This window comes from Dipodomys merriami, unplaced genomic scaffold, assembly GCF_024711535.1.
Source record: "Dipodomys merriami isolate MVZ:Mamm:240054 unplaced genomic scaffold, mDipMer1.0.p SCAF_322, whole genome shotgun sequence".
Taxonomy (NCBI): Eukaryota; Metazoa; Chordata; class Mammalia; order Rodentia; family Heteromyidae; genus Dipodomys; species Dipodomys merriami.
This window is the reverse complement of record NW_027204738.1, coordinates 273,225-334,172: the sequence shown is the minus strand read 5'-3', so window position 1 is coordinate 334,172 and position 60,948 is coordinate 273,225. Positions and strand designations below refer to the sequence as shown.

General features: G+C 61.0%; 4 protein-coding genes across 6 annotated transcripts; 1 reads left to right on the top strand and 3 right to left on the bottom strand.

Moving 5' to 3' along the window:
* The first annotated feature begins 592 nt into the window (after positions 1 to 592).
* Positions 593 to 20,323, top strand: LOC138841555 (transcription factor-like 5 protein). 3 transcript variants are annotated; one of them, XM_070042276.1, is made up of 6 exons: positions 593 to 1,339; positions 3,690 to 3,873; positions 4,332 to 4,494; positions 6,223 to 6,466; positions 9,266 to 9,407; positions 19,563 to 20,323. In XM_070042276.1, the coding sequence occupies exons 1-6, from the start codon at positions 723 to 725 to the stop codon at positions 19,683 to 19,685; spliced, it is 1,473 nt and encodes a 490-aa protein (XP_069898377.1). In that variant the 5' UTR covers positions 593 to 722; the 3' UTR covers positions 19,686 to 20,323. The 3 variants fall into 3 exon arrangements, with proteins under 3 accessions (XP_069898377.1, XP_069898376.1, XP_069898378.1); XM_070042275.1 differs by having other exon boundaries at positions 6,220 to 6,466; XM_070042277.1 differs by lacking the exon at positions 19,563 to 20,323 and having other exon boundaries at positions 6,220 to 6,466; positions 9,231 to 9,315.
* On the bottom strand, positions 20,305 to 38,908 carry LOC138841589 (collagen alpha-3(IX) chain-like). Its single transcript, XM_070042377.1, has 31 exons — positions 38,843 to 38,908; positions 38,213 to 38,281; positions 37,298 to 37,333; positions 36,747 to 36,818; positions 36,170 to 36,223; positions 33,239 to 33,274; positions 32,942 to 32,965; positions 32,710 to 32,763; positions 32,459 to 32,512; positions 32,209 to 32,250; positions 31,473 to 31,529; positions 31,026 to 31,079; positions 30,225 to 30,278; positions 29,911 to 29,964; positions 29,678 to 29,731; positions 29,165 to 29,218; positions 28,803 to 28,856; positions 28,342 to 28,395; positions 28,165 to 28,218; positions 27,750 to 27,794; positions 27,620 to 27,673; positions 27,490 to 27,543; positions 27,027 to 27,080; positions 26,828 to 26,899; positions 25,392 to 25,427; positions 24,944 to 24,988; positions 23,811 to 24,080; positions 23,644 to 23,698; positions 23,192 to 23,374; positions 21,633 to 21,710; positions 20,305 to 21,097 (listed from the first exon to the last, which is right to left on the bottom strand). Exons 1-31 carry the CDS (start codon positions 38,906 to 38,908, stop codon positions 20,907 to 20,909), a joined length of 2,133 nt encoding a protein of 710 aa, XP_069898478.1. The 3' UTR covers positions 20,305 to 20,906.
* A 2,833-nt stretch (positions 38,909 to 41,741) lies between these two features.
* Positions 41,742 to 47,479, bottom strand: LOC138841552 (opioid growth factor receptor-like). Its single transcript, XM_070042274.1, has 7 exons — positions 47,295 to 47,479; positions 45,671 to 45,739; positions 45,187 to 45,265; positions 44,399 to 44,477; positions 43,722 to 43,788; positions 43,239 to 43,387; positions 41,742 to 43,009 (listed from the first exon to the last, which is right to left on the bottom strand). Exons 1-7 carry the CDS (start codon positions 47,427 to 47,429, stop codon positions 42,052 to 42,054), a joined length of 1,536 nt encoding a protein of 511 aa, XP_069898375.1. The 5' UTR covers positions 47,430 to 47,479; the 3' UTR covers positions 41,742 to 42,051.
* Positions 47,480 to 50,625: 3,146 nt separating this feature from the next.
* Positions 50,626 to 55,001, bottom strand: LOC138841559 (MRG/MORF4L-binding protein). The gene is made up of 5 exons (XM_070042280.1): positions 54,814 to 55,001; positions 53,882 to 54,003; positions 53,139 to 53,220; positions 52,764 to 52,838; positions 50,626 to 51,554 (listed from the first exon to the last, which is right to left on the bottom strand). The coding sequence occupies exons 1-5, from the start codon at positions 54,959 to 54,961 to the stop codon at positions 51,367 to 51,369; spliced, it is 615 nt and encodes a 204-aa protein (XP_069898381.1). The 5' UTR covers positions 54,962 to 55,001; the 3' UTR covers positions 50,626 to 51,366.
* Positions 55,002 to 60,948: the final 5,947 nt, after the last annotated feature.

Genomic DNA, 60,948 nt, shown 5'->3' with positions numbered 1-60,948 from the left:
GGCCAGGCTCAGGGCGGGGCCAGACTACATAGGCGGAGCCAGGACAGGGGGCGGAGCCACACCCCTTGACGGAGCCCAGGCACGGGGCGGAGCCAGGTAGGGGGGGTGGGCCCAGACCACATGGGCGGAGGCAGGACGTGGGGGCGGAGCCGGGCCACATGGGAGGGAGCCAGGCCGCATGGGCGGAGCCAGCCTGGGGCGGAGCCAGAACACAAGGGTGGAGCCAGGCACTGGGGCGGGGCCAGACGACCCGGAGGAATGGGCCGAATACAGAGGTGGGGGCGGGGGAAGGGTGGCCAGACACCGAGGAGGGGCCAGACGCGGGGGCGGGGCCAGACGACGGGGGCGGGGCCGGGCACGGGGCGCGAATGGTGGGCGGTGCGCGCGCAGCGGCCGGCCGTCGAGACCAGGGGAGAGGTGCGCGCGCAGCGGCCGGCCGTCGGGAGGCGGGACCGCGGCGGGGTGGCAGCGGGCGGGCGGTTGGCCGGGGGCGGGGGCGGAGCGGCAGGTAACGGAGGGGCGGGGCCGCACGGGAGGTGGGGTTACCGTTGCCGGGCGGGGCGGGGCGGCGCAGGCGCACCGCGGCCGCGGCCTCAGCGGTTCCGCCCCCTCCCCCCCAACGGCGCGTCCGCGGTGGCCGGCGCTGGGTCCTGCTCGGGCCGCGTCCCCGCCTCGCCGCCCGTCCGCGCCCGCGCCCCGCCGTTGGGCCGCGCCGCGCCGGCATGTCGGGCCCCGGGCCGCGGGAGCCGCCGCCTGAGGCGGGCGCGGCGGGCGGCGAGGCGGGCCCCGAGGGCGCGGGCGGCGGGGACGCGGCGCTGGGCGAGCCGGGGCTGAGCTTCACGACCACGGACCTGAGCCTGGTGGAGATGACGGAGGTGGAGTACACGCAGCTGCAGCACATCCTCTACTCGCACATGGAGGCGGCGGACGGCGAGCTCGAGGCGCGCCTCGGCTCCGCGCTGCTGGCCGGGCCCGGCGCGGGCGCGGGCGCGGCGGGCGCGCTGGCCCCGGCGCCGCCGGTCTACCCGGTGCTGTGCCCGCCGCTGGCGGCCGACGCGCCCTGCCTGGGCCACGTCGACTTCCAGGAGCTGCGCATGATGCTGCTGGGCGAGGCGGGCGCGGCCGAGAAGACCCCGGGCGGGACGGACGCGGCGCGGGCGCGGGCCGACGGCGCGGCCAAGGAGGGCGCGGGCGCCGCGGGGCCCGAGGGCGCGCCCGAGGCCCGGGCCAAGCCCGCCGTGCGCGTCCGCCTGGAGGACCGCTTCAACAGCATCCCGGCCGAGCCCCCGCCGGCGCCGCGCGGCCCCGAGCCCCCCGAGCCCGGCGTGGCGCTCAACAAGTGCGTGCAAGGGCCCTGGGGCGGCGGGGCGGGCCCGGGGCCAGCGGGGGGGGGGTGCAGCCGGGGCCAGCCGGGCCTCCCGAGAGGTCAGCGGGGCCTCCCGCGGGGCGTGGGTGCAAGGGAGGGTCCGGGGTCAGCAGGGCCTCCCGAGAGGTCAGCGGGGCCTCCTGCGGGGTCTGTGTGCAAGGCTTCGAGAGGTCAGCGGGGTCTCCTGCGGGGTCTGTGTGCAAGGCTTCGAGAGGTCAGCGGGGTCTCCTGCGGGGTGTGGGTGCAAGGGAGGGCCCGGGGTCAGCTGTGGCTCCCGAGAGGTCAGCAGGGCCTCCTGCGGGGCGTGGGTGCAAGGGAGGGCCCGGGGTCAGCAGGGCCTCCCGAGAGGTCAGCAGGGCCTCCTGCAGGGCGTGGGTGCAAGGGAGGGCCCGGGGTCAGCAGGGCCTCCTGCAGGGCGTGGGTGCAAGGGAGGGCCCGGGGTCAGCAGGGCCTCCTGAGAGGTCAGCGGGGCCTCCTGCGGGGTCTGTGTGCAAGGCTTTGAGAGGTCAGCGGGGTCTCCTGCGGGGTCTGTGTGCAAAGCTTCGAGAGGTCAGCGGGGTCTCCTGCGGGGTCTGTGTGCAAGGCTTCGAGAGGTCAGCGGGGTCTCCTGCGGGGTGTGGGTGCAAGGGAGGGCCCGGGGTCAGCTGTGGCTCCCGAGAGGTCAGCAGGGCCTCCTGCTGGGTGTGGGTGCAAGGGAGGGCCGGGGGTCAGCTGTGGCTCCCGAGAGGTCAGCGGGGCCTCCTGCGGGGCGTGGGTGCAAGGGAGGGCCCGGGGTCAGCAGGGCCTCCCGAGAGGTCAGCAGGGCCTCCTGCGGGGTCTGTGTGCAAGGCTTCGAGAGGTCAGCCGGGTCTCCTGCGGGGTGTGGGTGCAAGGGAGGGCCCGGGGTCAGCAGGGCCTCCTGCAGGGCGTGGGTGCAAGGGAGGGCCCGGGGTCAGCCAGGGCCAGCCGGGGCTACCGAGAGGTCAGCAGAGCCTCCTGCGGGGTCTGTGTGCAAGGCTTCGAGAGGTCAGCGGGGTCTCCTGCGGGGTGTGGGTGCAAGGGAGGGCCCGGGGTCAGCTGTGGCTCCCGAGAGGTCAGCAGGGCCTCCTGCTGGGTGTGGGTGCAAGGGAGGGCCCGGGGTCAGCAGGGCCTCCTGCAGGGCGTGGGTGCAAGGGAGGGCCCGGGGTCAGCCAGGGCCAGCCGGGACTACCGAGAGGTCAGCAGAGCCTCCTGCGGGGTGAGGGTGCAAGGGAGGGCCGGGGGTCAGCAGGGCCTCCTACGGGGTCTGGGTATAAGGCTTTGAGAGGTCAGCAGGGCCTCCTGTGGGGTCGAGGCAGAAGGGAGGGCTGGGGTCAGCCAGGGGCCACCGGGCCTCCCGAGAGGTCATCAAGGCCTCCTGTGGGGTCTGAGCCGAAGGGAGGGTCAGGGCCAGCCAGGCCTCCTGAGAGATTGGCAGGGCCTCCTGCAGTGTCTGGGCGGGAGGGAGGGCCAGAAGCAGCTGGGCGTCCTGGGGGGGTGTCTGAGTGGGACGGAGGGCTGGGGGTCAGCCAGGCCTCCTGAGAGGTCACAGGGCCTCCTGTGGGGCGTGGGTGCAAGGGAGGACTGGGGTTGGTCAGGCCTCCTGTAGGGTCCCAGGGTCGGCAGGGCTTCTGCAGGATCTGGATACAGGAGAGGCTTTGCCTCTGCACTGGCAGGCAGGATAAGAGATGAGGGAGCCGGCTGGGTCTCTGGCTAGGTCCCGTGGGCTCAAGGAGGCACTGGTCAGACCCTGCGTAGCACAGGGAGCTGACCAGGACCGGTGGCTTGGACGGCACACTGCACACAGTGGCCCACAGCCCCAAGAGGAATGTGCACCGAGCCTTGTCTGACGGGGCAGAGCTCCGCTGTGCTGGAGGACGCTTTCGTTCTTTGCCTCGAGGGAAGGAAAAGCTGCTTTTGTCGTCTCCCTGTTGCCCCCAGCTGACCCAAGGTAGTGCAAGCATTGGAAGGACCCTATCTTTAGGGGGTTGGAGCTGTCAGACAGAGCTGCAGCCAGCACAGCCCTACCCACATAGTGGCCTCCAGTGTGGCTTTGGGGGACACTGACACCTTGGGTTTTCCATTCATGCCTGGGCCATGGTGTCCAGGGCTTACCCATCCTCGCCAGAGTTTGGAGGATGACAAAAGAGATGGGTGTTGGGGCATGCTCAGGGTAGGAAGGAGCCCCTCCCCCCCACACCCCTGGAGGAGAGGGCACTCCCCGTCCCTATGCGGCCACACCCAGGGCAGCTGTGGACAAACTGAGCGCCGGTTTGGGGTCTGCCATGTATTTCTGAGGTTTCTGGGTTTTCTTTTGTCTTGGCAGTTTGGTGACTCTTATTCGGCATCCATCAGAATTAATGAATGTTCCGCTTCATCAGCAACAAAACAAATGTACAACGTTAGTGAAAAACAAAACTGCTGCTGCCACTACTGCTTTGCAGTTCACCTACCCACTGTTCACAAGTGCGTGCTCCACCGGCGGGAACGCCAGCCTTGCCCAGACACAGGTGAAGCTTGCGCCTCGGTATTGTGTTGCTAGGCTGTACCTTACTGTAGTTAGATCCCAAGGACTTTTTTCTTTCATGAATAGGCAACTTCTTAAAAAGTGGGAACGTTTATGTTGTGCAGGGCTATTTAGAAATAGTGAAGGGAAAGTTTTTCAAGTTGGTTGATCGATAGGTTCAATGATTCATGTGCTAAGTGCATTTTATTTGTGCAGTGAAGAGCAGATGGAGGAGCTAGGCGTGGTAGTTGATACCTGTAGTCCCAGCAGTCTTTAACCCCAGCACTCTGGAGACTGAGGCAGGAGGATCATGAGCTCATGGGCAGCCTGGAAGACATAGTCAGTTCCAAGCCAGCCCCCGTTCCAAGCCAGGCTACACAGTGGAACCCTGCTTCTTAAAGACAAAACAGAACAAATTAAGTCACATATTGATAAAACTCCTGTTGCTTCATTTTTTTCCAGAGTTCTAGTAATTCATGTTCTATACTGGAAGCTGCCAAGCATCAGGATATTGGACTGCCTAGAGCATTTTCGTTCTGTTACCAGCAAGAAATTGAGTCCTCTAAACAGACTTTAGGTAGCAGGAACAAAGCTTTGCCCGAGCAGGTTTGGATTAAAGTGGGAGGTAAGCGATGGAAGCGGCAGGGCCTCCTCTGACTGACTGGCTGACCCTTTGGGAGCATATGGGGCTGGAGGTGGTTTAGACATAGAAGAATGTCTCAGGGCCCTGATGCTTTTTACCAGCAAAATGACAGACTCAGTGTTCAGCGATCATAGTTACTGGAAGTGCTTTAGTGCTATTAGTTTGTTTGTTTTTTTTCCTACTCTCTGAGTGAAGTGGCAGTCTGGACTCTTATGGAAGCTAGGGTATGTGGCAAAGGGGTAAGACCCTGCAGGTGGAGGGCAGGGGGCAGGAGCAGAGGCCATACAGTAATTCGAAGTCTGGGAATCGGAGAAGCTGCTGTGGAGAACTTTGCTGATGGTGAAAGTTCTCACTGTTTTCCCTGGCAAAAAAAAATTTTGTTGTTTTCTTTTTGTGCCATTCTGGGGCTTAAACTCGGGTCTAGGCATTGTCCATGAGCGTTTTTCACTCAAGGCTGGTGCTCCACCACTTGAGCCACAGCTCCACTTCTGGCTTTTTGGGGTGATTAATTGGAGATAGGAGTCTCATAGACTTTCCTGCCTGGGCTGGTTTTGAACTGCAATCCTCAGATCTCAGCCTCCTGAGTAGCTAGGATTACAGGCAGAAGCCACCAGTGCCCCTGAAAAGATGGTTGTTTTTTTTTTGTTTTTTTTTGTTTTTTTTTTTTTGTCGGTCCTGGGGCTTGAACTCTGGGCCTGGGCGCTGTCCCTCAGCTCTTCAGCTCAAGGCGAGCGCTCTACCACTTGAGCTACAGCACCACTTCCGGTTTTCTGGTGGTTTATTGGAGATAGGAGTCTCACGGTTTCTCCTGCCCGGGCTGGCTTTGAACCGTGATCCTCAGATCTCAGCCTCCTGAGTAGCTAGGATTACAGGCGTGAGCCACCAGCGCCCGGCTGAAAAGATGGTTGTTAAGCGACACTGTAAGACTGTTAAGCCAAGGTTTTGAGAGCTGATAAACTGCATGGGGTGTAGTTTATCCCCTGCCCCCATCCCTTTCCTCTCTCTTCTCCTCCCCTTGACATTCTAGGTGAAGTGTTTGGCACCATTTGTGAGGAGTGCAGATGAGCTTCAGTGTGGCCCCCAGCTAAGGAATAAAACACCAGAACTTTCTGAAGCTGATGTTAGGGAGCGCTGGCCTTTGTGGCGCCTGGGTGCGTGCAGATGTACATCCCATGCCCAGCAGCGCGGCGCGCTGTGCTGCAGCACGCAGCAGGGCGGGAATGCTGTGTGCTCTTTGTAGCTCCCACTTTGAGGCAAGCAGGTGTTGCATATCAGGCACTTAAAATTTGCCGCCTTATGAGCACCACAGTTAAAATATCCATTGCATATTAGAATAATTGGATCTAAAGAAAACCTTTTTGGAGAAAATAGTTTGAGCGTTTTTCATTCTGAATTGCAGAAAAAGAAAACGCCTTGGTTCTGTGTCGTGGGTAATAATGCGAGTTGACTAGCGAGAAGGACTTTGACAAGGTAGCCGTGCTTGCTCAGCGCTGCATGTGAATTTGGGCCCAATCCCAGCTGGGTTTGCCGTGCCCGCACTGGCATCGCAGCTCCTCACTTTGGTCGCTTTCCAGCACACCCAGCACCGTCTGTATCTTGGATTGAAAATGCCAAAAAAAAAACCAAAAATCAACACCAGCAAGTTAATATTAACTTATTAAATAAGAATAAAAAATTAAATGACCTCTTTTTCCTTCTTTTGCAAAGAAGAAGCGCTATGTAAACAAGCCATAAATAAGAGGAATCGGAGTAGGATCCGTCAGCTGGACACAAGTATAGAACGGAGAGCCCTGGGAGAGATCCAGAATGTGGGTGAAGGCTCCACGGCGGCACAGGGTGCCTGGCAGTGCTCAGAATCCTCCCAGTCTACCCTGGGGGAGCCGACGCAGAGCGGCCCCCAGGGAGGAAGGTCTCAGCGTCGGGAGAGGCATAACCGAATGGAAAGAGATAGAAGGTAATGCATGTGATGGGTTTGTGCAGTTATCTTAGATGCACAGATTTGTACAGTTGGTCCCAAGGTTGAGACGTGGGAGGAAAGAATAACCTCCACTTTGCTCTGCTCATTGGGCCATGGGTCCCCAAGACCACCCAAGTTCAGCAGTCACTGGTGGACTCTGACTATGACTTAGTTCAGAGAAAGGATGCAACTAATCAGCAGAGGTCCAGCGGGGGGAGTCCAGGGCAGAGAGAGAGAGAGAGAGAGAGAGAGAGAGAGAGAGACACACACACACACACACACACACACACACACACACACACACACACACACACACACACACACACACACACACACACACACACACACACACACACACACACACACACACACACACACACACACACGGCGGGGAGGGACTGCATGCAGGAGTACTCATCACTTTCAGGTTAGGTCACAGTCCACCCTGTCAGCACCTGACCGCCTCGTGGCCAGATGAAAGAGGGTGCTCTGTCCTTGGCAGAGGAGCTCTGTGGGCCACTTGTAACTCTCCCCCGCACTGAGGCTGGCCAGCCTGATGCAGGCTCTCAGCCGAGGAGCCTCAGGCTGGCAGGTTAGTCCTGCACAGTGGGCCAGGTCCCTGCCCAGTTCTTTAAGAATGCTGGAGAAGAGGAGATTAGAATCTAGAGGTCTTACCTGGGAATTTTGTTTGTCCTTTTCTGTATAAAAGCTAAGGTGCCTAATTTGTTGTTGTTGTTACAGTTGGGTTTTTACATAGTTTTCCTGGTAATTCACTTAGTCATTTATTGAGTATTATGTGTCAGTTTGTTTTCAGCTCAGGGAATAAGTAGCACTGAGTGAAACAAATACCTTTGAAATTCCAATATTGAATATTGAGCCAGGACAATTTGTTCTTTTTAAAAGACTATGTTAAAGCTAACTAGATCTGGGGCTGGGAAGGTGGCTCAGTGGTAGAGCGCTTGCCTTGCATGCCTGAGGCCCTGGGTTCGATTCCTCAGCACCACATAAGCAAAACGAAAAAAGCCGGAAGTGGCGCTGTGGCTCAAGTGGTAGAGCGCTAGCCTTGAGCTGAAGAGCTGAGGGACAGCGCCCAGGCCCAGAGTTCAGGTCTCACGACAGGACCGGAAAAAAAAAAAAAAAGCTAACTAGATCTTTCTCTCCCTCCCCTCCTTCTCTCCTTCCCTCCCTCCCTCCCTTCTTTTCTTCTTTCCTCTCTTCCCTCCCTTCCTTTCCTCCTTCCCTCCCTCCCTCCTTCCTTCTTTCCTTCCCTCCATTCCTCCCTTTCCTCCCTTTCTTTCTTCCCTCTTCCCTCCTTCCCTCCCTCCCTCCTTCCCTCCCTCCCTCCCTCCCTTCTTTCTTGTGTCTTGGTACTGGCACTTGAACTCAGGGCCTCGTGCTCTTGCTTGGCTTTTTCACTCAAGACTGGCACTCTACCACTTGAGCCACACCTCTACTTCCATTATTTTTGCTGGTTAATTGGGGATAAGAGTCTCACAGACTTTGTTTTGAACCTCTAACTCAGGTCTCAGCCTTCTGAGTAGCTAGGATTACAGGTGTGAGCCACCAGTGCCCGGCTCTTGCCTTTCTTACAATGCTTGTTCATACCTTCTGAGGGACTTCTCTGAGCTCACTGGATAGTAGAGGTCATTCTGCCAATTGATGTATTAAAACCTGCTCTGTGCGTCATCTCATACCACATGTCCATGTTTGGAAGTGTGAATTTTTACTCTAACATCTTTGTATCTTATGTCAAGCTTTTCTCATCTATAAAATAGCAATATTATCTACTGCATAGACTTAATTTGTGAAGCTCAGAACTAACTGAGCTAATAGGTAGAGTTTGGGCAGGGTGTCTAGAAGCTTGGGTGCATCTTTTTGCCACCATGCCAGCTGTTGGATTTTCTTCTTTTTTTTTTTTTTTTTGGTCAGTCATAGGGCTTGAACTGTAGGCCTGGGCACTGTCCCTGACCTCTTCAGCTCAAGGCGAGCACGCTACCACTTGAGCCACAGCACTACTTCTGGTTTTCTGGTGGCTACTTGGAGATGAGTCGCCCAGATTTTCCTGTCCTGGGCTGGCTTTGAACTGCGATCCCCAGATCTCAGCCTCCTGAGTAGCTAGGATTACAGGTGTGAGCCACTGGCACCCTGCCTGATTCTATTTCTTTATGTGTAAATGTACAGATGCATTACAAGAGCCACATTGTAGACGTTTTTGTATTGTTTTGCCAAATGCAAGACTCAGGTTGTAATGTCACTTCTCTTTAGAGCTCTGTTTTGTTTTCAGTGCTAATGGTAAAAGCCAGGGTGCTTGGACTGAGTTAGGAAGCCAGGTCTCAGGATTCGGCAGAGCTGTGGTTGGTGGTGGTTGGAGGTCGGTTTGGTCCTCACTGAGTCAGGATTCCTGAAGCGTCCCCAGCAGGCTGTTCCCAAGCTTGTCTGATTGTGTGTGGGCTACCCTGGAAGAACGGGGCTATGGGCACTCAGTGGTCAACTGCTTTTCCAGGCGGGCAAGGCCCTGGGTTTCATCCCCTGCATCATTAAAGAGGTTGCAGGTGGGGAGAGACTTCCCAGAAAAAGCACACGCAGAATTTTGACCTGAGTTTCATTACTGGTCTCCAGACCAGCCGGAGCGCAGTAGTGAAGTGCTCGTGGGTCAGAGCTTCCCGGGAGGGTGTTTCCCAAGCGAGCACGCGGTCAGCTCCAGGAGCTCTGTTTCCTTTGAGTAAAATAGTGAACCTCCTGTTGCTCTTTTCTTCACCAGCTGCCCTGTGTGATTACTCTGGGTTTTGACTGCAGGCGCAGAATCCGAATTTGCTGTGACGAGCTGAATCTTTTAGTTCCGTTCTGCAACGCAGAGACAGATAAGGCAACAACCCTTCAGTGGACCACGGCCTTCCTGAAGTATATTCAGGAAAGACACGGGGATTCTCTTAAAAAGGTCAGTATGTAAGTAGGCCAGGCAGGCGCTGGTTCATCAGCGTTCTTTATGCGCTTCTTTGCTAAGTGTCACTCAAGCTGCCCTGGGTTTCCAGGAATCTTAACACCAAAGGGAAGGGAAGGTGTGACAGACACTCGCCCATTAATGCTATCACTTGTTCAAGTCAAAGTCACAGCCCATACTTGCTTATGAAAGTGCACTATGTAAATGGCAATCGAGTCTGAATTGTCAGGTAACAAACTGGACAACTTACTGTGTACAGTGTAGTGTACTGGGGCCTGCAGAATGTGGAGGACATGAGTTTTGCCCTCCGGAAAACTGTGAAAATGAAGAAAGCAAATAGAGGAAAAAGGTAGACAGGAGCCCAGTAGGTAGTCTGAGTTCTCAGGTGTGTTCAGAAGGCAAACAAGCCACATTTCTGTGGGCGGGGCTGTGAAGCCTCCCAGTGCTCCTGGCTCTGCTCCAGCCAGGCCTGGTCTGCGTGGGGGTTGACTTGGCCCTGGCAGCGGTGGGTTGTGCGCTGTGATTGGGGCTTCAGTGCCCAGCTGGCTCCGAGTCAGGGCGCGCAGCTTTGTCCCTGCGGGCGTGATGGTGCCTTCGCGGAAAGAGCAGACCCGTTGGGTCCTGATTTTGTGGTGTGCCCGGGCTGCTGGCCGTGTGGAGGCCAGCACTCCGCCTGCAGGCTGGGCTCAGATGGCACAGCTCCCTGCGAACTCAGAGGGTCCCGAGCTGGCCACTCTCCAGGGCCTGTCCACAGCGCGGTCTCATCCCGTTGCCTGCTCTCTTACCTCCATTCTCCAGTGAATACAGGTTAAAGCCGTATTATGTTGAGTTTATTCTATTGTAGTTACTTATAACGTTGTCCTTGAATATCATTTGTTAATGGTAGACTGTTGGTTTGTTTTAATAAAATAAAGCTTTACTATTTGTTAAAAGGCTTAAGTTTGGATTTGTGTATCTATTTGTAGTAAACTATTGATATGCTTCAATTAAATACAATGATGAGAGTTGTAGGTTTTGAAGTGTTTGTCAACTATACTCCAAGATGATTAAATAGACTTAAAACTCCGGATATAATATTCTAGACTATTTCTTGGATGGTTCTGAAATTTTATTATATTGATCTTGTAGATTGTTTCTGGGTCGGATTATCAGACCCATCAGGAAGTAAAGCTGGCTAGCAATCTGGGGCGTGGTATGTTGTTGGCCTGAACACACTTGTCCTTCTTGTACGTGGTGAAGTTCATAGTCATTGCGTGCATGTTTTTGTTCTCTTTTGGAGGAGGATAGTACAGGGGTTTGAACTCGGGGCCTTGTGCTCGAAGGCAGGTGCGCTATACTTGAGCCACACCACCAGCCCTTCTTGGGCTGCATTTTCAGACAGGACCTTGTGTTTGGCCTAGAACTGGCTTTGGACTGCAGTCCTCCTCCCCGTGTCTCCCACATAGCTGGTGTTAGGGTTGTTTGCTACCACAACTGGCTTCCATTCGTGTTCTGCTGAGCATATGCAGTGCTGTGTGTGCCCGTGTGCCCAGCACTTGACCTCTACCATTCCTGCACGCTCCCTCCATGCACACACTTCAGCGATAACCACAGACATGAACCTTCATCTCAAAGTATTTCTGCAGGTGCCCCAAGAGGAAACCTCCACCCACGTGACCCTGCACCACCCCCTCCCCACAGAGCTGGCGCCAGTGCCTCACTGGCTTCACCCCTACTCACGTTTGTCCAAAATGCTCTTAAAACGACCTCCACAGCTGGACTGACTTCTCCCTGACACGGCACGTGGCCATAGGTTGTGTTCTGCATCTGACTCTGGCGCTCGGTCCTTATTCCACGGCCGCCCGATCCCAGCGGCGGCACAGCAGTTGTCTGTAGAATTCCTGCTTCAAGATCTGGATTTTTGTGATAATTTGTGTGTGTGCATGTGTGCCTGTGCGCGTGTGCGTTGGTACTGGGGCTTGAACTCGGGACCTCATGCTGGCTCTTGACTTTTTTACTCAAGTCTGTTGCATGGGTCACAATTCCATTTCTGGTGTTTTATCAGTAAATTGGAATTAAGAGTTCAAAAGATTTGTCTGTCTGTGTTGGGTTCAGAGATCTTCAGATCTCAGTCTCCAGAGGAGCTAGGATGACAGATGTGAGCCACCGGGACCCAGCTTCAGTGAAGCGGGAGAAGCTGAGGCCGCCTCTGCCCCGCCCCTCCACAGTCTCCTCTTCCTCGTCCGCCCCTGTCCCTGCACCACGCAGGAAGCATGAGTCACTGGCCTGGGGTGGGCGAGGGTGGGGAGACCCTCTTTGCAGGGTGGAGCACCATCTTTCCCCTGCAGACCCTCCTGCCCTCACCCCAAGCCCAGGAGGGTCTGCCCCTGCCACGCTGGCACTGCGGTGTCACTCTGGTCCGTGAGCATGCGAGCACTTGGTGCCTTGAGTGTCATCTGCATGGAAAGCCTGTGTGTTAGGGTGGCGGAATCTGCTCGTTTAATTGCATTCTTCACGGTCTTGCACAAGTAAAGCCCCGTCTGCAGTAGGGACTCAGGCCAGGTAAGTGGTGTTACTAGCGTGTGAGGCTCCGTGCCGGTGGAGGAGCGCTGAGCACTGCGTGGCAGCCGCCTGTGTGGGGCAGCTGCTGAAGGTGCCGCTGCGACTGCTGCCTTCCACAGACCCAGAGGCCGGCGCGGAGCCCTGCGGCAAGCCCGGAAGGGCGCCCCACCAGCTCTGTGCTGGAGGGAAGGTGGCCAAAGTGACCAGCAGTGGTGTTTCAGCCCAGCGGCTGCTGTGTGAGTCTGCGGCCGTCGGCCACATGCGAAGCAGGGCTCGGGGGTGGCCCTCTTGGTTTAATTACACAGTCTGGGAATGCTGCTGACGGGATACGACTGACACAGATGCAACAGTGTAGATGCCAGGAGATGGGGTCCCCCGGGGGCTCATGTGGAGATGGCTGTGGTGCTTGTGTCCCTTGGAGTTTTACTCATGTCGGCACGTGCATGAAGAGTGCCCCCAGCTCCCGCACCGTGTGCCGCAGTGCCGGGTCCTCCCCAGAGACTGGCACGTGGGAAGAGGCCCCTGCGTCCCCCGTTCCCCCAGGTCTGGGCTGCCTGGCCCTCATCGTCCTGAGCTGCTGCTCTGCACCTCCTTGTCGAGGTCCTTGCCTTCTGGTCGAGGGAGGGCCGGCTTTGGGTATTCTGGAGGCCAGCCCTGCCCTGTCACGAGCCCGTCAGTACTAGTCTTTCATCATTCCCTTTTACTTTGAATGCATAAAATCTTACATTTGCCAGGTACCAGTGGCTCACAGCTGTCATCCCAGATACTCGGAGGCCGAGATCTGAGGATCATGGTTCAAAGCCAGCCTTGGCAGGAATGTCTGTGAGACTCTTAATTTCATTTAACTGAAGTGGTGAAGCTGTGGCTCAAGTGGTAGAGTGCTAGCCTTTAGCAAAAAAGCTCAGGGACAGCACCAAAGCCCTCAAGCCCCAGGACCAACACACACGCACGCGCACACACACACACACACGCACACACACACACTCATATTTGTTACTTCCCTTGTATAAGGGTTTTTTGTGAGGGGGTGGGAGCGTGGGCGTTGACTGTTAGTTTTTCATCTTGCTTCCTAGTGAATGCACTTAAAGCAAATTTCTGTCTTACTACTGTCTCAAAAATATCCTGCAGGATGAAATACAATGCTTTCACTTACTCTGAGCAGGTTTTGTCTTACTTCTTCAGCAGGGGGATTCTCTGTGTATGTTTCTGTGTCTTGTTCAATGCTGGGAATCAGCCCAGGGCCTGGCACATGCTAGGCAAATGCGCCACTGCTAAACTGTGCCTCCAGCCCCAAGTTTTTGTCATTCTAGAAAAAGCTACTTACCTGTTCCTTACTGTTTTCTTACACTGTGGTCAATGAAGATGCTCTGTGTAATAAAGTTTAAACAATTTCTGGAGTCTTGGCACTCTGACCTTTTATGTGGTCAACTAAGGAAGTTCATGAATATTTGGAAATAATGTGCCTCCTTCGTTTAGAGATTCTGCATTGATTAGGCTGAGATTGTTGAGATTCGAGCCACCCGTTCCCTTTCATCCGTCAGGCCTGTGTGGATCTGTGCTCTGGATAGATGTCGGTGTTCTGTTTGTTTTACATGCTTGGCGCCTTTGTTAGCTACGGACTGTTGCCCACCTGTCTGATATCCTCTGAATGCTTTCTTTAGTCAGTTTGAAGTTTCTTTCCTTGTTTCTCCTAACTTCGCCTTTTACCCTGGAAATATTACGCAGTTTTCTTCCTCATGACTTTCTGACATGTTTTCTGAATATAAGTAGAGCCATCTTTGTTTCTCTTCTAAGAAGTATAGCCTTGGGCTGGGAATGTGGCTCAGTGGTTGAGTGCTTGCCTAGCATGTATGAAACCCTGGGTTCAGTTCCTCAGTACCACATACACAGAACAGGCCAGAAGTGGTAGAGTGCTAGCTTTGAGCACAGAGAGGCTCAGGGACAGAACCCAGACCCTGAGTTCAAGCCCAAAGACTGGCAAAAAAGAAAAGAAAAAAGAAAAAGAAAAAAAATATAGCCTTATTATTGAAATGATTGTCATAGTTATAAACCTAATAAAACAATTACTTTGGTCAAATGCCATCTTGAAATGTTTTGATTACTTGTAAGAATTCTGCAGTCTGTAATCTGAATTCTTGGGAGGCAGAGATCTGAAATCAGGAATTGCCGCTTGAGGCCAGAGGAACAGAGAAGCTCACAAGACTCGAACTTGCTTGATGGCTGGGCACAGTGGCGTTCCCCCACCCCCACCCCCGCCCCCGCCCCCGCCCCCGCCCCCGCCCCAGGCCTGCCTTAAAATTATGCGGTGCCTAAAAGGGCTGGCAGCATGGCTTGAGCGGCGGTACGCCAGCCTAGCGAAGTGCAAGGCCCTGCACCCAGTTGCAAGTATTGCCAGAAAGCAAAAATACCTCCTTAAACAACAGCAACAACAAACACCTGTTCCTCATGTTTTGTTGAAAATAGGTGCTAAGTGAAAGCACGATGGGAGTAACTTAGAGGTTACACAGGCGTTCCCCACCCCCGTTCACTGGGCTGGGCTGGGCAACCCCGGCCCGCTCCTCACCAAGACAGGTGCCCGGACCGGCCTGGTCATGTGTGAAGATAGGTAAGGAAACACAGTGCTTGCGTATGTCTGAGACATTTTCTCCTTTTTGACTTTTGTTATCCTAAAAGATAAATTCTACCTTGTCAAATATAGGCGATTTTTTCCCCGTATCACAGTGTGGTACATTGGAAGCCTGATTTCAAGACATACTACATAGTTACAGTCACCAAAGCAGCATTGGTCAGGCACAGAGACAGACTCAGGCCAACAGCACCGATCAGAGGCTTCAGAAAAAGCCTGTGAGCCAAGGGATCCTGGACAAAGGTTCCAAGACCTTATACTGGAGGAAGGATGGTCTCGCCACATGCTGCTGGGAAAAGAGAGCCCCATATGGGGCTCAGGACGTTCAGCTCTCACTGGACAGACATCAGCTCCAAGTGACGGACAGCATAAATGTCAGACGCAAACCCCAGCTCCACAGAAACGGAAAGACCTGAGAACAAGAAATACCTCCAAAGGACTCCCAAAACACAGGGGAAAGGCAAAGAAATGGAAACTGGGGTTATATTGAGCTAAAAGGGTATACACCGAAAGAGAAAATGAGAAAAGTAAAGGGATTCTACAGAATGGGAGAAGATACTCATCTGAGAGGATTAATTTCCAGAATATTATGAGGAGCTAAAAAAAAAAAAAAAGTGAGTCAATTTAAGAGTGAGCAAATTATCTAAATAGACCCTTCTGGAAAAAGGAAATACAATTTCATGAGCTGCCAGGGAAATGCAAACCAGAACTACAATGAAATACCATCTCTGCCCAGTTAGAATGGCTGTTTTTAAAAGAAGGCTGGATGTGGGGGAAAACGAGCCTCCTCATAGCAGGTGAAAACAGAACAGTTCAGAACTAAAGACAGATCTGCCACTGCTTCAGGGCACGAGGAAAACGAGCCTCCTCGTAGCAGGTGAAAACAGAACAGTTCAGAACTAAAGACAGATCTGCCACTGCTTCAGGGCACGAGCGAAGGCAGTGAACCTCTCCAGAGAGGCAGCATGCTCACGGCCCTCACGGCCCTGTTCGCCGTGGCCGAAACTGGGAGTCTGCCGAGGTGCCCAGGGGACAGAAGGGATGCACGACAGATCTCGTCATCTGCAGCAAAACGCATGGAACGATCCCATTATGTGCTATGATACTAGCCAGAGACAAATACGCCATGTTCTCTCATAGGTGGAAGTGAAAAACCACGTCGACCTGAAGTAGAAGTTGTGCAGGGGAGGGTCTGTGGACACGTGCGGACTGGAGTCGGCCAGCAAGGTGCAGCCATTGCTGAAGCATTAACACCAAAATACAACCATATGTTACATAAAATAATCTTTATTTATTTTGTTGTTGTTGTGGGACTTAAATTCTGGGCCTGGGCGCTGTCTCTGAGCTCTTCAGTTCAAGGCAAGCACTCTACCACTTGAGCCACGGCATCATTTCTGGTTTTCTGGTTGGCTAATTAATTGAAGGTAAGAATCTCAAGGGGACTCTCCTGCTGGGGCTGGCTTTGAGCAGTGATCCTCAGATCTCAGCCTCCTGAGTAGCTAGGATTACGGGTGTGAGCCACCAGTGCCCAGCTGTATAAAAAAAACTTTAAATGCTTGGTTTTATATTGCATCCTAAACCAGCATTCCTTTGCTACTGGGGCCTGGAATCAGGGCCTTCCGGCCCTGCCCTGTCACTGAGCCATGCCCCAGTTTGAGTTTGTTTTTCAGATAGGGCCTTGTGCTTTTTCCTGGGCAGGACTCCGACTTGAGTCCTCCTACCTCTACTTGTGGGATCATGGGCATGCACCATCATGCTCAGACTGCATCCTACAGCCTCTGTGTATTGATGCACAGATAGAGCTCTGGGTGTCGGTAGCAGTTGGAAGTGGCAGATGGCTTTGGTTGAACACAATTTTGATATGGATAGGTAGACTATGACAGTCAGTGCAGATGATACAGAATTTAAATCAACAGTAGCAGTCCGTATCTTTCTCTTTCCCTTCCTGAATTAAATCAAAGCTTTAACTCAGTGACAAATAACAAAACAAAATTGAAAAATGGCCAAAAGATGAAACTGGGGGGCGTGGCTCAGGTGGTGGAGCACCTGCTGTGAACAAGCCAGCAAGAGCTTAAGTCCCAGACCTGAACGTCCCAGGACCAGCACAAATAAATAAATACTATCTGGAAAGAAAGGCAGTGGGGGCGGGGGAGAGCCTAGAATAGCCATTTCTCCAGAGACGTCTGTGAATGTCAGTAAGAACCTGGAAGGAGACTCGGACACAGCCGTAGTGGTCATGGAGCAGCGAGCATCCTCCGGGATGAATTTTTTTTTTTTCAAATTTTTTATTGTGATTAAGTGGTTACATAATTTCCCAAATTTCACATTATTGTGGGATAGTGATGCTCAGTTAACGTCACAAACACATTCTAACTCTCCTGGAGCAAATTGTCTATCTGGGGATGACTCTTGAAGAGAAGTCTGAAAGTAGCCCGTGTTGGAAGCGCGGTCTGAGCCCGGTGCCGCGTCGGCAGCTCCGTGGAGGAGTGTGGCAGCATTTTACAATGTTAAACGGAATTGCCATAGACCCAGAGGCTCCATTTCTGGGTGTAAACCCGAAAGAAACAGGGAGCCACGTTGTACGTGGCTCTGAATATGCACAGAAGCATTGGTCACACTGGTTGAAAGGTGGTGTCAACAGGTAGACACTGCCTGCCAGAACTCGCCCGAAGTCACGGCTGCTAGGAAATTCAGGGAACAAAACGTTAAACCCCGCCATGGATATGTGAACCTCAATGTGGACAAACGATTCCATTTCTTCAATAGATCAATGCCACAGGAGCCGTGCGCTGGTGGCTCACGCCTGTCATCCTAGCTACTCAGGAGGCTGAGATCTGAGGATCACGGTTTGAAATCAGCCGGGGCAGGAAACTCTGTGAGACTTATCTCCAATAAACTATTCAAAGAAGCTGGAAGTGGCACTGTGGCTCAAGTAGTGGAGTGCTAGCCTTGAACAGAAAGCAGCTCAGGGACAGTGCCCAGGCCCAGAGTTCAAGTCCCACAACCAGCAAAAAAAGGAAAAAAAGACACAGGAAAAAGCGAAAGGGAAGCCAGTGGCTGGTGGCTCACGCCTGTAACCCTAGCTGCTCAGAAAGCTGGGATCTGAGGATCTCAGTGCTATTCAAAGCCAGGCGAGGCAGGAACACTGGGGAGACTCTTATCACCAGTTAACACCCCCCCCCCAAAAAAAAAAACCGGAAGTGGTTCTATGGCTCAAGTGGTAGAGCGCTTGCTTTGAGCTGAAGAGCTCAGGGACAGCGTCCAGGCCCAGAGGTCAAACCCCACGGCTGACAAAGAAAAGAAAAGAAAAGAAAGGGGACCTATGATAGATTCAAAGATATTTAAGTGCCTAAGGCACTATTTGGATGCCAGTTCACATAAGCCATTTGTACATGGGGGCGGGGCTGCCACACACAGACGCTACAGGAGTGGCCAGGCCCCGCCACGGCGACTACACTGTAGTGCGGTTTCCAAACAGCTGAGCTGCTTAAGATAACCAGCGGGGGAAGGGGAGGCCGCGGCAGAGACAGAGCTCATCTTCTCTGTTATTTTTTAACATGTTTAGACATTTCTGTTAGCTTTTTTGTTTGTTTTGGGGGTCCGGTCATGGGGCCTGAACTCTGGGCCTGGGTGCTGTCCCTCAGCTCCTCAGCTCAAGGCAAGCGCTCTACCACTGAGCCACCTTCCCAGCCCCTTCTGTTAGCTTTTTAAAAATATACCATTCTATACAAGCCAATCTAGGTTTATAGGATTTTATTCTAGTAAAACACATAAAATTTGCCATTTAGAAGACAGGCGCTTGTGGCTCACACCTGTCATCCTAGCTACTCAGGAGGCTGAGACTGAGGATCACGGTTCAAAGCCAGCCCAGGCAGAAAAGTCCATGAGACTCTTATCTCTAATAAACCACTAGAAAACCAGAAGTGGTGCTGTGGCTCAAGCAGTAGAGTGCTTTGCCTTGAGCTGAAGAGCGCAAGGACAGCGCCCAGGCCCAGAGTTCAAGCCCCAAGACCAGCAGCAACAACAACAACAACAATTGCCATTTAACCATTTGCAAATGTGCTCGGCGTTGAGTTCTCTGGCAGCAGTGTGCAACCATCACCACTAGCTTCTCCCAAACTTTTCTCACAACTCTGCTGCTGAGTCTGACTCTTCTTTGCACGCCCTGTTGTCAAGGCCACCAGGTTGTAGCAAGCCGGCACTTTGGTCCTCCCTGTGGCTCTCACCTCCGTGCTCTGTCCCGCATCTCATGCTTCAGGCGTCATCAGAGCTGACCTGGCCCCAGAACTAAGGCCTTCTAAAAAGTAGAGGGATGGAAGTGGCGCTGTGGCTCAAGTGGCAGAGCGCTCGCCTTGAGCTGAAGAGCTCAGGGACAGCGCCCAGGCCCAGGGTTCAAGCCCCGTGGCCAGAAAAAAAAAAGTACAGGGGTGGAGTGACAAGAACAGGAGCCCACAGCTGCCTGAGCAAAAGACCCCCCCAGGCCCCCCCAGTGTTGGTGGGGAGGGGCAGCCTCCAATGCAGACACATACGAGTGGCAGAAGTAGCACATTTGTTACGTAACTTTTGCCACAATAGTCATCTGCCTTCTATGACAACATGCTCAGACACTGAAAATGTATCGGAAAAGCTGCACGCATACACACACACACACACACACACACACACACACACACGTACAATGTAACTGCTACTGGGCACATTCCTATTTTTTTCATCATATATACCTCCTTACATGACTTAAGTTTGTGGCACCTTATAGAAGCATCTATGGAGATCTTCCTACCTGAGCACCACCATGCCTGACTTATTGATTGATGTGGGGTTTCATTAACATTTTATCAGGGTTGGCTTCGAACCACAGTCCTCCTGACCTCTGAGATCACAGGTATGAGCCACCATGCCCACCTCAACCTTTGGTGCTTCTGAAGAAATCAGCATTCCACATCTCTGAATTCAGTACATTAATGATCACTTCTTGACTTTAGGAATTTGAGAGCGTGTTTTGCGGTAAAACTGGCAGAAGGCTAAAGCTGACCAGACCGGACTCCTTGGTGACCTGCCCGGCACAGGGGAGCCTGCAGAGCAGCCCCGCGATGGAGCTCAAGTGACTGGACTGAACCGGGACCTGGGGTGAACGGCACTCCTGCGGGACCGCGCCCATGTTCTTCGTTCCTGGAGCCCCTCTCTGATGGCCCACCTCGAAAAGGGACGTGCTCGGGCGATGGGACTCCAGCAGGGACGTTGAGAGCACATTTTGTGAAAGTATGTATCTAAAGCAAAATACGTACCCATGAATGTCCTAGTGACCATTTGAGGATAGAGACATCTTGATAATTTGTAAGTAATTTTTCAATTATCTGTCTGATTTCCATCATGTGTTCTTAACATGATAGCTTAAGAAATTAACATCCTTTGCCATTTTTTTAGTCTTAACAAGACTAGAGAAAACATTTCTTTTTACTTATTTTATTTATATTTTAAATATGCCCCTTTAGCGATTGGAAATGTAAATTGTTAACTAGTAGTTTGGAGATTTTATTTCATGTGTTGTATCCCCCCCACTGTAACGCTCCCCGTCTCATGGTACTAAAAAGTACAGCACTCTTCTGAAACATTTTGCAAAAAATTTTCCAGATACTTCTTTAAAGGTACTTTTGTCCATAAATATTTTCTCAATAGATGCTTACATGCTCATATTTTCATATTGTGATTCATTACTTTATGTGAAATAAACTGTGTTTGGAACTGAGTTTCCCAGTGAGTGGCTTTATTTATTACAACAGGTACTTCAGCACACCGTGCGGGAGCTGCCGTCAATAAATACTGTCTGGTAGGGACGCTCTGTGTACCCGCAAAGCAGGAGAAGCAGACTAGACTGTTGTGTCGAAGGGACACAGTGCGCTCCATTTTTTGTGTTACACTATAGTCAGTTACTAATCTGGAACTTGAATGTATCATTTTATTGGGATGTGTCACAGACTTTACGCAGATGCTATGTAAACAAGTCACTGAGTGTGTTTATGGAATTGTACAAGATTCTCTAGCTGCAACCTCGTCCCTCGCGGATGCTGGGCTCCCAGTGTCCTTCTCTGGGCCTGTGTCTGAGGCACACGGTCCTGGATGAGCGGACGGACGGCGTAGGCGTTGCAGGCTGGACACGAGCGGCGCGGGCAGTGTGCCACGAGGCACCAGCTGGGGCCGCGGCAGGCGGCCGGGCAAGCCTCCGGATTGGCTGCGCCGGGCTGGGAGCGGCCCGCTGGGACGGCTGCTGTGCGCTGCCCCCGAGCAGCGTCCGCGCTGGCTTCCCGCTTCCTGACAGCCGCCGTCCTTCAGGAGCTCCGAGGACCGGACTTCTCCCCGCCCCCTCCCAGGACAGCGCCTTGGCAAGCGGAAGTGTCGCAGATTCCTGGCGTGCCTTGAGCCCCGACAGCGCCCGGAAGGCCAGAGTCCCCAGGAAGCCCCGGCTCCCCCGGAGCGCCGTCTCTGCCATCTTTGCTGGTGCCGGGCACACCGGGGGGCCCTGCAGACCGGGAAGGTGAGGTCAGAGGCCACAGGGGCCCGAAGCAGCTGCCCCTCCTTTCCCTGGCTGGTTTGTGAGCTCTGGGGGAGGCCGGGCCGCAGGGCGGAGGCAGAGGCGGGCCAGGCGAGGCCCCGGAGGCCACAGGGCAGGCTCGACGGTTTCGAGGGTGCCCTGCTCTCTGGTTTCAGAAGCATTGGGCGGGCAAAGAGTGGATTTGTGTGAGGAAGGGGAAGCAGGCAGCGGGGGTGGGGAGGGAGCTGTGAGGAATGGGGTGGGCTGGGGGGCGGGCAGGGGGCATGGGCCGGCCGCCGCCTACTGGAAGGGCCACAGAGGGGCAGCTAGGACCGCCCAGACGGAGGGGACGCCTCGGAGGACGTGGGTGGCTGCCGGCCGAGGCCTGGCACCCCAAGAGGGGGGAGCACAATGTGAACTGACTACTCTTAGGTGTTGGTGCTTAAGCAGCCGCTTCTGGTTCCTGACCGCGCTCAGACCCAGCCCCCTCCCCACACACGCCTCCAGCGCGGCGGCTGCCCACCTTGGAGCCCCTGGTCCCCCGCGGGTCCGTCCTGCCCCGCGCCGGCCGTGCCCTTGTCTCCTCGGTCGCCCCGGCTTCCTGCAGCGAGAGAGAGCACAGGGTGGCAGAGCGGCCGCAGGCACCGCGGCACCGCAGGCCCGCCTCGCCACGCACGTGCTCGCCGTACACGCCACGCGCTAGCGCGGACCACGGGCGTCCCAGCCGGGCCCGACCGAGTCCCACAGGGTGAGCCCTGCGCCGCCCGGCCCAGCGCCCCCCTCACCCAGCAGACCCCGCAGGTGCGGCTCAGGCTGGCGGGCAGCCGTGCCTGCGCGGCGGCTGTGTTATTCGGAGCTCGTGTTCCCAGAGTACGTAAAAATGTCCCCTAGCTGCCTTTTGCCACCTTGGGTCTATGTCTTGGTCTTCCAGGGCTGCGGTCGGAAGGCGTTCTTATGCTGGCTTTGGGGTTCTGAGGCTTGCTGACACGTCGGTGTGTGTCAGGGGTTGAGGACTATTTGCTGGTGTGGATGGGAGGACGCCACCTTTGTGGCCAGCTGCGTGGGGACGGCCTACCCCGGGCCTTCCCCTTCCCCCGCCGCTAGTTGCTGGGATCCGCTGCTGGCCCTGGTGCCCCTGGTGCCCGGTTAGAGGTCCAGTCAGCCTTCCCAGCGGTGACAGGCCTGCGTCGGAGGCCTCATTTCCATTCCAACCATCACCTCTGGCACCTGGTGCCAGCTCTGCTGCTGGAGATGCGGCTCTGTTGGTTTAGGTGTTTGCACTGAGTGTCAGCAGGTTCGGCTCCTGTTATTCATTCCTTGCCCTTTGTGTGTGTGTGGTGGGGGGGGGGGTTCCTGGGGGAAGCTCCTGGGGTATAAACTCAGGGCATGGGCGCTGTCCCTGAGCTCTTTTTTCTTTTCCTGAAGGCTAGCTCTCTACCACTTAAGCCACAGCTCCATTTCTTTGTCCGATGGCTAATTGGAGGTAAGAGTCTCATGGACTTTCCTGTCTGGGCTGGCTTTGAACTAATCATCAGACCTCAGCCTCCTGAGTAACTGGCATTGCAGGTATGAGCCACCAGCACATGGCTCATTCCTTGTCTTTTTATCTCTCTCTCTCCACCAAATTGCATTTTGGAGGAAAAATTACATCAAAAGATGGCTGTAGTTGGGCTGCTAACTCACAGCTAGCTGTTCAGAAGGCCGAGATCTGAGGATTCGGTTCAAACCCTCCTCGGCAGGATGTTAAAGTCAGAAGTGGAGATGAAGTTCAATGCTAGAGCACTAGCCTTGAGGGGAAAGAAAACCGGTGACGAGTGAACTGTGTGGGGCCAAAGCTCTGAGGCTCAGCCTCGGGGAGGCCCGCTGGAGGAGGCAGGCCTGCGGGGGCAGCATGGGGCAGTTCTGTGAGACGCCGTGACCGACTGTGATTCAGATGGTGTCACGGTGTCAGCGTGGATGTGCTGATGCCTTTGTGGCTGGCCTGGCTGCTCCCAGGCCCGCCCCTCCCCCCCAGGGCGCTCAGTGTGGGGGGCAGGGCGGGTTTCCCCAGGACCTAGGTCCCGCCTCGGCCCCGCCTCTCACCTCTGGGTCCAGGGTCTCCCAGCTCCCCGGTGGGACCACGATACCCAGGGGGCCCCCGAGCGCCAGGGTGGCCGGTGGAGCCCGGGGGGCCCGGGGGGCCCGGGGGGCCGGCGGGGCCGGGCCGGCCGATGGCGCCGGGTGCTAACGGCTTCCTCAGGTGTGCAGCCAGCTGCGCGATTTGCTCTTTTGGGAAACAGGGAAAGGGCCTTGCTCAGAGGATGACCGTGGTGACTGATGGCGTGGGGGCAGAGGGCAAAGGGCACCCCGTGCCTGGTGCCCTTCCTCCAAGCCCGGGGGCCGTGCTGGGCTGCCTGGGAGCTGCTGTTCTCAGACACGCGGAGCATGGCGCGCGTGCCCGCCAAGCTCGGGCCGGGGGAGCCGCGGGCACGGTGGGCGGGCACGGTGGGCGGGCATGGGCGGCGGGGAGGGAGCGGGGGGAGGGCGGCACTCACCGCTGATCATGCCTCCACACAGCTCCCGGACCCGCTGCTCACTGGCCTCCTTGCCCTGCAATCCCCGGGCCGGTCAGCGCGGGACAGCCGCCCAGGACCTCCACCCCCAAGCCGCTGAGTGCTCCATGCCAGCTCGGTGCCGGCCCCGCGGGGCGTGAGCCACCTACCGGAACGCCTGGCTTCCCGGTGGGGCCGGGGACGCCCTGCAGGCCCTGCAAACCCAGGGGCCCCGGGGGCCCGGGGACTCCCTGCACGCCACCAGTGCCATTGGGTCCTTGAAGGCCTTTGGGGCCCAGCTCCCCCCGAATGCCAGACTGCAGAGAGACAGGAAGGGGAGTCAGGGGGCCAGGGCCAGGGCCGCCCCTCGGGGCGCTCTCCGGAGGTCTTGGGTCTGGCAGCGCCCCACAGGCTCGGTTGGAAAGCCCTGGGGTCCTGGACTAGGCAGAGCCTCTGCGGGCACTCACCTCTCCTTTTTGTCCCACGGGGCCACTGGGACCCTGCGGGAGGAAAGGCGCGTTTGTGACTTAGGTCTCCGCGAGAGCCGGGGCGGGAGCGGCTCCCGCTACGCTACGTATGCCAGCCACTGGCCACACCGAAACACAGACCCGTGCAAGATGACCGACGGGCTGGGCTCCGGTCTCTGGTTCACACCACGAGCCAGCGGCCCGCCTCGGGGGGGGGGCGGGTGCCCAGCTCACCGCGGGCAGCAGGATCCCGGCCAGCGCCTCCCACGCCCGCTGCGCCCCTCCCCGTCCCCATCAGGCTCTGAGATTATTCTGGCTAGAGGCACGAGATGTTCACAGGCCAAAAGGTATGCTCGACGCCAGGATCTCTGGGACCTGCCTGGCTGTGTTTCACAGACACAAACGGAAGAGCTGGTGACAGAATTAAAATCCAGAAGAGATGATATCACCAAGGTGCTTTGGGCTCCTAAACTGACATGTTGAAACCGCCTTGCACAGCCCTTTTGTACAAGATAATAAAAAGTAAATAAAAATCTCTGGCCCCTGAAAGCCAGAAAGATCTTTTCTCTCCTCGAACCTCAGGAGAAACCGTTCCATTTTCACCAGCTCCGGGAAGGTGTGGGTGTGCGAGTCACTCACAGATCTGGTGTTTTCTTAGCCCTCTGAAGATGCGTCTCCATCAGCCCCGCATCACCCCAGTGGACGTCCACTGGCAAGCAGAGTGCTCGCACTCAGCGGGGAGCCACCCTGGCCCGCACGTGGTTTCTGGCGTGGCGCACTTGCTGGAGGGGACCAGACCCATCCAAAGGGACCTGCTGGTGCTCAGCCATACTCACCAGATCTCCTTTGTCCCCAGGGAGGCCGTCAGCACCTGCGAAGCCCTGGAAACAACCGGTCAGCATTAACGCGCTGGGGCCTGCCACTAGCTGCCGGCCTCAGAGCTCAGTGACATTCATGCCTGAGACCCAGGCCGGAGGCTGCATGGGATGGGGTGTGGGAGGGGATGGGGGGGGAGGGACGCAGCCCTCCCCCCCACCGCCCATCTGCTCAGGCCTCCCACCCCATTACACAGCACAAACAGGCTGGCGGGGGGTTTGCAGCCGCTTCTGTCCCTACTCTGCTCTGCGGCTGGTGTTGAGTGGCGGGTGCGAGAGCTCTGAAAGCAGACCCCCAGCAGATGGCCCAGCAGCCTGGAGAAAGCTGGGCAGGTGGCAGAGACCCAGACACACACGTGCACACGCACACGCACACGCACGCACACCACCCCTGCTGCTGGCCCCTCACCTGGTCTCCTTTAGGACCTGAGGCTCCTCCGGGGCCCTGGCAGAGAAGGCCGGGGGTTAGAGGAATTTCCACGGCTGCCACCTTGTGGTGGAGGCAGGAAAAGCGCTCGGACCAGACCAGACATGGCACCAAACTGCAGGAGAGGGCCCAGAAGCCATGCCCACACTCACGAAGGACAGGCCCCTTGCCCCCGGCCTGCTCTGCACCCTGGGTCCCCTGTGTCAGTTCTCCCCAAAACGATCATCAGTCCCTGTGTGCACACCGACGTCCTTACGGAGGTGTGCGTGTGAGCGCCGTGGGTTTCCCTGACACACAGGCCCCAAACGGTTTCACGCAGCGGCTCAAGGCTCATTTTACTCATCCCATCCGCGACCCACGTGGGGACCTAGCTGGGAACTGTTAAATCCTAAAAGCCGTCTGTCTGAGGCTGGATGTAGTTGAGTGGCAGAACACTTGCGTAGCATGGCCAGGCCCTGGGCTCGATCCCCAGTCCCACAAAGAAAAAGAAGAAGGAAAATGTCTACTTTTCAAGTGAGACTTCGCTCAGACCTTAGGGGAAAAGCCATGATGTCCCGTGCCGAGGAGCCAGCGCTGCGCTCAGCACCTCCTGCCGCCCTGGGCCTCCTCTGCTGGCTGGGAGGCCCGCGGTTATTGGTATGTCCCCCAGTCTGGAATTTCCTGTCTGGAGGCTAATAAAGGGCCTGCTGTCCACTGCGCCCGCCCCCATCTGCAGCCAAGCCTGGAGCCTCCCCGGCACGTGGCCTAGGGTCAGACCAGGCCTCCGGTCTCTCCCAGGGACGGCCCCGGACAGCCACATGACCCCTGGGCCCCCAGAAAGCTGACTAGTTTTTCCCTCTGCTGAACTCAGGGCCTCACACTCTCCCTTAGCTTTTCCACTCAAGGCTTTTCCGCTCAAGGCTCCACCACTTGAACCACACTTCCATGTCCAGCTTTTTGCCGGTTAATTGGTGATGAGTCTCTCACATGTATCTACCACTCTGGCTTTGAGCTCAGTCCTCAGCTCTCAGCCTCTTGAGTGGCCAGGAGTGGCGTTGAGAGTCACCAGCCCCTGGCACAGAGCCGACGTGATTGGTGGTCGTAAGATGGCAGGGAAGAGCACTGGTTTCCAGCACTGGGTGTCCCCGCTTGCCTTACAGCCATGAGACCCTCTGCCCAATCAAGCCCTGCTCACGCACAGCGGGTCTTGCCCTTCCTCCCAACTGGTCGGAGGGCTGGTGTTGGCTCTGGAGGCCCCCGCCAGGGTCTAGAAGCGGAGCCGAGCGGACGCCAGCGCCTCTGGTCCACAGGGATGGCAGGTAGCGTGAGCGAGGGGTGGCGGGGCCGGCAGGAGCAAGCTGGGGTGGGACTGGACGGCCGGGCGGGTAGGGCAGGGTCGGGCACAGGGCAGAGGCCCACGTGCCATGAAGGCCACTTACCCGGTCACCCACCTCACCGCGGAGGCCCTGGGGGCCGGGAAGGCCGGGATCGCCCACGCTGCCCTTGCGGCCCTGCGGACACAGTCCTGGTCAGTGCCCGCAGGAGCCCTGCCAGGACCCCTTTCCTCTGGAACCCCCCCAGGGGCTCACTGCCCCGGCTGGGCGAGCTGACCACGACCCCAGGCCCAACTTTACCCACCTGGAAGCCGCGGACGCCAGGGGCCCCCGGAGGGCCTTGTGGGCCAAGGACCCCCTGAAAGAAAGGGGTGTGACCGGATGGGCCTGGGCTCGAGGGGGCCCTGGCGCCTTCCGGCGTCTGCAGCCCGGGGAGACCCGTGTTGCTTCCACAGGGGCGTGGGGAGGGTGGTCCTGAGCCCTCTGGCTAAGCTGCTGGGGACCGAGGCCAGGGAGCTCCCGGGCTGTGGGGCCTGGGGGTGGCAGAGAGGCTCCGGGGCCCACGCGGGCTCACGCCTCGGTCAGGCCGGCTCGGCGCCAGGCCCTGGAGCCGCTGGCCGTCCCCTCCCCCGGCATGCTGGCCGGTGGGCACCGTGGTCTGAGACCCCAAGGGGGCCCAGGCTGCCCCCTGTCCTGGGGGAGGGGCTCAGCCCGCCGGTGCACCGACACACCTCCCAGAGCCCGCCGCCCGCGGGCCGTCCACTCACCGCGGAGCCCCTGTGGCCAGCCTCGCCTCGCTGCCCGGGCACGCCCATGTCCCCCTGTGGGGAGGGAAAGGGCATTGGGCAGGGTTCTCGTGCAGACAGGGGTGGGGGTGGGGGGGCCGTGGGCACTCACGGGGACGCCTGGCTCTCCGGAAGGGCCAGCTTCACCCAGCTCTCCAGCTCTGCCCTGCGGAAATGGGGAGAGCCCTGAGCGCGGCGTCCCCTCTGTGGAGGACCGGGCTGGGGAGAGAGCCACCACTCACCAGCTCTCCCTTCTCCCCTTTGGAGCCTGCTCGTCCAGGAAGGCCCTGTCAGGAGGCAGAGTCAGGGCCACAGCTGCCAAGTCTGTCACGGCACGCCACGGGGCGTGTGCGCCCGGCGGTGGGCCTGGCCGGCGCCCCCACAGAGCGGGCTTCCCCCAGGGAGAGCGCCCCAGCTTCCTTGCCCGAGAGGCAGCGCAGCTGGGAAAGCCCTGGGCAGCCCCGTGAGGAGGCCACGCTGTGCGCCCACGATGGACCCGAGCACACAGGCGTGAGCACCAAAAGCCCGCCCACAGGCACCCACCGGGCATCAGGGCAGCGCCGGGCTGGGCCCTGGGGCACCGCTCCCAGGACCAGCTGGTCCTGAAGCGGTCAGCCCCCCTGCCCTGCGCTCTGCCTCACTTGTCTGGGCACTCACCGGCAACCCGTTGGGACCCTTCTCTCCCGGGGCACCATTGCGCCCGGCCTCTCCCTGAGGACAGTGAGAGAGAACACGCGTGCTGAGCCCAAGGAGGCTGGGCCCGGCCTCGCCCCACGCTGAGCCCGAGGAGACTGGGGGCAGCCTCGCCCTGCCCCAGGCCTGCCGGGCACCAACCTTCCCGCCGTCCAGTCCTGGCACGCCGTCCCGGCCATCCTTGCCTGGCATGCCCTGGGGACAAGGGACAGCACTGGACCTTTAGCCTTTGCCTCACAACCCAAGCCGGGCTGCTCCCCCGCTCAAGGTTGGCAGAGACCACACGGGGAAGGGGAGCGGGCACCGCAGGCTGGTGAGGTACCCACGGTGCCCCTCGCCCCCTCCCTTCTCAGGCACGCACAGCGTGGAGAAGTCTAACCCCAGGCTGCCTCGTCTGCGGCTGCTGCACCACAAGCCGCTTGAGGGATCCGCCCTACAGCGCATGTGAGTATCAAAAAGCAACCCGCTCAGTGCGGACCACCCGCCTGGGGGGCCTCCGTCCGGCTGTGGGCCACGCGCCTGAGACCGCGGTGGGAGAAGCATTTTATGACAGGTGGCTACAGACGGGGGGGGGGGGGACCCGGATGTAGCCAAGTACTCACCGGCTCTCCGCCCGGCCCGGCCACGCCGGGGAGTCCTTTGGGACCAGGTCTCCCCTAAGGGACACACGAGAGGAGCAGCAGCTGGGACCTGGCGTCTGCCTTGCTCTCCAACCTGACCAGCCGCGGCCTGAGCCTGACCCGCTGGCCACGCTGCAGGAGCTGAGGGCCCCCCGTGGCTATGTGAAGACACCGGGGGTAGGAGGGGACTGGGGGCCCCTCCAGGCCTTCATGCGTCTGACAGCTCACCCCCGTGCACCCCAAGGAAAGTATCTCCCATCAGCAACCCCAAAGTTCCTTGGCAGACCCCTCATGTTCCCCACTCCCAACCCCAGAGGGACCCCACAAGATGACTTCTCACTTACAAGGTCACCCTTGGGGCCACGGAAACCTTCTGGGCCTCGCTCACCTCTGTCACCCTGTGATTACAAGGGGGAGAGAGCCACAGTGTTAACGCGGAGGATGTCAGACAAACAGAACAGAGGCCGGACGCAGCCTCTATGGACGCAGCCTCTAACAGGCGGGGCAGAGGCCCGCGCGGCCTCCCGTGGTCAGCCATGCTGTTGCAGTGGTGCTCACCCAGGTCCAAGGGGCAGGCACTGCTGTTCCTGTCCAGCGGGCTGGGAGGCGGCTCTCCTGTGACCACCGCACGCCTCCCTGCTGCTGTGCTGGGCCCCAGCATGCCACGGGAGCCCGCGCCACCCCACGTCCCACAGGCCAGCCCCCCCCCCCCGTGCCCTGAGCCCCGTGCTGGGCAGCCCACTCCGCGGCAGGGCAGCTGCCGTCTCGTGAGGCTGGGGCAGTCATCACTGTGAGGCCGTGCGGGATGGGGGCGAGGGCTGCCCACGGCCCACCCTCCACGCTGCACACACACGTACCACTTTCCCGGGTGCTCCTGGGACCCCGGGGGGCCCTCGGAACCCAATGGGACCCTGCAAAGGAGAGAAGGCATTTGAGGCCCTTCACAGGAGAGCGCGAGAAGCTATGGGAAGAGTCCAGAGGAGCCGGCCCGTTGCTGAGCCATGTGAAGTCGGGGGTGGAAATGAGCCCGGTGCCCCACCGCCTCGGCCCATCTCACCTGGCCACACCGCCCAGGGGCTGCAGGACTCACCCGGTCACCAGGGGGTCCAAGAGGCCCAGGCAGTCCTCGCGATCCTCGGGGTCCCTGTGGGGAGAAGCAGGAGGTGCAGGAGCCGGTCTGCCTGTCCCACGGCGCCCCGCTGAGCCCTGCCTCCGGGCCCACTGCGCCCAGGTGTCTTTCCAGGGGAGCCGGCGCTCAGCCGAGGCCCTGGGGCAGCGTGCCCGCCTTGGGATCCACCCAGGGCGACTCCGTCCCAAGTCCTGGCCGCCGGCCGGGAGCGCCAGCCCGCCCGGGCAGCTGCCCGAGGCACCCCATCCTGCGGGCTGCGCGCCCCCAGGCCTCACCTGTAGCCCCACAGTGCCTGGGATGCCAGCAGGTCCGGGGGGCCCTGGGTCACCCTGAAACAGAAGTGTTCAGCAGGTCCACATGTGCTTCCAGCACCTTCCGCTGTCCCCGGTCCCTCCCGCTACAGCCCACCCCCCTGCAGCGGCTGAGCTCCTCCAGGCTAAGTAAGGAGCGCGCCGCCCACAGCTCCAAAGATGCAGTGCAGACCGCGCCGCGCTCACGGCCTGGGAAGATAAACATGAGAGACTCTTAACCAGCCCAAAGCTGGACGTGGAGGCGTGGCTCAAGCGGTAGAGAACCTGTCTTGGCTGGAAGCTGAATGGAAGTATGAGGCCCCAAGTTCAAGCCCCAGAACCAGGAAAATTTTTAAAAGCACACACAAAAGTTGAAGGCAACATAGATCTCAGCAGCCTCATTCCTGTCTGCACCACCAAATGCCCCCAGCCCTCCCCCCCTCCCCGCGCCGCCCCACCACCCAGAGCCCAGGCTGCATGTGCAACCTGCTCACTCCTACCATGCAAGGACAGCCCAGATGCACACAGCCCTCCCCCCCATGCTACCGGGGGAGGGGAGGGGACTTGTGTTCCACAGTTACCCACCCCCAACCCCAGGAGAAGGTCTGTTGGGGTGCCCAGGCTCCCCGGGGGCAGCTTGTGTGTGAGGGGCGGAGGGCGTCCGGCGCGCCTGCCCAGAGCAGCGGCCCTGGCGGGCCAGCTCTGTGGGGGCAGCAGTCCGTGAGGCTCGGCCTCGGCCCCTGCTGCCTCTCCGGGCCAGCACCCCAGGTGTGGACAGCGTCTCACCTTCTCTCCGTCTTTGCCAACTTCTCCCTGGTCTCCTTTGTAGCCTGTCAGCCCCTGAAAGCAGACGTGGGTCTCATGGCCTCCCAGGGCCTGGCGCCCCACCCTGACCAGCACTGAGCCCTGCGGTAGTCCCTGCTGCACTGTAGCGGGCAGGACCCAGGCCAGGGTCCAGACGGGGAAACTGAGGCACCGTGACTCACCAAGGACCCTCATCTGACCAGGAGGGGCAGTGGTGGGGCAGGACGGGTGCACGTGGCCTGTCTCTGTGCTGCCCCTGACCCTCTGGCCCGGCCCAGCCAGCCACCGGGCGTCGAGTGTGTCACCAGACCAGAGCGGAGGCCCACCTCGCTTTCCCCGTCCAAACCTGGGCCCCCAGCTCCCACAGTGTGAGGGAACCCGGCCGTCTCCTGCTAGCGGGCCCAAGTCACCCGGCAGCCACCTCCTTACCTTGAACCCCGGCATTCCTGGGGGCCCAGGTGGGCCGGGTGGGCAGATGGCAGGGCACTGTCAGGAAACAGAGTGGTCAGGGCCCCCAGCAGGCCCTGCGGCGGGTCTGTCCACAGGGGAGGGCTGCAGGGGCAGACGGCAGCCAGACACTCCCGCCCTCCGGGACCTCGCCCACACTGCGGCGGCAGGCTGGGCCAGGGACAGAGCTGTGCCACTGGCCCGTGCTAGGAAGCGATACCCTCCCTCCGGGAGAGAGGCACGGGAGTCACCAGCAGGGAGAGAACCAAAGTGGGTGAGTGCTTGCTTCCTCTGCAACACACAAGCCACTATGTGGGAGCGAGGTGCTGACACTGAGCCCCTGGGAAGGAAGGGAAAAGGCCCAGGCCCCAAGTTCCTCCCTCCCTCCCTTCTTTCTTTCCTTCTGTTTGTCTTTCTTCTCGTTCATTTAATAGGAGTAGCCAAGATAAAAGTGACTCCTCTACTCCAGTGGGAGCATGTGTGAGGGACGGCCTGCCTGCCTTGCCCAGGGCTGAGCGTCCACCTGCTGTGTGGGGGGGGGCGCGGCCTGTGGGGCTAGCGGCTCTGTGGTGACAGTGCAGGTCAGATGGCCACAGGACAGGGTGGGCAGTGGAGGGCTGCCTGCGAGGCCGGGCCAGGGATGCTGTTGCTCCTGCAGGCAGCGGCCCCCACCAGGCCCCCCCCAAGACAGCCCGGCTGGTTCCTCACAAGTGCCCACCTGCAAGTCACCGGCGCCTTCCGGGAGGACCCCAGGGTGGCCCTGGAACACAAGAGACAGCTGACGGCCACCTGCACCCACCCCAGGCCAGGCACAATACTTGGGGCCTCAGACACGGTTCCCAGGTGTCCGGTGCTGGGAGTCACATGGCGATGCTGTCCTTGGGTAAGGGTGGGGTAGTCACCTCCGGGATGGGCGGGGGGGTGAGGTTTGTGCCTGGTACACGTCCAGACCTCTGCTCCGTACTTACGGGAGGGCCGGGAGGGCCTGGGGGTCCGGGCAGGCCTGGGGGTCCAGACGGTCCCTGGGGGAGGGGTCATGACTCAGTGGGAGCGGCCCCTTCTCCCAGCCCTTCAGAGAGTCTGCTGTCCCACTGCGGGGGCATCGGCCCACGCCCCACGGGAAGCAGGAAGGGGCTGGGGGAGGGGCAGAAGGAAGAGGAGGGCGGGATCATGAGGCTGGGGGAGCACAGACAGGGCTCTGGGGTGGGGCGGCACTCACCGGGGGGCCTCGCAGGCCAATCCCACCGGGAAGGCCGCTCACGCCGGCCTCTCCCTGGAGGAGGAGAGAAGTGAGAGGTGTGGGCGGGGGACTGTGGGCGGGCGGGCGCTCTGTGAGGACCGGGCGGGGTCCTGGACGCCCCCATGCTCTGGGTCACCCCAGCCGGGCGGGCTCTGGGCGTGGGGCAGCTGCGGAGCTCGCCTGCAGGGGGCTTGGGGGAGTGAGTACTCACGGGGGGTCCTGGAAGGCCTTTGCCCTGCAATGCCAAGCACAGAGTCAGACACGTGGTGGGGCCCCGGGGGTGAGGGCTGCCCCACCACAGAAGGGCCAGCCCCGGCCGGATGCTGGGTGTCCCGACAGGCAGCAAAGGCTGGCCTGCAGCCACTTTGCCATGCTCTTCTCCCAGGGGCTCCCGGAGCCCACTCACCATGCCTGTATCCTCCCCCCTCCCCCTGGGCTCCCAGAGACCACCTCGCCTTGCCCTCCCTGCACGTTCTCTGCAGAAGACAGAAGGCAGGATGGTACTCACCCCCAGCCCAGGTGGTCCTGGGGGTCCCAGACTGCCCTGAGGAAGAAAATGGGGGTTAGGAGTGTGTGGGGACCTTTGATTCCATTTGCAAACCTGCTCCCCTCCCTCTGGAGGCCACACGTGGGAGGTGGGGCAGCCCGCTCCACAGCCCTCTCTCCACGAGGCAGCCCGGCCCACACCTGGGGGGCCCCCAGGAACAGAAGCCCCTTCACAGGGGGCGGGGCCACAGTAGGCCTCCGGTGCCTGGGCACCCCAGCACCCCGGCACCCGGCAGCACCCCAGCAGCTCCCCACACCCCAACACCCCAGCACCCGGCAGCACCCCAGCAGCTCCCCATACCCCAACACCCCAGCACCCGGCAGCACCCCAGCAGCTCCCCACACCCCAACACCCCGGCACCCAGCAGCACCCCAGCACCCCGGCACCCCGGCACCCAGCAGCTCCCCACACCCCAACACCCCAGCACCCGGCAGCACCCCAGCAGCTCCCCACACCCCAACACCCCGGCACCCAGCAGCACCACAGCACCCCGGCACCCGGCAGCACCCCAGCAGCTCCCCACACCCCAACACCCCGGCACCCGGCAGCACCCCAGCACCCCGGCACCCCAGCACCCCGGTACCCAGCAGCACCCCAGCAGCTCCCCACACCCCAACACCCTAGCACCCGGCAGCACCCCAGCACCCCGGCACCCGGCAGCACCCCAGCACCCCGGCACCCAGCAGCACCCCAGCACCCCGGCACCCAGCAGCACCCCAGCACCCCAGCACCCAGCAGCACCCCAGAACCCAGCAGCACCCCAGCACCCCAACACCCCAGCACCCGGCAGCACCCCTGCAGCTCCCCACACCCCAACACCCCAGCACCCGGCAGCACCCCAGCAGCTCCCCACACCCCAACACCCCAGCACCCGGTAGCACCCCAGCACACCAGAACCCAGCAGCACCCCAGCAGCTCCCCACACCCCAACACCCCGGCACCCAGCAGCACCCCAGCACCCCGGCACCCAGCAGCACCCCAGCACCCCGGCACCCAGCAGCACCCCAGCACCCCGGTGGCACCCCAGAACCCAGCAGCACCCCAGCACCCCGGTGGCACCCCAGAACCCAGCAGCACCCCAGCACCCCGGTGGCACCCCGGCACCCAGCAGCACCCCAGCACCCCGGTGGCACCCCAGAACCCAGCAGCACCCCAGCACCCCAGAACCCAGCAGCACCCCAGCACCCCAGCACCCAGCAGCACCTCAGCACCCCGGCACCCGGCAGCACCCCAGCACCCCGGTGGCACCCCAGAACCCAGCAGCACCCTGGCACCCCAGTGGCACCCCAGAACCCAGCAGCACCCCGGCAGCACCCCGGCAGGACCCTCTGCTGCCACCCTGTTGAGGAAAGAGGTGGCAGGAAAACTTCCTTCTGCACAGTCTAGGGAAGGCAGAGCCACCGGGAGGACACAATGCCAGGGCCAGCCCATGAGCCACACGGAAGTGACCCCAGAGCTGACCCCTCTAGGGATGCCTCCTAAGACCAGCGCCGGAGCTGCTGGGCATCATCCTCAGCCAGGCCCTGTCCGCCCAGCCGGCCTGACCGTCCAGCCTCCTGTGGCTGTCTCTCCTGCCCCTGCCTGGGAGGGCATAGGCCGATCAATACCGGCAGCACCCCCCCCCCGCCCCCGCCCGGGACCAGGCCTCTCCCCAGCAGGATGGGGTGCCCAGCCACCAGTGGCCTCCTACTGTTGCTTTCAGTCAGATCTTTGCCCACACGACCAGTTTCCAGGGCAGGCCCAGCCCTTGGCCCAATGCCTGGCTGTCCTGCTGTCTGATGCTCTCATCCAGAGCGCCCCCCTCAGGCTGGAGAAGCTTCGAGGCTCAGCCTTGCTCTCCTGAGTCAAGAGAGGAGAAAGCCAACCTGGGAGGTGGGTCTGTCAGGCCCCCCCTCCTGGTGGCACAGGTACACAGGGGAGGAGGAAGGGGAGGGGGGAGGAGGAAGGGGAGGGAGGGGAGGAGAGGGAGAGCAAGGGGAGGGGGAGGGGTGAGGGAAGGGGAAGGGGGAGAAGGAGGAAGAAGGAGAGGAGGAGGAAAAGAGGGAGGAGGAGGGGGAGTGGGAGAGGAGGAAGAGGGAGGGAGAAGAGATGGAGAAGGAGGAGGTGGAAGGGGAGAAATAGGAGGGGGAGGGGGAGGAAGGGGAGGAAGGGGAGGAAGGGGAGGGGGAGGAAGGGGAGGAAGGGGAGGAAGGGGAGGAAGGAGAGGAAGGGGAGGGGGAGGAAGGGGAGGAAGGGGAGGGGGAGGAAGGGGAGGAAGGGGAGGAAGGGGAGGAAGGGGAGGAAGGAGAGGAAGGGGAGGGGGAGGAAGGGGAGGAAGGGGAGGAAGGGGAGGAAGGGGGAGGAAGGGGAGGAAGGGGAGGAAGGGGAGGAAGGAGAGGAAGGGGAGGGGGAGGAAGGGGAGGAAGGGGGAGGAAGGGGAGGAAGGGGGAGGAAGGGGAGGAAGGAGAGGAAGGGGAGGAAGGGGAGGAAGGGGAGGAGGGGGAGGAGGGGGAGGAAGGGGAGCACCTGGGTTGATCACCAACCCCAACCATATCTGCTGACCCACGTGACCTGCCAGGATCTGGGTCCTGGGATGGCTGCCCAGCCGAGGCGATGGGCTGAAGGGCCCCCGCAGGGCTGACCGCCTGCACCACCCGCAGGGGCTGGTCACCCGCAGGGGCTGGCCACCCGCAGGGGCTGGCCACCCGCAGGGGCTGGCCACCTGCACCCTGTGCCCGTCTGCCCGTCGGCCTACTGTAGGGGCAGCGGCAGCCCATGCATGTGCCAGCGTGGTGTCATAAGGCCTGGCCACTTCGCACAGGACTTGGGTCTTGCTGGCTTGGTGCACAGCCACCCGCCTCCGGCTGGCCACTCCTGGCCTGGTCCTCACTTCTGGACCTCACAGGCCCTTACCCGCTCTCCAGGAGCACCTTTGGGTCCAGGGGGTCCATCTCTCCCTGTCAGACCCTGGGGAGAGAGGGACGGGGGGGGGGGGCTCAAGGAACCATCATCTGCAATCACATCCCCCTTGCCAGGAAAACAAAAAGTGAGTCACAGCCCCTTCCTTAACCAAACGATGCAGAAGGGTGGCAAAGACCCTGGGTCTGGTCGCCCCCTTTCCCTGGTGCACCCCATCTCCACAACGGGGTGGGGGCAGTCCGTGGGAACAGATTCAGCGGCCAGCAGCCCTCTTTTCAGACCTGTCCTAGAGCAGGGCCTGGAGCCTGTGACCACCCACCAGAGCCAGCAGCCTGGGGCTGGGAGGCCACTGGGGCTGGCCAGTGCCGAGCGGGGGCCGATGGAGGTGCTAGTTCTGATCAGCAAGAACTCTGGACTTCTGACTGTGACATGTCTGGGCCTGAGGCCAGCATCCCTGCTGAAGACTACTGGAAGCTTCTGTCAGAACTGGTTTCCTGCCTGACCAGGCCCAGCTGGACAGCAGCAATTAGAAGCTGACCCTTGGGGCCAGGCTTGGGTGGGGCACACTCACATCCACGCCGGGCAGGCCGGGCAGGCCCGCCTCTCCTGGTCTTCCTGGTTTTCCTGGAGTCCCCTTTGGCCCCTGTGCAGAAGGAAGGGGCAGAGGTGGGAGGGAGGGAGGCGTTTCAGCCCTGAGCCCCAGCAGGAAGAGAACATGGAGAGGCCCTGGAGACAGGCCGGCTCCAGAGGTGCAGGACCCCCCCCCACCCCACCCCCCCGTCCACCCTCACCCCTCTACCAGGTCGGTGCTCCCCGGCCCAGCCAGTCCCCAGGGAACTCACTGCCCAGCCAGTCCCCAGGGAACTCACTGCAGGCTGAGTGGGCCTGGAGGGCGGTGGCGACCCCCTTCCCTGGCCTGTGTGGGCACAGGCCCAAAGAAAGCTTCCAGCCAGCCCCCGCCGAGCCCCGCAAGCTCCCCTCCGCCCGTCCTGGCGCTGCCCCCCCCCCCCAGGAGACACAGGCCCTGGATGGGGGAAAGGCTGTCAATGAACTTCTGTTCTCTAGGCCCCTCCTCCTCCCCAGACCGGAAGGGCCCCCTCTCCCACAGCCGAGGGTACTCACCGGGGACCCGGGTAGGCCTGGAGGGCCAGCTTCTCCCTGCAATGGACGGTGACCAGTGTGAGCCCTAAACTGGCCATCCCTGGAAAGTCACCCAAGGAAGTCGAGCAAGGGGCTTCCCTGGATACAGGTCAGAGACCACGGGACCTCAGCCCTCTCCCCCACCCCGCAGCACCAGGGTGAGAGGGTCACCCCAGCCCACGGGGCACTTGGGAAGCAATCTGAGGGCCAAGACAACCCCTGGGGAATACATCCTACAGTCCCACATCTCCACTGGCCTAAGAGTGTTAGAAAGGGGGCCACCAGATTAAAACTAGATAAGTAAATCAGAGAAGTGGAGAGCTGGGCTGGGTGAAGTGCTCTCCTGGTCCACCACGGCTGGGGAGGGGTCTCCAGGAAGGGACCCACAAACCAGAGTGATCAAGCCCCGCAACCCAGACTTCAGAGTCTGAGGCCCAGATATCCGCCCCTGCGGATCTGGGGTCTACCACGCCTCCTCCAGAAGCAGCTCTGCAGTGCGTGAGGGCTCGGGGCCATCCAGGCTAGGTTCTGGGCAGGCCACAGCCAGTATCTGCTCCTTAGAGCCCTGCCTTCCCGGAGGAGGCTGGGAGGGGGGATTTTCACCACAGACGCCCCTTCTCCAGGAGGCAGAGGCTGAAAGACTTCATTTGACTCCCCAAAGTGTGTGGGCCATAACTGTGGTGGAGAGCCAGGGGAGACACCCCCGGGCCAGGGGCACCGGCTGGGCTCTCCACAGGCCCTACCCTCCCGGGCTGGGCCCAGTCCTGAGGACACTCACCCAGGTCTAACCAAGCCCGCCCTGCTCCCCCACCTCAGGCCTGTCCCCCTCCCCCGTGGGATCAAGGACATGGGATGGGGACCCTGCTCATCCCCTCCCCCGCCTCCTTGGGAACTCACGTCGATACCGTCCCTGCCGGGCTTCCCAGGGGGCCCTTGGGGGCCAGGGGGGCCTCGAGGTCCCATTTTCTAAAATGAAGAGAAGCCATTAGGAGGGCCCACCCCCTCAGGAAGACCCCCAGGTACGTCCTCCTTCACTCCAAAAGAGCATCCCACCTCCCACCCAGCGCTGCCAGCCGGGCCTGCCTCCACGCCTCCTGTGTGGGTGCCTGGCACCAGCGAGCACTTTGTCCTTGGGGCCCGGAGGGTCTGAGTCCCCGGCCCTGCGGGGAATCTGGGAACAAAAGCCGCATTGTCCGTCCCTTCCCAGGTCCGGGGCCGGCGGCAGGCAGACCCAGCGGGGCAGGGGCAGGTGGGCAGCCTGGCTCATCCCCACGCCCGTCCGGTGGACCGTGATGAGCCTGCTCCCAGTGTCCCCGGGGGCTCGGGGCAGTGGGGACACGAGCAGGGACAGTCCAGGGCGGTGGGCAGCCCTGGCCGGGGCTGGTTCCAGGTAGTGGGAAGGGGCAAGGGCGGCTCTGGCCACTTGGGCTGCACGGCTCCACGCAGGTCCCTGGTCCCGACCCCGTGTGCCCGCCCTTTGCCAGACGGGACCCGCTCCGGGGCCGCGCTCACCTGGGCCGCACTCACCTGGGCCGTGGTGGCCGCCAGGAGCCGCCCCAGCAGCAGCAGGACCAGGGTGGGTGCTCGGGCCATGGCTGGCTGGTGTCTGAGCGCCGGAGCCCGGCCGCCAGGCAGCGCGGTGGTGGGCGGGGCGGAGGCAGAGGGCCCCGCCCCCTACTGCACACAAGCCCCCCATTCAGCCAGGCCCACCTGGGCAGGCCGGATGCCACGCCACCAGGGGAGGGGAGGGGAGCCCCGCCGCGATTTCTGGCGGCCTCGGAGTTAAAATTATCCTGGGACTGGCGCCGCGCACACACTCACACCTTTCAGCACAGGACAATCAAGAAAGGGTCTTTTCTGTCTGCCGTGGGCCAGCGTGTGGCGGGAAGTCTCCAGTGAAGGGCGCTTTTTAAGGGCAGGGGCACACCCAGACCCAAGCCAAGCCCAGGAAGACGCTGCGGGTCAATCTCCCCCAGCGGGGCCCATGATGCCCCACAGCCTGGTGGCTTTCCAGGAAAGCTCTGGGGCCACAGTCCCGACCCTAACCTAGATTGTGCAGAAGGGCTGTCCTCCCCGCCCCCGCCGGCCCTGGGGCCACACCAGCAGCCACAGTCAGAAGACTGGCACCTGTCCCTGGAGGTGAACCTAGGGGGATGGGTGTGGGGCCTGATGGCCCCAGTGGCTTCAGGGGCTGCTCCTCCCAGCAGGCACTGACTGCGATGGGGGCAGGGGCCTTCAGGGCTCAAATGTACAAGTCACCCAGAGGGCTCATCAGACCTGTAGGCTTGCAGCCCGGGAATGCTGCCTGGGTTATACTCACAGGAACATCAGCTCCCTAGGTGGGTCTCAGAACCTTTGGATGATGGGAATTCATGAGGGAGTAGACAGAAAAGGGGAGTGGTCAGTCAGTGCTGGTGGCTCACGACTGCAAATCTAGCAGAGTACTCTGGAGGCTGAGATCTAAGGATCATGGTTTGAAGCCAGCCCAGACAGGAAAGTCTGGGAGACTCTCATCTCCAATAAAACAGCAAGGGCTGGGAAAGTGGTTCAGTGGTAGAGCACTTGCCTTGTATGCCTGAGGCCCTGGTTTCGATTCCCCAGCACCACATAAGCAAAAAGAAAAAAGCCGGAAGTGGCGCTGTGGCTCAAGTGGTAGAGCACTCGCCTTGAGCTGAAGAGCTGAGGGACAGCGCCCAGGCCCAGAGTTCAAGCCCCACAACCGACAGAAAAAGAAGGAAGGAAGGAAGGAAGGAAGGAAGGAAGGAAGGAAGGAAGGAAGGAAGGAAGGAAGGAAGGAAGGAAGGAAGGAAGGAAGGAAGGAAGGGCTGGGAAGGTAGCTCAGTGGTAGAGCACTTGCCTTGCATGCATGAGACCCTGGGTTTGATTCCTCAGCACCACATAAGCAAAATGAAAAAAGCCGGAAGTGGCACTGTGGCTCAAGTGGTAGAGCGCTAGCCTTGAGCTGAAGAGCTGAGGGACAGCTCCCAGGCCCAGAGTTCAGGCCCCACAACTGGACCCAAAACAAACAAAACCCCCCCAGTAAAACAGCAAGTAGAGTGGTGACCCAAGGAATAGAACGCTAGCCTTGAGCAAGGAGCTCAGGAACAGTGTCCAGGCCCTGAGTTCAAACCCCAGGACTGGCAAAAATAAAGGGAGCGGTAGTAAAATGGCACAAGACTAGGTGGTTCTCCCATCTACAAGGTGGGCTAACACAAGAGACTCTGCCATCAGAGACAGACCCAGCCAGCTGCTCCTGTGCCCTCCTGAGAGGAGTGTGCAGCTGCATACATGCTGGGCTGGGGGAGCCCAGAGCGGTCCTGCTCTTCATCACTGGGTAACACATGCCAGGACAGGCCTGTCTGTGGCCAGGGGGAGTTAGGGGGAGGGGACCAGCCCCTTCCCCTCTCAACTCCAGGGGCAGAAACACAATAGCTCCTCTTGGTCAATCCAATACGGCAAGACGAGGTTTTGGCAGCTCCGTCTACAGCTCCTCCCACTGGGCCCTGGGCCCCACCCCAATGCCCAGCGTGCGGGTGGCAGCGTGCCTGGAGGGGGTGAAGCACACTTGGCCTCCACCTGGTGATGGACACACCGTGCCACAGGCTCTGAGCAGCTCCTCCCCTCCCCGCTTGCAGATCCTCAGGAGTGGGCTGGCCTCTCTCTAGTAGAGCTCACTAAACCAGGCCCGGTAGAACCACCGTCCACTTGTTTGGGGGACACTGCTCCCTGAACCTCAGGGGATCAGATGGGTCATAAGGCCAGCTCTCCCAGTGTTGGGACGGCCCGGTGGCATTGGCACGAGGCCCCGCATGGCCTCATTTTACTTCAAGGGTTGAGACCGCACTGTGCAGACCAGGCCTTGGGTCACACCCATCTCAGTGCTGTTTACCTCCATGGCACAAACGCCACCTGTGAACCAAACCAGAGCAGAGATGCCAAGAGGTCCCACAGCTTCTGGGGCTGGTGGGACATCTGCAGGGACCCTGCCCCACAGGACAGGACCTCCACGGCGACCCCTCCCCTCGGGGGTCCCCAGGCTCCACATCCTTTCACGCTTGTCCCAAGGAACACCACGGCAACCCAAGTCAGGGCAGCTGGAAAGGCCTGGCCTAGATCTGCCGCATCCCAAATAGAGCCTCCAACCCAGCCCTAGAACCCCTGCTCTGCTGCTGCACACTGCCCCAACCAAGCCCCAGGGGCTGTACGCTCCACCACTGCCTCCCAGCCCAGCCCGAGGCAGTGTGCTCCTCCGCTGCGCGCCCCGGAGGCTGCAAGCTCAGGACGTGGGTGCACGCTGGGTGCCGGTCCTGCACCGGCCTCTCCTCGGGGAGGGCAGCACGGACAGGCACTTGGCCCAGGCGCAGCGGCGTGGTGTGCCTCTGGCTGGCCAGGGAACTCCAGAGACCGTTTCCAACATGAGACTAGCTCACAGGCTGCCAAAAAGACAAAGTCAAACGAGTTTATTCAGAAAAGGCCTCGCTTGGCACCAGACTAAGAAAAGAGGCCTTTCCCCCAGGACCCTGGCGTGCCAGTCTCAAGCGCGGGGCTCGGGCCGGGGGCACAGTGAGGTAAGGAGTGTTGGAGGCCTCGGCCTTCCCTGAGGGGCCTCCATCCTTCTGGCGGCCGCTGCAGTGACCACCAGAAGAGACCAGCACTGCTGGGCACCAAGAAGGGACAGCCCTGGCTTCCTGTGCCCAGCTCCTGCAGCAGGGCTGGGCAGGGCCAAGGCGCCCACCCTAAGGCTTTCTGGGCTTGGCAGCTCCCATCCCTGCTGCCTCTTGGGACTCGGCCACAGGGCCTCCCTCAGCGCCAGGGGCCCTCCGCCCCGGCCCGGCCTTGCTCTCTGGGCCCTCAGGGACCCCACTCGGGGCCCGGGGCTGGGCAGGGCCTTCGCCCGCCTCCGCGACCTCCGTGGCATCGCCCCCAGGGCCTTTCTCCACCTTCCTCCGCTTCCGCACCTCCTCAGCAGCAGCGGCCGCCGGGGCAGGGAGGCAAGGCGGCTCGGGCTCGCCGGCCTGCTCGGCGGGGCTCAGGGCACACTCCTCGAGGTTCAGCGCGATTTTCTCCACGTCGGAGGCGCTGTGGGGGCCTGGCTCTCTCGGGGACTGCTCCTGTCTGTTCACCTCCAGCTTCCTCTTCTTGTTCTCTTTGGGGCTCAGAGGCTCACCCTCACCCTCCTGGTCCCCCTCCAGGGCTCCCACACCCTGGGGCTTGGCACTGGGTGGCTGGGGACCCTCGGCCGCCACACCGTCCCCGCCAGTGTCCCTCTCGGGCCCGCAGGAGTGACCCTGGGCGTCGACCTCCTCCGCCTGCTCGGGGCCGGCCGCCGGCAGGGGTGCAGCCGCCGGCAGGGGTGCGGCCGCCGGCAGGGGTGCGGCCGCCGGCAGGGGTGCGGCCGCCGGCAGGGGTGCGGCCTGCGGCTTGAACCGCTGCAGCTTGTGGTGGGGCCCCCACACGAACTTGCAGCGGGGCCGGAAGTGCTCCCACGCGAAGTGCACAAGCTCCCGCCGCTGGCGCCGGCAGCGCACGGCAAACAGGAAGTAGTCCAGGGCGCTCTGGCGCACGCCGGGCAGCTGGTGCCGCACCAGCGTCTCCTCCAGGAAGAAGCGCACCAGCGGCGCCTGGAAGCGCTCCAGGCCCAGCTCGCCCAGCGACTTGAGGATGCGCGTGATGCGCAGGTTGTTGTGGCTGCGGCTGAGAGGGGAGAGGGGTGAGCCCGACTCGGGGCGCTGGGAGGCAAGGTGCACCCCGCGCCAGCGCCACCCCACGCTCATCAAGGACGTCCCTGAGCCCTCAGGAGGCGGCCGGGCCAGCCCCGCCGCACTCTCCACGTCGCCGCCCGCCCTGCAGGCCGGGCCACGGCGCTGAGTTGGTAGCAGAAGGCCAAGGCGTCAGGAAGCCAGGGGCGGGAGGCTGCCCTCACCAGTTGAGGTTGTGGAAGCGCTGCTGGTAGTTGTGGGCGCGGCGCACGGCACCCGTGCTGCGGTCCTCAAGCTGGATCCCGTAGAAGCCCAGCATGAGCTCGTAGGCCCGGATTAGCCGCTCCGTGACCTCTCTGGAGCTTTTGAATGCCTGGAAAACACCCCAGGAAGCTCAGGGGCCTCCCTGGACCACCAATTCCTGGGTGGCCATGTGGTTAGATGACACCCATTGGGTCCTGACTCCGTCTCTTCGGGTAAAGTCCCCTGCTCTAGCCCACGCTGCTGTCACCCTGCCAGCCCCAAGCTGAGGGAAGGGTGGCTCTTGTGAACCTGCTGTCAGAGCCCCAGGGCTCCCCTCCTCAGGCAGCCGCAGGACACAGAGCACACGAGGACCTGTGCAGAGCAGGGTACCACATGGGGGGGGGCCCAAGGAAGTGCCAGACCCCTGCCCTTCCTGCGCCCCCTGCTGGCCTGGTAGAGCTCACCTGGACCTCTGTGAGCGTGAGGGGCTTGGCATGCCAGTTCACTCCCGGTTCCCGCAGAGGGAAGAGCCTGTGAGGAAAGGAGGGCTGTGACCAGCGGTCAGCGTCCAGCACGCCGGCTCCTGCTGGCCCAGTGGCCCACTCAGGCCTCACGGCTGGGCTCTAGGGGCCGGTTGGTGTCTGGCGTCTGCACATGAGGAAGAGGGCGGAGGGGCCTAGGAGAAGTCAGCCAGCCTCCGCAGGGTGACTCCCGAGACCTTCGTGGCAAGGCCCCCGGGAGCCGTCCAGGGCAGCACACACTGTGCTTCTGTGGGGCAACATGTCCATCCTGAGGGTGAAGGTGGTGGCCTGGCTCGAGCCGACTCAGAGGGACATGGCCCCGGTCAGACGGCGTCTGCTGCCGTCCCCACCCGGCAAGCCCACCGGCGGCCTCTCCCTAGCCCTGGGTCATCTCAGCTCCCCGGTGAGGCCTGCTGAGAAGGAAAGGTCAAGGCTCCATTGGCGTTCGCGGTGCTGTAGAGCCTGGCGGTGCCACCCAACGGGGTGCAGGTGTTATCTGTCCCGTGCACGTCAGCTTCCAGCAAGGACAAAATGCCCAGTGCACAACACAGGCACCAGGAGGCCAGGGCACGGCCCGGAGCAGCCTGCTGCCCGCGACCTGGCCCACGCCGCCCACTCACCACTGGATGTAGGAGTGATTATCCTCAAGCACGTCATAGTTGTCCTTCCACTGCTGAAGAATGTTCTCGATGACACAACCTGGAAGCCCCACGGGACAATCAGCGCAGACACCACTCAACAGGGTTTAGGGGACAGTGCTGTCCAGAAAACGGTGTACCGTACGGCTTCTAGAATACTTAAGGCTCAGTAGGACTGTCCACACCTCACCTGACATACCCTCACCAGCTCTGTGTGCCCAGGCTACCTCCTGAAGAGAGAACCCAGACCCACAATGCTGAAGCAATCCTAAGCAGGAGCCAGGAAGCCCTCTGGGAAAGTTCTGTTGGTCCCAGACTCAGCTCTGCTTGTCTCCCCTAAGCACGGCTGGGCACGGAACTCTGTCCTCCAACAGAAGCACAGCAGAACCCGGCCCAAGAACAGGCGCTAGAGCAGGTGGGCCTGTGTCTGCGACGGCAGACCTGTGCTTTGGGTCACAGTAAGAGCTCCGATGGTCTCGGGTAAGGGCCAAGAGACGTGGCACTTTAATCTCAGCTTGCATGCCATAAGATGCTAGGTTTTCTACTACCACTTAAAGCACCACAGCCGTCCCGGCACGCTGTGTAGGGGCTGCTTCTGGAAAGGCTGCCGCCACTCATCTCCCACCTCTCTCTGCGAACCAGGAGTTCAAACCTCGAGTCCCTTGGCCGCCCCCAGGGGGCGCAGTGGGGCCATTTAAAAGCCACCTCCAGTGCTCAGGAACAGGCCAGACCCAGAAGAGAGCGCGTGGCGGCAGCTGAGGGGTAGGTACCGTTTGGCTGGAAGGGGATGTCATTTTTGTAGAAACTCAGGTTGGACATGTCACCATTGCAGTCTCGTTCTTCCAAATCCTGAAGTCAGAAAAGGGAGATGGTGGGTACTGTTTAGAAGCAGGGTCCCAAGGGAGACCCTCTGTTCACACTCCGTGGTCATTGGGGGTGAAGGTCTGCAGGCCCCGGGGCCTCAAGACCTGCAAATCCAGCCCCGGTTCCTCACTCTGCTGGGGAGGGAAGGCGCAGAGCGCCATCCTGCTCTGTGGCCTAAAGAGCCCAGGGCTCAAGTCTGTGAGGCTGCCGGCAGCAGCGTGCCTCCGGTCCTCTGATCTGCACCAGGACGGGCGCTGCTGCTGAGGCAGGGCAGGGCGGAAGCTGGGCTCTGCCTGGGGGCACACCCTTGAGCCCAAGGACCAGCCAGGCTCCAACAGGACAAGGGACACGGCTGATGGAAGACTGTCTCCGGCAGGCTGCGGAACCTACCGGGTAGTTGTGCCGGTACCTTCGCATGTCCTGCATGGCCCGCCAGTTGCGCGACCCTGCCGTCCTGGACTGGGAAGAGAACAAACAGGATGAGGCTCCAGTGAAGCCCCTCAGTGAACCCCCAATCTGCTGAGAACATCATGGCCTGAGCCAGTGGCCAATGAGTATCTTTAAGGGGAAGATCCTTTCCACGGTTCTTCCCCCAACTCCCCTCCCAGTTTTTCCCATGGGGTCCCACTGGGCAGATCTAAACCCTAGTGAAGCACTCCCCCCGACTCTTCCATAGAACCAGAGGGTCTGAGTGCCAGGCTTGCTTCTCAGGTGGCTGGGCCAGTGCGCCCGCTGCATACTCCCCTGGGCTGATGTCTGCAAGGCTTCTGTGCCCCAAGCCCCAGTTCCCCGCTCACTCCAGCCTCAGCTCCTCACATCCAGGGTCGCCGAATCCTACAGTACTTCCTCTTACACTGTGCTCTAACTTCTCACCAGACTGTGTTCCCAAGGGAAGCCACTTGCTGCCTACGGCTCAGGAGACATGGGAGGCCCTTCCCTCTCAAACCCGGGCTTCTCACTGACAAGATGGGAGGTGGAAAAGGCCCCGCACCTCCTGGCCTCCAGCCCTGTGTGAGGCTGGCCTTTTGGCCATTTCAGTGTTTCCCTGCTGCTCTGCATCCCTTCGGCCTTGGTCCACACTGGTGGAGCTCCCAGGGTCCCGAGAAGGGTCAGAGGCAAGAGGTAACAAGCACATCAGGGAAACTATTCTGAGGGTGCGGAGCAGAGCTCCGCCGTGCAGGGCAGCTGCTGCGAGACAAAGGTCCCAGGCAGTCAGCTCCTCCGGTCCTAGGACATGGCGGGTTCCAGGGATTAAGAGAACACTGGGTCCGAGGCTCTGGGTCTCGGGGTTCCTCTGCCTAACTGTGAAGTCGGAGCCAGCGGGTGAGGCCCTGGAGCCCAGACCAGGACCGGCAGACAGACACTGACACTCGGCAGAGGCCGGCCCTGCCTCCTGGCCGGTGCGCTGCGGGCAGGGCTGGACCAGCTTCTTCAGGGTGGAGAGGCTGCAGAGCCTGCGCCCGCCTGTCCTGGAGCACTCCCGCAGGCGGCTGTGCTGAGGGTCGGCCCGAGAATCCACGCTGGTTCTCGGCCCCGGGCACTGTGGGTGGGCAGAGACCCCATCCCAGGACACAGTTCCGACCCCAGGCGCCCTCCGGGCCCGCCGGGTCCCCTAGAACCGGGGCACAGCAGCACCGCACAGACGGTGACCGGCCGCTACCGGGGGCCGGGAGGCCGCGGGAGGCGCGGCGAGGACGGCCGCAGAGCGGCCCGCGGCGGCCGGCGCGCAGGTTTCCGGAGGGAAGGCTCCCGGGCCGCAGGGGCCCCGCCGCGGCCCCGCCCGCGCCGTGCGGTGCGCGGGGCTCGTGCGGGCCCGGGCCCGGCGGGCCGCACCGGCGACGCGGCGCCCCCGAGGCGCGGGGCGCGGAGCCGCGCCGACGTCACCGCGCGCGGCCCCGCCCGGGGGTCCGGGGAGCCCGGGGTGCCGGGGCCCGGGGCCGGCCGACGGCGGGGCCTTCCCGCCCGACGCGCCGCGCGGGGGTCGGCGCCCCTTCCCGCTCCGCCCGGGCCGCACCTGGAGCGCGCCGGCCTGCGCGGCCCGCGGCCCGTCCCCGTCCTCGTCCTCGTCCCCCGCGTCCGCGTCTCCCTCCAGGCCGTCCTCGGCGTCCTCGTCCTCCTCCCAGGTGGAGTCGCAGTCCAGGTCGTCCATGCTGGGCGGCGGCGGACCCCCGGGACCACTCGGCGGAAGCGAAACTGAAACGGGAGGAAGCGCGGGGGCGGGGCGAGCCAGAGGGGCGGGGCCTGAGCTGCCGGGCCCTGAGCCCGGGGCGGGCGCGGGTGGGCGGGGCCTGAGCCCACGGGAGGGGTCTGAGCTCCCGGGGGGCGGGGCCTGAGCCGCGGGGCCCGAAGAGAATTGGCGAGGCCTGAACCCTGGGCGGGATGGGCGGGGCCTGAGCCCGCGGGAGGGGTGGGGAGAGGCGGGGCCAGCACGCGGGGGCGTGGCCTGAGCTCTCGCGGGCGGGAGCGGGCGGGGATATGGGCGGGGCCTGGGTTCTAATCTCCGCCCATGCCCGTCCCCGAGTCGGCCTGGCCCGCCCTGCCGGGACCCCGCCCACCCTCCTCGAGGGCCGGGGTCCCCCACGATCCTCCCCGGCCTGCCCTCAGAGGGAAGCACCCCAGGGCTCCTGTGGAGCCCGCAGCGCCCCGACCCGTCCCCATGACCCCGGGAGGCCGCCGGCCCGCCTCCTGACCCCCGCGGAGTTCACACGCACCCCGAGGTCACTCTCCGGAGGGGGAGCTGCGTCCCGTGCGGGGCGTGCAGGCCGCGGCTCCCGCAGGCCGCCAGGCCTCCCTGGGGCCGGCCCCGGTCCAGCGCAGCTGCTCCCGCCGGCGCCGGCAGTCCTAGTGCTCAGGAGGCCGAGATCCGAGAACCCCGGTTCGAAGCCAGCCCTGGCAGAAAAATCTGGAAACCTTGATCTCCAGAGAACCACCTGAAAACGGAAGCGGTGGTGTGGATCGAAGCGGTAGAGTCGAGTCGGCCTTGAGTGAAAAAGCCCAGGGTCAGCGCCGGCCTGGAGTTCGAGCCCCGCGGCTGACGAAAAGTAACAAGCAAAGAAGGAAAGGGTATCTACGTGCAGAACCGTGAACTAGACTGCAGCTGGACGGGCGGCAGCCCTGCCCCGGCAAAGGGGGGTGCGGAGATAGCTGTCGGAATGGGGGCACTCGGGGTGAGTAAAAGGTCCCCCACTGCCGTAGAAAGCAGAAAGACCCTGCAGTGCACCAGCGGTGCCACCCAGAGGACGCGCCGCGCTGCCAGCCCCAGAGTTGTCCCAGACCCGCAGAGTCCCTCAGGAGCTTTGCAGCCCTGCGGTGCAGCAAAGCCTTGGTGCTGCAGGCCACCCCTGGAGGGAGATGGGCTCAGGTGGGCTGAGGTCACAGCTGTCTGTAGATGCACAAGTGCATTCTCCCACGTGCTCCCCACTCCTGATCAGCATTTATCCACTGCGGCTGTGAGCACAGGAGCCCACTCCTCCTCGGTCATTCGGGCCAGATAGAAAGGGAAACGCACACCAGCTGGAGGGGCAGCTTCTCCCTGGTGGCCAGTGCACACTTGATCCTGCTTTATTTTTTTTTTTTTTGGTGGTGGGGGAGGTCGTCGTGGGGCCTGAACTCTGGGCCTGGGCGCTGTCCCTCAGCTCTTCAGCTCAAGGCTAGCTAGATTCTACCACTTGATCCACAGCACCACTTCTGGCTTTTTTTTTTTTGGGTCCGGTTGTGGGGCCTGAACTCTGGGCCTGGGCGCTGTCCCTCAGCTCTTCAGCTCAAGGCTAGCGCTCTACCACTTGATCCACAGTGCCACTTCTGGCTTTTTTCTTTTTGCTTATGTGGTGCTGAGGAATTGAACCCAGGGCCTCACGCATGCAAGGCAAGCACTCTACCACTAGCCACCTTCCCAGCCCTTGATCCCTGCTTTGAGACTCAGGTCTACCACTGGGAACAGATGGTAAGCCTGTGGGGGGGGGGGGGGAGTGGAATGACCAGGGAGGTGGCCTGAGCTGTTGAGTTGGGTGCACTGCTCTGAACCCCATCTGGAAAGGGCCACTTTTAGGACATGACAACATGCTAGGAAGGTCTCCATATAATGACTTTGTTTCCGGTAATTTTGCTGCTCCTCTAGAAGCAGGTGTCACATACAGCCCCAGGGTTCCTCAGGAGAGGCCCAGAGTGCTGAGCACACAGCTCAGAGCTCCAGTTCTTCAGCCCTGTGAATCACAGGAGCTTCTAAAGTGTCCCTGTAGGTGCTCCCGGTCACGCGTGTTCTGGTACTGAGGAAGGCCAGGTGGGCAGTGTGACCCTGTGAGAAGACATGTGTGCCCAGGAGAGACCCAGCTCCTTCCCACTCCCTCAGACGCAGAGCTGCAAGCAGCTGTCCTGCTGGACGCAGGGCTCAACCCCTAGTCCCATCCAAGGAATTATAAAGAACCATCTAGAAAAGGGGCCCACCCTACTCAGCTTCTTAGTGAGCTGTGTCCACAGGTAAGTTTCCAGTACTTGGAAGCCAGAGCCACCAACTGCCTGTCCAGGACTGATGGCAGCAGCAGACCAGCCTGAGGCCTGATGGGAATTTTTTTTTTTTTCCAAGTCCTGGGGCTTGAACTCAGGGCCTGGGCACTGTCCTTGAGCTTCTTTTGCTCAAGGCTAGTGCTCTGCCCCTTGCGCCACAGTGCCACTTCCAGCCTTTTCTGTGTATGTGGTACTGAGGAAGCGCTCTTCCACTAAGCCACGTTGCCATGTTCCCAGCCCCCCATGGGCAGTTTCTTATCACTCACGACAGTCGATGGGCAGGATGTTAAGATGGCTAGGTACTAGTGGCTCATGCCTGCAATCCTAGTTAGGCTGAAATCTGGGGAGCTTGGTTTGAAGCAAGCCAGGAGAGTCCATGGGCCTCTTATCTCCAACTAACCCTCAAAAAGCCAGAAATGGAGCTGTGGCTCAAGGGTTAGAGCACTAGTCTTGAGCACAAAAGGTCAAGGACAATGCCTAGGCCCGGAGTTCAAGCCCCAGGAACTACGTGCGTGTGCACACACACACAAAAACAAGATTTCAAGATGGAGGTGTGAATGTGGCAGCACAGTCATGTCTGTTCATCCACCCGATTGGAACAGCAGCAGTCTCTGGTGGAATTCCAGGAGTAACCAGTCTCCAAAGCCTGGCAAGAAGTGCTTAGCAACATCAAGTAGCCATTCTGGACTTCCTGTTTGCACACTGCATTAAGCGATGTTAAATCATCTAAGTGAGCTCCTTGACTATACAGTGGAAAGCAAAACAAAACTTCTCAGACTGCAGAACACACACACAAAAAACCAACTTAACCTACTTTGGTATTAAAGCCACACAACTCCAGGTCAACTCTGCACTTTTAATGTTCTGCAGTCAAATGAAAGTGTACTTCAACCAGCACTGCGTCCTCTCTCGTAGTCTTCTTGCAGGTTACTAGAATTACAAAAATAACCGCTACAAATTTCTGTTTCTGGCATATAAAAACTGAGCAAAAAGTATCTCAGTAGTTGTTACCTTAAAACAAAACATCTCAGGAAAAATACAACACAGGTTTAACATTTGCAGTACTTTCTCATATAAAACACTAGCAAAATAGGTTTCTTAAAAAATTAAATAACGAAGTACCAACCAAATTATATACAACATTACAGTACAAGTGAATGAGGCAAAAATCCAGTTCTGTTCCCCAGTGGGGAGGGAGGCCACCCAGGGCGGTGTGGTGGCATCCACGCACGCTCTCGTTCCGCGGATGTCGGTGCAGAGGAGCCGCAGAGGGCCAAGCAGATGCAGAGGCCGGGTGCGCAGGAAGACAGTGAGGATGGCAGTTTATTGCTTGGGACTCCTGGTCTTCTGGCTACGTTCCCCCGCTCCCCTCCTCGCAGAGTGGTGGCCAGTCAGGAGAAAATACAAGATGGCTTCAGGAGCCTCACCATCTGTGTGCATCTCTCCTGACTGTTGGGGTTCATCGGGGCCTCCATGACTTGGTGGGACCCACACAGGCGCCCCTCTGGATGGCCACATTCCCCAGGGGCCCCCGGGCAGGCAGCAAGGACCGCAGCGTCAGCGTTCTCCCGCGCTGCCAGTGGCTATGTTCGGCGCCGCTTGGCGGCGCTGGGGCTGGAGGGGTTACTATTTGCAGTCAGGACTTTGTCGGTGACCCGGCTGCGCTTCCGTTTGTCCGCCCCTTCTTTGCACCCCAAGTCTGAGGAGTTCTTCTCCTTGTCTTTGCTGGATTTTTCTAATGCCTTTCCCAAGCTCCCTGAAGATGAAAAAACTGAGAAACAAAATCATTTGATGAAAACAAAGCGTACAGAGTCTCATGTCATCTTCCTGTTCAGTTAGAAAGCCTGCCCTCTACAAGTGGCCCTCTGAGCCCAGGGGCGTCCCTAGGCTTGAGCCTGGCACAGACATGGCCCCAGACTCCAGGCTTGGCCATAATGCCAAGGGGAGGGGTGGTGGCGGCTGTGGCTATGGCAGTGCGTCTGTATGGGGATGCTTGGCGTGACCTCTGCCGGGCGTGACCTGGAAACCCTAGGTGGCCTGACCACCTCTGCTGTGGGGGTGGGGGAGGCGGGGAGGACCCCTGGTATGGGGAGATGGGAGGCAGAGGGGAGGTGGGGAGCCCCTCTGCTATGGTGTAGGAGGTAGGGAGCCCTCTGGTGTGGGGTGGGGAGTCCTCTGGTGTGGTGTGGGGAGTCCTCTGGTGAGGTGTGGGGTGGGGAGTCCTCTGGTGAGGTGTGGGGAGTCCTCTGGTGAGGTGTGGGGTGGGGAGTCCTCTGGTGTGGGGTGGGGAGTCCTCTGGTGTGGGGTGGGGTGGGGAGTCCTCTGGTGTGGGGTGGGGAGTCCTCTGGGGTGGGGTGGGGAGCCCTCTGGTGTGAGGTGGGGAGTCCTCTGGTGTGGGGTGGGGTGGGGAGCCCTCTGGTGTGAGGTGGGGAGTCCTCTGGTATGAGGTGGGGAGTCCTCTGGTGTGGGGTGGGGAGTTCTCTGGTGTGGGGTGGGGAGTTCTCTGGTGTGGGGTGGGGAGCCCTCTGGTGTGAGGTGGGGAGTTCTCTGGTGTGAGGTGGGGAGTCCTCTGGTATGAGGTGGGGAGCCCTCTGGTGTGGGGTGGGGAGTCCTCTGGTGTGGGGTGGGGTGGGGAGTCCTCTGGGGTGGTGTGGTGTGGGGTGGGGAGCCCTCTGGTGTGGGGTGGGGAGTCCTCTGGTGTGGGGTGGGGTGGGGAGTCCTCTGGGGTGGTGTGGTGTGGGGTGGGGAGTCCTCTGGTATGAGGTGGGGAGTCCTCTGGTGTGAGGTGGGGAGCCCTCTGGTGTGGGGTGGGGAGTCCTCTGGTGTGGGGTGGGGAGTCCTCTGGTGTGGGGTGGGGAGTCCTCTGGGGTGGGGTGGGGTGGGGAGTCCTCTGGGGTGGGGTGGGGAGTCCTCTGGGGTGGGGTGGGGGGAGGCAGGGCATGCCTCTGGTGTGGGGAAGGGACAGGAGCACCGTGCTCACCATCATCAGCCCCGCTGTGGGGGTCCACATCTTCCTTCATCTCCTCTTTCACCTCTTCCTCAATGAGCACTTTTCCTGTGGAGGAGACAGCTGACGTTCACTGGAAACGCACGGTGCTGGCCGGCGCTGGGGGACGGTCGGGCCAGGACTGCTTCTGACTCTCGCTGCCCACACAAGCCTCGGCGTCCATCAGGAGATGGCGTCCGTCACAAGACGGCATCCATCATGAGACTGCTCTCCAGCAGAGCCCCCCATCCTGCGGGTGCCAAGGCCGCCCAGGTGCAGGCGCACAGGGTCTCCGTGGGACCCCCACACTCCCACCCGGCGCCCACGTGGCCTTTTCCACGCCCAGGCCGGACCCGGGCCCATGCTCACCTTCTCGGACCTCCTGAATGATTTCTTCCGGAAGGACGAAGTTCCTCTCTGGATTCGGGAAGGGAAGAATTTCAGATTCATGCTGATGCACACAGTGTTTTGTATTTTCAAGAAGAAAGAAAAAGTGTTATCTGGTCAGTAACGTGGCACGGCAGGGCTAAGGGTGTGGCTCAGAAGGTGCAGCGTCTTCCTGCCCGGCGTGAGGCTGAGTTCACCTTCCATCAGAAAAAAAATGTACAGAGGACCCAAGGCTAAGTATGAAAATTCTGTTCCTACTCGTGGAAGTGAGCATGCAGAGACCGGGCTGTGCCAGCCCTGAAACAGCAGAAGCCCTGCTGACCCCCACACAGCTCCTGAGCAGGCGCAGCAAGCAAAGCCTGCAGTCCCCACCCACTCCATCCCCTGGAGCACCTGCCACCTGTGAGCCCCCACCTCCGTGGGGAGGGGCTCATCTGATTGGTGGGACTCAGATCTAGGATCCCCTTCCACCCACCCGCCTTTTGGGGCTCCTGACTCTTGTCTCGTGGCAGCTGCTTCTCCCTGAGGTCTCAGCCCACACTGGTCTCCCTGGAGACTTGCTGGCCACCATCAATCAATCCAAAGTGGACTTCCTGACCTTCACCAGCCCTGTCCCCAGCCTGCTTTCCTAACATCTGGTGAGCTCTGGGTCTCTGCTGCTGGCTGCGTCTGACCTGACCTTCCTCCTCCCTGCGGCCCACGCAGGAGGTGGGGGTCCAGCTCACCAGGGCCTGCATGTCATACATAGTGCTCAGGTGGTCCCAGATGACCTTGGATGGGACCTGCCGACCGATGTTCTGGCTGAACTTGTCTCGGATACAAATCATGTGGAAGTGTCGGTTCACTCCTGCGGGAGGGAAACAGGACGACAGATCAGGAGGGTGGGAGAAGTGGGGGGGGGGGAGGAGGCAGGGAAGGGCGGAGCTGGGAGAGGTAAAGGGCGTGGGGCAGAGGGCAGAGGCCAGGAGGGGTCTCTGGGCCAAGGGGAGGATCTCAGGGAAGAGGAGGCAGGGGCACGGGCCCCAGGGGTGGCCGGGCGGGGGCTGGGGAGGGCAGGAGGCACAGGGCCGCGGGGGGGGGGGGTGTCCCAGGGCCGCGGGGGTGTCCCAGGGCCGCGGGGGGGTGTCCCAGGGCCGCGGGGGGGTCCCAGGGCCGCGGGGGGGTGTCCCAGGGCCGCGGGGGGGGTCCCAGGGCCGCGGGGGATCCCAGGGCCGCGGGGGGGTCCCAGGGCCGCGGGGGGGGTCCCAGGGCCGCGGGGGGGGTCCCAGGGCCGCGGGGGGTCCCAGGGCCGCGGGGGGTCCCAGGGCCGCGGGGGGGTCCCAGGGCCGCGGGGGGGGTTCCAGCGCGGGGGGGGTCCCAGGGCCGCGGGGGGGTCCCAGGGCCGCGGGGGGGGGTTCCAGCGCGGGGGGGGTCCCAGGGCCGCGGGGGGGGTCCCAGGGCCGCGGGGGGGGGGGTCCAGCGCGGAGGGGTCCCAGGGCCGCGGGGGGGGTCCAGCGCGGGGGAGGGGCCGCGGGCCCCGGGGGCGGGGAGCGCGGGAAGGCGGGCGGGGCCGCGGCGGGCCGCCGGCTCCGGAACGCCCGGGGAGCCGGCCCGGCCCCGCCCTCCGCCGGTTGCGGCCGCCCCGCCCGCACGCGGGTCCGCGGCCGCCGGCGCTCACCGACGGGCTTGTGGCCCAGCATGGCGTGGAAGAGGCACACCTCCACCTCGGGGCTCCACACCACCGTCTCCTCCGCGGGGCTGGTGGCCGCCTCCCCGGGGCCCTTGTCGCCCGGGGCGCCCCCGCCGCCCACCTCGGCCTCTCCCATGGCCGCCGGCGAGCGACCCGCGCCCGGCACCAGCAGGCGCGGCCACGGCTCCGCGCAGGCGCACTCGCGGCGGCGGGCGCGCGCTCGGCCCGCCCCCACGCGCCGCGAGTGCGCAGGCGCGGCGGGACCGGCTTCCGGCGCGCGCCGCAGCGCCCCCGGCGGCCGGGTTCGGCGCTGCGGCGCGCGGGGTTGGGGGGCGAGAGCGGCGGCGGCGTTAAAACTTCCGGGAAGACGAAGCCGGCGTCGGAGCCCGGCGCGCGGTGCGGCGGTGGGAGGGCCCGGGGCCCGGCGCGAGGCCCAGACAAAGCTCGGGGCGCCCGGGAGAGATCCGCCCGGCGAGCGCGGTCCGCGTGCAAACCCCGGGCCCGGAGCCAGGCTGCGGTGAGACGGGGCGGGCCGGGAGCGCGCGTGACACACCCGGTCAGGAGTGCACGAGTACACGGTCAGGAGTGTGCGTGACACACCCGGTCAGGAGTGCACGAGTACACGGTCAGGAGTGTGCGTGACACACCCGGTCAGGAGTGCACGAGTACACGGTCAGGAGTGCACGAGTACACGGTCAGGAGCGCGCGTGACACACCCGGTCAGGAGTGCACGAGTACACGGTCAGGAGTGCACGAGTACACGGTCAGGAGTGTGCGTGACACCCAGTCAGGGGTGCACAAGTACAGGGTCAGGAGTGTGCGTGACACCCGGTCAGGGGTGCATGAGAACACGGTCAGGAGTGTGCGTGACACCAAGTCAGGGGTGCACGAGTACACGGTCAGGAGTGTGCGTGACACACCCGGTCAGGGGTGCACGAGTACACGGTCAGGAGTGTGCGTGACACACCCGGTCAGGAGTGCATGAGAACACGGTCAGGAGTGTGCGTGACACACCCGGTCAGGAGTGCACGAGTACACGGTCAGGAGTGTGCGTGACACCCAGTCAGGAGTGCATGAGAACACGGTCAGGAGTGTGCGTGACACCCAGTCAGGGGTGCACGAGTACACGGTCAGGAGTGTGCGTGACATACCCGGTCAGGGGTGCACGAGTACACGGTCAGGAGTGTGCGTGACACACCCGGTCAGGAGTGCATGAGAACACGGTCAGGAGTGTGCGTGACACACCCGGTCAGGAGTGCACGAGTACACGGTCAGGAGTGTGCGTGACACCCAGTCAGGAGTGCATGAGAACACGGTCAGGAGTGTGCGTGACACACCCGGTCAGGAGTGCACGAGAACATGGTCAGGAGTGTGCGTGACACACCTGGTCAGGAGTGCACGAGTACACGGTCAGGAGTGTGAGTGACACAACCGGTCAGGAGTGCATGAGAACACGGTCAGGAGTGTGCATGACACCCAGTCAGGGGTGCACGAGTACACGGTCAGGAGTGTGTGTGACACGTTCAGGAGTGTACGAGTACACAGAGGTGTGTGGTGACACCCAGTCAGGGGTGCACAAGTACAGGGTCAGGAGTGTGTGACACACCCGGTCAGGAGTGCATGAGAAGATACACAGGAGTGTGCGGTGACACTCAGGGGTGCATGAGAACACGGTCAGGAGTGTGCGTGACACGTTCAGGAGTGTACAAGTACACAGGGGTGTGCGGTGAGATGCAGCCGCGATGGAGGTGATCTGAAATTAATCTGAGGCCATGCTGTGCAGATGCAGGTCCTGGGATGGGAGCCTGGCCACCAGGCTGGCAGGAGTGGGAAACGCAGGGTGCTAGGAGGGGAGGGGAGGGGGGAGAGCATCCTCCTGTGTAAAGTAAGGAGGGCTGGGCGGGTGCCAGAGAGGCTTATGGGCCATGATCACAGTGTGTGTGTGTGTGTGTGTGTGTGTGTGTGTGTGTGTGATTCCTGTGAGGGGAGGCAGAAGGCTCAGAGAAGTCAGTCCTCACGGGAGTCGTGGACAAGAAGGAAAGACAGGCGTGGAGGAGTGCAGACTCCGGAGAGCAGTTGCTCTGTCTGGACAGTTCTCTGCATTCTTCCTTGGAACTGCTGAGCTGGGGAGGGCTGTAGTGGATGGAGTAGGACCTTACCTGAAAAACAATCTGTGGCTCAAGTCATGAGTGCCTGCCTGAGAAGGTGCTGAGTTCAAGTCTTGACTTCAGACTCTAGAACTGGAAGAATTACCCCAGGACCAAAGCCCGCGGTCAGCTGCCATGTCCTGTCCCAAGCCCTTTGGCTGAGGCCTGCAGTTAACACACCTGCCTGTAGAGGGCGCTGACCGCCCACCGCATCCAAACATCTGACTCAACCTGCAGTCAGGACCCAGGGAGGGAGGAGAGAGCCTTCCCTCAGGTCCTGGGTCTGCTCAGGACCAGGGCCCCAGGACACGCTGCCCACTGCCCGGCGCTCATCTTGGGGCGCCCCAGGGTGGTGGTGCGGACTGCGCTGCTATTTCTGTCTTTGTCTTTCCAGCCCTGTGGGGAGATGAGCCTCCCACCTGCCTGGTGTATGGCGCATGCGTGCACACATGCGTGCCTGCTTGCACACTGTGTATGTGGTATATATGTATTGTGTGTTGTGTGTGGCGTACGTTTTGTGTGTATGTTGTATGAGGTATGTGGGGGGGTGTTGTGTGTTTGTGTGTGTATGTTGTATGGGGTATATGTGTATGATGTTGTATGTGTGTTTGTGTGTATGTTATATGAAGTATATGTGTGTGTATGTTGTATGGGGTATATGTGTGTATGGTGTTGGATGTGTGTTTGTGTGTATGTTGTATGAGGTATATGTGTGGTGTTGTATGTGTGTTTGTGTGTATGTTGTATGGGGTATATGTGTGTGGGGTGGGTGTTGTATTTTTTTTGGGGGGGGCAAGGTCTCAATCACAGAGCTTTGTCATTAAGAACCAGCTCCACCATGGGTTGGAGGTGTGTCTAGCCAAGTGTGAGAGGCCCTGAGTTCAAACCCAAGTATAAGAAGGAGAAGGAAGAAAGAATGAGGAGAAGGAGAAAGAAGAAGAAGCAAGCAGCCAGGCCATGCTGGAAGGACTGGCTGGTTGGACTCTGAGCTCAGTGGCCTCGCCCACGCGCTGAGCTGCTGGATGAGACTGGACCAGGGTCAGCTGCGGGCTAGAGCGGGGAGTCTGCTCATCTGTTCCTCACGGAACACCTTCTGGAAGGTAGCCTCTTATCCCCATGGCAGAGAAACGGAGGCACAGGATTGCTGGGAACCGTCAGCCGGACCACACGGAGGCCCTTGGCTTTGCCCTCTGCTCTTCCAACCTCAGATTGCCAGTCGCTCCAATCTCAGAAACCAGCACATCCAGTGCCAGCCCTATTGGGCCCTGCCTGGTCTGGCCCACCCCCTTCCCGTGGCCCCCAGGAAGCCTGGACTGGTTTCTGTGGACAGAAGATGGTCTGGTCCAGGTGGAAGACAGGGAGGAGGAAGAGTTGAGGTCAGGTGGGCTGGGGGGCAGAGGGAGCCCTGCCTGCTGCCAGACAGCATCTTACACCAGGCTGGCAGTGTGGGGCCGTGCCTGTCCAGCAGGCCCCTGCTCTCAGCGCTGCTGTCCATGGTGTCTGCTCCGCAGACTCCTCGGGCCGCGCCCCGCCCCCAGGGCAGGCCCCGTGCGTCCACGCTGGCCCTCAGCGGCCGCGTTGCGAGGCCCGTGCAGTGCTGGACGCTGTTATCTTTGTTATTTTTTTTTGTCTCCTTGGATCCCTTTGAGCCCTGGACAATTATGGCTTTCAAAGCACCAGGGATGGTGCGTCACGGACGTCACGGACGTCTCGGTCCCTGTCGGCTCAGCGGGGACAAAGGAGGGCTGGGTGTGTTTGTCAGAGGCGGATAGGAGCCTCATTAACGTGGCGTCGGGCGGCCCTGCCGGCCCTGCCAGCCTGCACACAGGAGCAGCGAAGGGTTCTTCGGGTCAGCAGGGAGAAGAAGGAACGTTTCTTAGAAAAAATATAGCTTCCGTTGTTATTATAAAGGTGACGTCCAGGGGTTACACTTTCACGGCACGGTTCTTTTTAAGGTCATGAAACGTTGCTCTGAAGTCAGGTTCCTTCCGCCCCTAGGGAGGCCCACAGCACCGTGGCCTTGGGGCGGGGACCACGCAGGGGGGCTGGGGTACACTGCAGCGGTGTGGGCTTGAACTCAGGACCTGAGCGCTGGCCCTGAGCCTCCTGGTACTCACCGCTGGCGCTCTCCCACCCCCTCTGACACGGTCCTGTCACCTCCAGCCCCAAGAGCGGGTAGAGGAGATGCGGGGAGGGGCAGAGGCGCTTCCCCACGGCCCCCAGGGCAGTGCCGTGGGCTTGCTCCAGGCTGCGTGTCTCCTGGGGTGCGCAGGGTCCTGAAGCAGGCAGCGCAGGTCAGGGCCTTGGCAGTCGGCATCCTCCCCCAGGGCCCTGCCTCTGTGCCCTGGAGATCGGCTGCTGCTCCGCCACCCTCCAGAGCGGCACCCCCCTCCTGACGTGCCTCCTCGGCTTCTGCCTGGATGGCATCTGGGGGGATGGGTAGCAGAATGAACTCTGAGCTGTTTCGTTGGAGGAGGAAAAATCGGAGGTCGCTGGCCCGTGTGGAGCCGATGGTGCCCTCAGTGGGGCTGGGCAGGCTACGTCCTCCTGTCCGGGACTCCGTCCGACCGTCCTCAGGAGAACCCCACAGCCCACCAACGAAAAAAATGACACAGAGGGGCTGCCGAGCGGTGCCGGACGCCGCTGTGGGGGCCTGGCATGGCAGCAGGCTCGCGGTGAAGGCGCCGCAGGGTACACGGACAGTGGCCTGCCAATGTGAGGCGAGCTGGTGGGCTGCAGGCCGGTAGCAGCCTTGCCCGGGAGCAAGGATCCTGAGAGAGTGCGACCCGGCTGGGACCCGGGCTGCGACCCGGGCTGGGACCCGGCTGGGACCCGGCTGGGACCCGGGCTGCGACCCGGGCTGGGACCCGGCTGGGACCCGGCTGCGACCCGGGCTGCGACCCGGGCTGGGACCCGGCTGGGACCTGGCTGGGACCCGGCTGGGACCCGGGCTGCGACCCAGCTGGGACCCGGGCTGGGACCCGGGCTGGGACCCGGGCTGCCCGAGACCTGTCCCTCATAGAAGGAGTACAACTTCCAGCCACAGAGGCTAGAGCCCCTTGCTTGGCCAGCAGAGGGGCCGCGTTGGCCAGGCAGCCGTTTTGCCCCTGCTGGGCTGAGGGTCCTTGCTCACCGGAGGTGGTGCAGAGCAGGTCCAGATGGGGCAGGTGCACAGACTCCAGCTTGGGGGGGGGGAGGGAGAGGGAGGGGGGCGAGCCCTCGGCCTCTGCCTCCCAAGGCGTTAGCAGGGCTGGGGGGCAGTCTTGGCCTGCCTGGGCTCCGGGCGGGCGGAGGGACCCCGTAGCTGTCCCTCCCACAGGAATGTCGGCTGAGTGGTCTCCATGGGCCTGGCGTTCAGGCGTAAGCCCTGGACCCTGGGCAGGCGTTGTGGTGGTCCGGGCCTTGGGAAGCCAGGAAATCATGGCAAACCGCAGGGGTTCCCATGGCCCCAGTGAAGCAGGGGTAATGGTGGCGACTGGATTGTGGGTGCACCCCAGGAACCCCGTCTGTCCAGGAGCAATGAGCGGAGCCACTGTGGTGGTCTCTGTGCTGCCGGGGCCTGGCTGGCTGCTGCGCATGGACTTGACCTCAGGATCAGGACAGGAAGTCCAGCAGGCTCTGGGGGGACCGGGTGTGAGGGCTGGGGCTGCTTCCTCCCCTGCAGCCTCCGCAGAGAAGGAAAGACTCAGTCACAGAGGACACGGCTCACTCCCAGGCTGGCGGCTGGCGTGGGCTGGGAAGCGGCTCTGCCCCTTGGATGGGAAGCTTCCTGCTGGGGGCGGGGCAGAGAGACGGGGAGGGAAGGAGGGAGAGAGAGTTCTAGATGCCAAGCAGAGGTGGGAGAGGGTGGAGCTGGGAAACCTGAGAGAGACGGGGAGGGAAGGAGGGAGAGAGAGTTCTAGATGCCAAGCAGAGGTGGGAGAGGGTGGAGCTGGGAAACCTGAGAGAGACGGGGAGGGAAGGAGGGAGAGAGAGT

Coding starts and splice junctions, on each gene's coding strand:
- LOC138841552 (XM_070042274.1), bottom strand. CDS start 47,429: ATGGACGACCTGGACTGCGACTCCACCTGGGAGGAGGACGAGGACGCC. Junction 45,740..47,294: donor CGCAGGCCGGCGCGCTCCAG/GTGCGGCCCGGG, acceptor TTCTCTTCCCAG/TCCAGGACGGCAGGGTCGCG. Junction 43,010..43,238: donor CGCTTCCACAACCTCAACTG/GTGAGGGCAGCC, acceptor CTCCCCTCTCAG/CCGCAGCCACAACAACCTGC.
- LOC138841559 (XM_070042280.1), bottom strand. CDS start 54,961: ATGGGAGAGGCCGAGGTGGGCGGCGGGGGCGCCCCGGGCGACAAGGGC. Junction 53,221..53,881: donor TGTATGACATGCAGGCCCTG/GTGAGCTGGACC, acceptor TGTGTGCATCAG/CATGAATCTGAAATTCTTCC. Junction 52,839..53,138: donor CATTCAGGAGGTCCGAGAAG/GTGAGCATGGGC, acceptor TCTCCTCCACAG/GAAAAGTGCTCATTGAGGAA.
- LOC138841589 (XM_070042377.1), bottom strand. CDS start 38,908: ATGGCCCGAGCACCCACCCTGGTCCTGCTGCTGCTGGGGCGGCTCCTG. Junction 36,819..37,297: donor CAGGCCTACCCGGGTCCCCG/GTGAGTACCCTC, acceptor CCTTCTGCACAG/GGGCCAAAGGGGACTCCAGG. Junction 27,674..27,749: donor AAGGGGAGAAGGGAGAGCTG/GTGAGTGGTGGC, acceptor CCATTTCCGCAG/GGCAGAGCTGGAGAGCTGGG.
- LOC138841555 (XM_070042275.1), top strand. CDS start 723: ATGTCGGGCCCCGGGCCGCGGGAGCCGCCGCCTGAGGCGGGCGCGGCG. Junction 1,340..3,689: donor CCCGGCGTGGCGCTCAACAA/GTGCGTGCAAGG, acceptor TTGTCTTGGCAG/TTTGGTGACTCTTATTCGGC. Junction 6,467..9,265: donor CGAATGGAAAGAGATAGAAG/GTAATGCATGTG, acceptor TTTTGACTGCAG/GCGCAGAATCCGAATTTGCT.